Here is a 72,089-nt window from a genome sequence, read left to right on the forward strand (position 1 = left end):
GACCAGAAATATTGTTTGATACATCATGATGAAAAATAAAATAAAAGAACTGATTGGAGAAGGAAGATACCTGAAGTACAGGACCCAATTGCCAAACAATAACTCAGAAAGAGAAGTGTAAAATGAAGTAGTAGCCCTGGGAATTAGAGCAAAAGGATACATATTTCTAAGTTATTTCAGAACTACAGTTGATAGACTTGCACTGATGAGATAGGGAGAGAGTATGATAGCTAGCCTTCAAGATAGCCCCCAAATGATCCCCATATTCTGGTACTCACAGCCTTGTGTAGCACCCACCCACATTATACCAAAATTGGTCTGTGTGACCAATAGAATAAGAAGAATTGATGGTATGTCACTTCCAAGAAGAAATTGTAAGAGATCTTCCCAGTTGGTCACAGTCTCTCTTTGGGTCATTTTCTCTGGGGGAAGTCAGCTGAATGTCATGAGGAATCCTATGCTGAGGTCAACATGGCAAGGAACTGATCCAAAGGCCAACACTGTCATAAATGACCCATCCTGGAAACAGATTTTCCAACCTCATTTGGGTTTTCAGACAAGTGAGAGCCCGCTTAGCAATTCAACTGTTACTTCATTAAGGACCTGAGGTAGCACCACACAATAATAAAATATTCTTCACTATGTTCTAAGCTGTCAAGCTTAGAGGCCATTGGTCATTCAGGGAGACAACCATTGAAGAAAGAAATTAAACCTGGTGCACCATTTTCTGGTTTGTGCAATTAAGATAATGAGACCATGAAAGAAAGCATCTTAAAAATCAGAGTGGAAGAAGAATGGCCAAAAGGATAAACTAAGTTGTCAGCAAAGAGGTTTTGTCAGTAATTTGTCAATTGATATAGCGCTCAAAAAAATGATCTCATCTGGAGATAATGATTTGCAGAATTGATGAGCAAGAAAATATGGTTGAGAGATAAATTAACTTTTATTTAGGCTGGTAGTTTCATAGCAGCACAGCAATCCAATAATTATTTAATATATTTTGAAGGAGAAACATTTGTGATATATCCCAATTATATTCTGATAATATCTAAACTCATTGGCTTTACTTCCCCAGCATTATTTCTGATTAATAATTTATATGTATCCAATTAATAATTTATCAAACCTATGTTGCTATTATCACAGTTTCTGACCTAAATTCTCTATCTCAGTGTTTTTCCTTATTGGGTTTCCTGCTAACGATCAAGTTTACCAATCAAAATTTGTTCTCCTTTATATCCCAAATTCAACTGCCATGTCTTTTATTAGAACCTCTCTCAATTTCTCCAAGATAGTGTGTTGTCCTTATTTTGAACTCTCATGCACAATGCATGCTACTGTTAAAATATGTTACAGTTAAACTTACATCATAGGTACTTGTGTACATCTGTAATTAGACTTTTAGAGCCATGAATTATGTTTACTTATTTTAATACTAGAGGCCCGGTGCATGAATTCATGCACTAGTGGGGTCCCTTGGCCTAGCCTGCAGGATCAGGCCGAAAGCAGCTCTCCAACATCCACTGAGGAGTCCCAGATTGTGAGAGGGTGCAGGCCAGGCTGAGGGACCCCACCGGTGCACAATTGGGGCTGGGGAGGGGTGTGGGAGGTTGGCCAGCTGTGGAGGGACCACGGGAGAGCTCCAGGGCATGCCCGGCCATCTCCCTCAGTTCTGATCAATCAGACCCCAGTAGCAAGCTAATGTACCAGTCAGAGCATCTGCCCCCTGGTGGTCAGTGCATATCATAGCAACTGGTCAACTATCCCCTGGTGGTCAGTGCACATCATAATGAGCAGTTGAGCACTCTTAGCATATCATTAGCATATTAGGCTTTGATTGGTTGAACAGCCTACCAGTCAACCAGACACTTAGCATATTAGGCTTTTATAATATAGGACTACAGGCCCATTGCACGAAGATTCGTGCCATCAGCCTTCCTTCCCCTGGCTGCCGGCACCGGTTTTCCTCCAGCACCCAGGACCCAGGCCTTCACTCTGGCCACCGCCTTCTGTCTTCGCTCCGTCCAGAGCTTTAGTCTTTGCTCCAGCCAGAGCACCGCTCCTGTAGCTCCCACCACCACCCACACTCTCCCTCATAGCAGTCGTCCCACCCCACCTAGCTGCTCCACACCTGCATGTGTGCTGGCCAGAGGCCTGGAGTGGCTGGGGGGCGGGGCCACTTCCATCTTTGTTGGGTTAATTTGCATAATCACTCATGATTAGCTGGTGGGTGTCATGAAGTGATGGTCAATTTGCATATTGCTCTTTTATTAGTGTAGATATTCTTACAATAAAGTAAGCTAGAGAAAAAATATTATTATTATTACTAGAGGCCCAGTGCATGAAATTCATGCATGGAGGGGGGTGTCCCTCAGCCCAGTCTGCACCCTCTCCAATCTGGGACCCCTAGAGGGATGTCCGACTGCCCGTTTAGGCCTGATTCGGGCAGTCGGACATCCCTCTCACAATCCAGGACTGCTGGCTCCAAACTGCTCGCCTGCCTGCCTTCCTGATTGCCCCTAATCATTTCTGCCTGCCAGCCTGATCACCCCCTAACCACTCCCCTGCCAGCCTGATTGATGCCTAACTGCTCCCCTGTCAGCCTGTTTGCCCCTAACTGCCCTCCCCTGCAGGCCTAGTCACCCCTAACTGCCCTCCCCTGCAGGCCTGGTCACCCCTAACTGCCCTCCCCTACAGGCCTGGTCCCCCCAAACTGCTCTCCCCTGCAGGCCTGGGTCCCTCCCAACTGCCTTTCCCTGCAGGCCTAGTCGCCCCCAACTTCCCTCCTCTGCCAGCTTGGTCACCCCTAACTACCCTCCCCTGCAGGCTTGATTGCCCCCAACTGCCCTCCCTTGCAGGCCTGGTCCCTCCCAACTGCACTCCCCTGCTGGCCATCTTGTGGTGGCCATCTTGTGTCCACATGGGGGCAGGATCTTTGACCACATGGGGGCAGCCATCTTATGTGTTGGAGTGATGGTCAATCTGCATATTACTCTTTTATTAGATAGGATAGAGGCCTGGTGCATGGGTGGGGGCCAGCTGGTTTGTCCTGAAGGGTGTCCTGGATCAGGGTGGGGTTCCCTTGGGGCGTGGGGCAGCCTGGGCGAGGGGCCTGTGGTGGTTTGCAGGCTGGCCACACCCCCTGGTATCTGGGGTTTATTTATCTTCTACAATTGAAACTTTGTAGCCTGGAGTGGAGCCAAGCCTTCTGCTCGCTCCGTGGCGGCAGCCATTTCTTTTGGGATTTATGTATCTTCTATAATTGAAACTTTGTAGCCTTAAGCAGAGGCCTGGGCTGGCCAGGGTGTGCAGAAAGCTTGGCTTCCTCCATCACCAGGGGCAATCCTAGCCTCCTGCTCTTTCCAGCTCCATGGCTGCCACCATTTCTGTTTGGATTTATGTATCTTCTATCATTGAAACTTTGTAGCCTTGAGTGGAGGCCTAGGCAGGCAAGGGTAGGCAGAAACCTTGGCTTCCTCCATTGCCAGGGAAACCCAAGCTTCCCTCCTGCTCTCTGTGGCCGTAGCCATCTTGGTTGGGTTTATTTGCATATTCGCTCCTGATTGGCTGATGGGCATGGCTTGTGGGTGTAGCGGAGTGATGGTTAATTTGCATATTACTCTTTTATTAGATGGGATACTACATAATTCAAGGATATCTTACACATTGTAAATCTTAGTCTCCAAATGAATAAATTCATGACATGTCTCAGCTTCACAAATATATGTCCGTTGACCTTAAAGCAGTGGACTACTTCAGTAACAAAATTTTACTTTAGGGAGGCTGTGTCATGCAGTTAGTATATTTTCTTGATTCTCACTCATTTGTGGAATATAATGAACAACATGAACTGATGAACAAAAATAGAGCCAAAGTGAAAAAATTATTCTAGAATATAATAGAAGTAATCCTGTTATTTGCAGATTTTTAATATTTCCTACAACTTTTGTGCTATCATACTATGTTAGTACAGTTTTGGTCATATTATTATATTTAAAATTCTTTTATTCTTAAATTATTAATGTTTATTGAATGTAATATTTTTATATGTAAGATCATTTTTCTTGAATAATTGGTATTTATTGCATGTAACATTATCATATTTAAAACTAGAGGCCGATACATGAAGATTTGTGCAAGAATGGGCCTTCCTTCCCCTGGCTGCCAGCACCACCTTCGCTCTGGCTGGAGCCGCCTTTCCACCTTCCTACGCTGCCCAGAGGCCCAGAGCGGCTGGGGCAGGGCTGAACGCCTGTGTCCTGCCCCACCCCTGGCCACTCGGCACCTGTGTATGCTAATTAACCTGCCATCTTTATTGGGTTAATTTGAATACTCACTCCTGATTGGCTGGTGGGTGTCACAAAGGTATGGTCAATTTGCATCTTACTCTTTTATTAGTGTAGATTGGTTTTCTTGAAATAAAAATACTGAAAAAAAAATAAATAAAATTAGATTTAACCAGGTTTAGCTTCTTTTTTAAATTAAACTTATTGAGGTAACATTGGTTACTAAAATTATATAGGTTCAAGTGTACAATTCTATAATATATCATCTTTATATTGCATTGTGTTTACTACCCAAAGTCAAATCTTCTGTCACCATATATTTGACCTCTTTTACCCTTTATCCTCTTCCCTCATCCCATAGATCATTCATACTATTTTTTAATATAATTTTTATTGATTTCAGAGAAGAAGGGAAAGGGAGGGATAGAAACATCAATGATGAGAATCATTTGTCGGCTGATTCCTTTACGCCTCCTACTGGGGATTAAGCCTGGAACTCAAGCATGTGCTAGTAACTGGAATTGAACCTGGGGCCTTTCAGTCTGCAGGCCAATTCTCTATCCACTGAGCCAAACCAGCTAGGGCAATTCATATTATTGATATCAAAGTAACTGAGCAGCTGCTGGTCAAAGGAATACATTTTGATGCATTTATTATTGTCAATACATGTGCCCAATATTTAAGTATCTGTTCATGATTTTCACACCAAATGAGTTATTTATCTGGCAAACCCATAAAATAAGGGGTTTTAGTGAATAAAAATTCACTAAAATTTGGATATTTACCTTTTATTTAAATGTTCTCAAAAATATTACCCTGTATTTCAGCTCTAGCTTTATTGACACTTCTGTACAATATAATTTCTAAAATTGCCAAACTTTTCATAATATATAATGGTAATTTTAAATAATGGTAAGGCTGGTATGACCAATTTATAAACTTTGGCTACTATTTAAATACCAACTATTCATCGATAGCTTCTGACTCACTTTCAAAAAATTTATTTAAATTACAGCATCACCACAGATTAAAAAGAAAATACAGGTAGGACCTCAATTATCTTCACTATTCTACAAAAGTGTACCATCAAGCTTAATGAAGTTGATCAAATCAGTTCACAAGTACCTTGCTGTATTGCACAAATCCAGGGAGCACTTTTCACTTTATATACAACTTGAATGATGTATTTGAGGTGAAAAATGAAAGAGTTCTGCTTATGAGCCCAGTTTGGAACACAGTGTTTTATTTTGATGTTATGCCATCTCTCTGGTCTGAATAATTTAGAAAATATACTAGAATCTGAACATGAAGAATGTGTAACTCAACCTTGAATTCTATTCTCATCTTCAATAAGAAATTAAATTTATATAAAATATATGCTCTTGGTAGTACAGTTTTTGTGTATTTAATTTATAGAGATTAAAAATAAGTTAATCTATCCCTTATCCATCTATTATATGAATGGCAGATCTAAAATAGGAAAATATTAACCCTGGCTGGTTTTACTCAATGGTTAGAGTGTCGGCCCATGGACTGAAGGGTCGTGGGTTCAATTCAGGTCAAGGGAACGTACATCAGTTGCAGGCTCTATCCCCAAGGGAGGCAATCAATTGTGTCTCTCTCACATTGATGTTTCTCTCTGTCTTTCCCTCTCCCTTACATACTCTCTAAAAAAAACAATAAATACATAAAAATAAATAAATAAATCAAAGGAAAAATATCTTGGATGAGGATTAACAAAAAATAAAAATTATATTAAAAAATAAAATAAATAGGACAATCTTGAGTGAGAATATACAGTATTTCTAATCCAAGGAAGAATATTCTGCCAATTTAAAGTCTACAGATTTCATTTTAGGAACAATGAGTTTCAAGGGTTTGTATATTGTTCCTTTGATTGATTGTTTATGACAGTCAAGTAAAGACAAAGCATAAAAATAGCCAGATAATTTGAATGTGTGTAACTATTTAGATTTGGGAAATACAGATTTTTCTCTCTTTGTCCCATTTTGCTTCATTGTATAAGTGTGTGTGTGTGTGTGTGTGTGTGTGTGTGTGTGTGTGTGTGATAGAGAGAGAGAGGTTGAGAAGGAATATCATGGACAACTGCAGAAGGCACATGCTTTCTCAGCACAAATGAATTAGCTATGAATCATTTCATTCATAGATTTGAATGAAAATTGTTACTGAGTCAATCAGGACCTATGCCCTTTATACTTTCATGAATGTAAAAAATAATCCTTATTTTTTTTTCTTAATGACAAATGTCCTTATTTTGATTATAGTATAGTATAGTTTAGAAAATGCGTACTTCCCCAGTATGTTGAAGTGTTAACCTTTCTTGGTTGAGGCTTATGCACAATTAGAGGTATGAAGTTAATGTATCTGATATTTCTTCTTATCTTTCCTATTATTTAGGATTTGGGATGTTCCATTTTTTCAGAAATCTTGAAGCTGGTTCTTTTATTTGTTGTTATGCTAACTGTACTGTGAGCCTTTAGTAAATGAACACAAATTATTTGTTTTTGAATCTAAATGTTTGTTTTATCTTTGTCTTCAGTAATTCTCTAATTAATCCATATGTACAAATTGCATTTGCTATGTTTTTTTTCTACCTGTGATATTTTGAGCTCCTTTTCTTTTCCTCTAAATTTTCCCATATAAACCATATTATTCTCCATCTTTATTGCAGTACCCTATATTCTATGATTTCATATAAAGTATTATGTAGACATTTTAATACCATTTTCTTAGAAACATTATTCAATATTAATTTTAATTGTTTAAACTTCTGGACAATTCAAGTATTATTTATCGACCCATCACTTGGTGAAGGTTCATTCTTCAACTCAAAATTGAGTACATTGGATTATGATCTGATAAATTTGTTGTAAGAATATTGCATTTTTCTGTCTTGAAGATTCTCCCTTGGGCAGTAAGCAATAATCAATTCCACTGTGTCATTTATTTATTACAGGGAATATGTAAAGCCTTTTTTATTAAGATGTTTTCAATCCTCATGGTTCCAGTTGCAATATACAATTATATTTTAGTTGTTTATAAGCTGATGTGTTCTATTACAGTATATCAATCTTCATAAGTGACTAATGCACAAAAATAAATTTAAATTTGCAATGCCACTATTACACTTTTCTTTTAAAAATCTAAACATGTAATCACTATCCTGTTTCATTTGATAAATGGTCTAAGTCAAAATAAGCATTCTAATGATTTCAAATTATAGTATATGCTGGAGTCATTACTCACAGGTGAATATATTTTTTTATCTCTGATAAACTTCTGGGTTTCTCAGAATAAATAAAAGCAGCAAGAAAATTTTGTTTACTGAATTGGAGCAGCACACATACTCATTAACAATCTTTAGTTATAATTTAGCATTTCAAGGAATAAGGTATTTGTGCTAGTCTAAGGCCAAATAAAGAATGCAATGTAGGACCTCACACAAGCTAATAATAGGGTACCACCTCTGAAATATTTGTCTAATCTATATTTAAATGAGAGAATGTGTATTACTTGGAGGGAAAGCAAAGAGGAAAGGTACTGGTGGAAGAAATTTTTCATTTATATATCACCCTTGCCATGGACTGAATTGTGTTGCCACCCCTCTACCCCTGACCCGGATTCATATGTTGCAATTAACCCCCAATGTTATTACATTTGAAGATAGGGCTTCCAAGAAGGTAATTAAGGCTCGATGAGGAAATAAGGGTGGTATCCTGATCAGATAGGGTTTGTATCCTTTAAAAGAAGTCAGAGCACCCTCCCCCTCTACAGACACACACACACACACACACACACACACACACACACACACACACACAACTCTTTGAAGAGAACTCTCACCAGAAATTGACCATGCTGGCATCCTGATCTCAGACTTCCAGTCTCCAGAACTGTGAAAAAAATAAATTTCTGTTGTTTAAGCCACCCAATCGATAGTATTTCATTGTGATCGACCGAGTTAACTCATATATGATTGAATAATTGTGGGATTTTTTTTTTGCAAACTTTAATATAATGGACTAGATTTACCTTATCCCAAAAGGCAGAAAGTGTATGTTGTAGTTTGAACCTATAGTATCATTGAAAGTGGTGCCATGTTATGTATCTTTCAACTGTATACTGTATTTTCCCTATGTACAGGTTTCTCAGTTCAGCACCATTCCAGTGATGTCTCAGCACTTTTTATTAGACTTATATCTTAGTCTTCCAACCATATATTTCCATAATTTATTGCCAATTCTGTCTGGCACTATAGACTAATACAGACATTTTGTCTATCAAATAAACCATGGGAAATTTTATCATCAGCTCCTGGACTAAAAACACCAAATTTTAATTTTTGTGAGGAATCGCCAGACTGCTTTCCATAGTGGTTGTACCAGTCTACATTCCCACCAGCAGTGAATGAGGGTTCCCTTTTTTCCACAACCTCTCCAACACTTGTTATTGTTTGTCTTGTTGATAATGGCCACTCTAACAGGTGTAAGGTGGTATCTCATTGTAGTTTTAAGGAATCCTATTTTTTAAAAGAACAAATATTCACAACTTACAAAATGGAATGCAGGAAAGAATACACCACATGTGATTATCAAAGATCTCCACAGGTGAACATTATGGAACTCTTAGAGCTCTCTCTAACCCCATCTGTAGGGCCTAAATAATAGATTTGACGGTTGAGACCATCATATTGATCTTATTAAAGTATTGGCAAATTAAATATAAAAGTGAAGGTAAAGTTCCTAGCCTAGGGACTAAGTTAAAAATAATAAAAATAGCCCTAGCTGGTTTGTCTCAGTGAATAGAGCCTCAACCTGTGGACTGAAGGGTCCCAAGGTTCAATTCCAGTCAAGGGCACGTGCTTGGGTTGTGGGCTCAATCCTTGGTAGGTGGTGTGCAGGAGGCAGCCAATCAATGATTCTCTCTCATCATTGATGTTTCTGTCTCTCCTTATCCCTTTTCTCTGAAATCAATAAAAATATAATATAATAATAATAATACTATTCCCATTTTTATTTATTTAAAATTGCAATTTCTGCCTTGTAAACCACACTTAGATTGGAAAGTAAAAATATTTTACAGTCTGTTAAAAATGGGCTAGATTGAACATATTCCTTCAATTTCACTCATTTTCTTCTGTCACTATTGAACATAATCACTGAACAATTCTTTGACGGCTCTGGGACTAATGGGTAGCTGAAATGACTAATTCATAAGTTCTTGAGAAGATGGAATATTCATTGCCAATTCATGTAGTTCCTTCAAACTTAAAAGCTCCATGTCCATAGTTCAGTTGCACTGATGGAGATAACTATATTTTAAAATAAAACTGAATTCTTGATGTTTTTATTCATAGAATAATGAGACATTTAAAGCACCTTGTGAAACTTGGAGTTCTACACCAATTCATTCTTGCCTTAAATTTCTTCAGCCACATCTGTTAATAATACAAGTTTTAAAATCTATTATGCAAATTACAAACATGAAGAAAAAACGAGTTATGCAGCATGCACCAATACACCACTACCTATATTTTTCAATTAACATTTTGCAATAATTTTGTGGCATATCTATTCTATCCATTCCTTTACCTATTCATTGACTCATCTTTTTCTTTGATGGATTTTAAAGTAAGTTAAAAATTGTAGTACACTAAGCCTTTCAGAATGCATATCATTAACCAGAGAATGTGATTATTTTTAAAATTCTTCACATTTTGTAATTATCATTACATAAGGGAACATTATTGCTGTTTTCCAACTATTTTCAACTTTTTCTAGATATGGTCTTTGCATTTGCTATTTTCTCTGGCTGGAAAAGTCATATTTTTTTTACTCTTGTTTAGCTGTAATATTACTACTTATCCTTCAGATATCAGTTCAAATTTAATTTTTTAGGCATCTTCTTTATGTCCTGATTCTAAACTAGATGCAACCTACTCTTCTTTCTTGGGGCAACCTGTTATTTTCAATGATGTACTTCTTATTTGTTTCATGTGGTATTCCCTCAGAAAACTAAAAGCTTAATATTTTCCATTATATACTAGTCACCTAGCACAGCGTTTAGCACATTGTTACTAAAACATATGTAGATAAATATATTAAAAATTACAAAATTGTTAAAATGAGTAATAAATACATTGAAGGATTATGTGGACATGGAAAAATAGTGCTATTGTTGAGCAGAAAACCTCAGTTTCCCTAATTTTTTCAGGACCTATATACATATATATTTAAATTTATGTATGTTTATATATATTTATATATATTGATACATATATATATATATATATATATATATATATATATATATAGTGTGTGTTTGTTTATTATTTACCATTTTATGATAGGCCCATGCTCTCTTCTCCTTTCATCTCATATCTCCCACCTTCTTCTCACAGCTCCTTAAAATATGTCTCTAAAAATGCCTCTGAATCAATAAATAATCACTAAAGAGACAAATAAGAAAGGAAGCAAAATAATCTCAAATCTGAACAAAGAAAACACATTCTATGAGCTGCCTCACTTGTCAAACAAGTCTACTCCAAAGATCCCCGACAGTGTTAATGTCTAAAAAAAAAAGTGCCTGCTTTGGAAATTAAAATGATGGGCCAATGCTGCTGGTGTGATACTTTAATCACCTTCCCAGTATTACTTTTCATATATATAGAAGAGAAGAGCAAGGAAGCCTCACTGAAACCTCCTACCATGTAAACATATATCATGGTCTCTGATACAAATGGAGAACTGTAATAGGCTGGCATAGTGGTTTCCAATATTTCCAAACAGATCCCATTAATTGAAATCCCAGGGGAGGAAGTAGGATAAACACTTGGGGAAAGTGAAATACTATACCCCTTGTATGATCTGAATACAGATTAGCATTTTATAAGCTTTAGAAAGTCTATTGTTAAAGAACCCCTTTATCAATTCCAACATTTCCTTGTTTTGATCAAATAATTTTCTGTATGTTTTTAGTAATAATTTCCTGAATGTTTTTAGAAATAAGTTTTAATAAACCATAATATAATCTCCTGTTAATAGATCATAATTCCATGAAATAGTTTTGGAAATGGTGTGCTTAAGTTTTCACCCATTTATGGCCAGAGCATTGATCGTAATGATCCATTTACATAAACATGAAATAAACCTAAAGTCACTTTTTTTAAAAGCATGTTTCCAAAAGATTAAGAAAAGTATATTTGAAGTCTCAGAAGGAAAGGTAAGATGATGTGAGTGAAAGCAATATTCACATTGATAAGGACTTGCAACTTTATAAATGACAAATACATTCAACTAGACATTTAGGAAGTCTTCAGAATTCTAAAAAAAAGAGAGGAACTCTTACTAAACATACCTTAGTAAAAATGCAGAAAGCCAAATAGACTCATGTGCCATCTAACATGCAGATACATTCCTAGAAATGCCTCATTAGGCAATTTCATCATTTTGCAAACATAGAACGTACTAACACAGTCCTGGATAGGATAGCCTACTACACACCTAGGTTACACTACATAGGCTACTGCTCCTAGGCTACAAACCAATACAGCATGCTACTGTGCAAAACAACACCAGATTAAATTAAGCACAAGACAAAATAATACAATCAAGAGAAGCCATAAACAGGAGATGTATTTTTAACATGCAGTAAAAATATAGCTACCACACTGGAATCCTATATCCTGTCAACATATTCATCAGGAAACAAAATGAAATCAGAGCAACCGTAAGAAAACAAAGCTTAGAGAATCTATTACTTTTAGATTAGCACAAAATAAAATTAAAATGGAGGTTCTCTTGACAAGAGGGAAATGACCTCAGATAGAAGATAAATCTAAATGAATACTGAATGTAAATTTAATAATTTTGTTTACTATTTATTGAATAGATATACAAAACCAAAATACTAAGTAATTTGGGAGGTAGAATAAATATAGTTATCATTTACAAAATAACCATGTGCTAGTCTATCAAGAATGTTTCAACAAGTAGCAAAGGTTGGAATCATACAACTGGCTTTGATCATAACACATTTAAATATAAATAAAAAAATCCCTGCTTATCAGAGAGATGCAAATCAAAACAACAATGAGGTACCATCTCACACCTGTCAGAATGGCTATCAACAATTCAACAAAGACAAGTGCTGGAGAGGATGTGGAGAAAAAGGAACCCTCGTGCACTGCTGGTGGGAATGCAGAATGCTGCAGCCACTGTGGAAAACAGTATGGTGTTTCCTCAAAAACTTAAAAATGGAACTGCCATTTGACCCAGTAATCCCACTTCTAGGAATGTATCCCAAGAAAACAGAAACACCAGTCAGAAAGGACATATGCACCCCTATGTTCATAGCAGCGCAATTTACAATAGCTAAGATTTGGAAACAGCCTAAGTGCCCATCAGCAGATGAGTGGATTAAAAAACTGGTACACCTACACAATGGAATACTACACTGCTGTAAAAAAGAAGGAATTCTTACCATTTGCAACAGCAACTGTAGAGCATTACGCTAAGCAAAATAAGCCAGTCGGAGAAAGATAAATGTCACATGATATCAATCATTTGTGGAATATAATGAACAACATAAACTGATGAAGAAAAATAGAACCAGAGCCATAGAAGCATTGAACAGACTGTCCAACCTATGAGGGAAGGCAGGGGATGAGCGGGTAAGAGATCAACCAAAGGACTTGTGTGCATGCATATGAGCATAGCCAATACATGGGGGGGGAAGGGGTACGAGGGCCTGTGCTGGGGGGTGGGGGCAGCTGGGGGGAGGTCAGTGGGGTAAAAGAAACTTATGTAATACTTTCAACAATAAAGAATTTACATTTTTAAAAAATCCATAATCTTCACATGTTTAAAAATCAAGAAATAAATAACTTATAGCTCTAAATAACATATAAGGATCCAATCACAAAGTTTAGAAAATTAGTAAATTTAAAAAAATAAATTTTAAAAAGAAAATAATAAAAATCACAAATTAATGAAATAAAAAATCAATATAATATTGAAAGGATATTATGCTAAGCAAAATAAGTCAGTTAGAAAACACTAAGAACCATATGATTTCATTCATATGTGGGCTATAGTGTTGAAACCCATAAATAGACAACAGTCTGGTGGTTACCAGAAAGAAGCAGGTGGGGGCTAGTAAAGGGTAAAGGGGCCACAATATATGATACAGAGATTATTTTATTTTGGGTGATGGGCACACAATGCAATATACAGATCATGTATCATAGAAATGTACACTTGAAACCTATTGTGATTTTATTAACCAATGTCACCCCAATAAATTTAATAAATAAATTTAAATTTAAAAAATATTGAAAGAAAGGAACAGCTTAACAGAGTTGGTTTTTTGAAAAATCAAATATAGGTGGGAAGAAATCAGCCAAAGAACTTGTATGCATGTATGCATAACCAATGGACACAGATAATAGGGTGGTAAAGTCTTGGAGTAGAGGTTGGAGGCCAGCTAGAAAGGAGAAATGGGGGAGGGGGACATATGTAATAATTTCAACAATAAAGATTAATATTTGTAGACTCTAATGAACAAGATGAATTAACCAACAAAATAAGACCCGAAGAATGGAAGCATGGAACAGATTTACATACCTTGATGTGGAGTTAGGGGGATAAGAAGAGATAAACCAAAGAACTTATATACTTGTATGCATAGCCCATTGACACAGGCAGTAGTTTAGTGAAGACCTAGAGGGTAGGTAGGAGGTGGGTAGGGGGTTTAGAAGGTGGAGTAGGAGATATCTATAATACTATCAACAATAAATAATAATAAATAAATAAAAGAGTAAGAAACAAACAAACAAAAAAACAAAGATTTAAAGAAATCCAATATAATGAATTATCTGCTGGAAAAAATAATCCCAAAACTAATTGATATTATAAGTAAAAATGGGACATTGTATGTCTTTCAGAGATTTATAAAAATGATAAGGACAATAAAAGTATCATAGAAACAATTCCATTTCCATAAGTTTGATTATTAAGTAATTATATATAATCATTCATTCATTCAACAAAAAGTTGTTTATTCCTACTGTGTCAGATACAAATAATATATAGGTGGGACAGGAGAAGACAACCTCCCTTGCTTTTCACTTTTTCCCTGGTTTTAAATACTTGTTTTTGTACTAAAACTTTGATCTTTACCTCCAGCCACACCTGGTTATTGACTGTACATCATTCTTCTTTACTTATTGTTTCTGTTTTTGTTTTCTACCTTAACCCTCTCACTTTACCTTTCTCATTGGCTTGATTAAGACTATTTGTGGGCCCAAGGCACATAAAATCTTATTACTCTCCCCCTTCTTAAGGTGCTTTAACTAGTCCAGACTTATACTGTCCCCCTACAATAATTGATTTCTGCCTCACACACCATTAAAAATTTTTTTGAAAGACTTGTAAAGACTCTTCAGGTCAGTCTCATCATTTTGCTTTATTTCCTCAACCCATTTCAGTCAGATGTCAGTAAGCCAGTTTGGTCAAACTTGTCAATTCCATCTTGATAAACCCAGCAGTTAACAATTTCTGATACTAGTTAATACCTTGATGTGGAGTTAGGAGGATAAGAAGAGATAAACCAAAGAACTTATATACTTATATGCATAGCCCATTTCTCTGTTCATCTCACCTTTTGCTTGAGAAACCTTTCTTAATTTCCCTTAGGACAGTACAGTCTTCAAATGATATTTCTACCTTGTTATTTACCTTCAGTGTCTGTTGCTGGATGGATACTCGTCAACATCACACTGTTGTAGTATTCAGAACTCAGTCCTATTATTTTTTGTTTGGTTGGTTGATTAATCCTCACCCGGGAAGAGGGGGAGAAAGGAGAGAGAAAGAGAAACATCCATGCCAGAGAGACACATGGACTGGCTGCCTCCCACATACCCCCAACCAGGGGCGGGGAGCAAAGTGCAACCCTGGTACTTCTTTTGACCAGAATTGGACCCAGGACCCTTCCTTGTGCAGGATAACACTCTAATCACTGAGCCATAGTGGTCAGGGCCTCAGTCCTGTTCTTAACCCATGTTTTACTGCACAATAATTTTTAGTGGTCTCCTCTAGTCCCATGGATTTATTATCATCTCTACACAGATTATTCAGAAACTTACATCCCTGGCTGGGGCATTTCCACTGAAAAACAGACTGATATGTAGTGGAACTATCTGCTGCATATCTCATAAACTGGCATTTACAAATTAGCAAGTTTAAGAATAAAACTTTTCATTCTCTTATTCATGCCACACAAGCATAAACAATGTGCACATACATGCATTCATACACACACACATGCATGCACACACACTCTCCTTTTATAAGCAGTGTCTGTATAAAAGTACATGATATCATACCACCCACTTTTCAAACTAGGACCTAGCTGTGGTCTTGAGTTTTCTTTTCTCATTTAGGTATCTTCTGAGTTACTTCTAAATAACCTCTCTCTTCATTTTTGCCTCACTCTACTCACTTATTTTGATTCAACATTATATCACCATTATATAAAATATTACACATTAAACAGTTGACGTTTATTTTCTGTCTTTCCTACTAGATTATAAACATCACGTGGACAGGAACATTGTCTTTTCTTTCTAAATGTGTTCTCAGAATCAAAAAATTCCAGCTGACACACTATAGGCACTAAGTAAATATATACTGAGTAAATAAATGTGTGTGCAATGAAATTGGCCATAAGCATATGATTTTTTTGTATTATTCACCCTGCCGGTAATGTTCTCCCCACTTGTCTCACCTTCTCCCAATATTTTCAGGGGGAAATACTGCTTCATTCTTTGTCTGTACTAGAATTGCCTCTTCTAAATCTAGTCTTGATTTCCTGGGGAGCTTTAAGTGCTGACTTAGCTAGGCTTCTCTGATTCCTTTTAAAAATCTCCACTGTAGCAATGTCAGCATGTGTTATGATTTGTGTTTCTATATTATTTCTAGCTCTAGCTTATATGTTCTTTAAGTGTAGAATGTGTTTTTCTCCATATTCTTAACACACAGAGACATTGATAGGTATATGTGATAAACAGATGAGATTAAAATATTTTATATTAATATTTATTAGAGGGGAAGGTTAGAAACTAATTTCATATAGAATTTATTTCTAAAAGAACTTAACTTCCTCTCAATAGGCTCAGATGACCATGTGTTATTTTGCTCTGAAACAAGGGTCCTACATTACAATAAAGGCTTGTTCTGTACTCTATTGAGAGAGGCAGGTCTTCATAGTTTCTAAATGCTAATTTCTGCCTAGAGACAATTTCTGAATAAGATACAGTACTTTAGTGTATTTTGGGGCAAAGAAATATACTAAGAGCTTCATTGTCTCAAAATAAGAACAAAGTTGTCCAGAGGGTTGGTCATTCTCCAAACAAGGAGAATTAAGCTACTAGTATTTGTGTGATGCTCATTACCCATAGCTTTATAGGTGTTTAACATTACAATAGGACCACTAATAAGCATATGTAATTATGCAACTATTCATATGAATTTATTTCCCAGCTATAAAACACAGAATGTAGAAGTCCATGTCAAGTGATATGAAAGCTTCAATTGTAATGTAACAATAGGTAAATACCAAATATGATTTTAGGAAGAGAGTGACAATTATTACTTTAATCCTTATATTTCTACTAGAGGCCCAATGCACAAAATTGTGCAAGGGGCTCGGCCAGCCCTCACTGCCCTGGCTTCGTCTGGAAGGTCGTCCAGAAGGACATCAGGAAGGTCATTCAGCTGTTCAGTCTAATTAGAATATTAACTCTTTATTATATAAGATTGAGGGCCAGTTAGTTTACTCAGTGAATCTCTTTATTTTCCTTTACAAGCTTTCCCCTAAAAAAAAAAAAAAAAAAAAAAAAAAAAGTGAGATATCAAATTGGTAATAAAATTTGTATAAAAACTATTATACAAATTTAGCTCAAATAATAGACTGTTTGTGTATCTTGCCTGCCACATTGACCAATAGATGGACACTGAGCTCTTTACCCCAACCTGGCAAGCTTAGTTGGAACTGATCCAGGACCTGCCTCTTCAAACAACTAGGAAGGGTTACTTCCTTCTTGTAATCTTATCTTCAGACCTGATGATAAGGTTTGTGGCTGGCAATAGGTACCCTATCATTTTCCCAAAGGTTCTACAGACCCACTTCCTTTTATGTGGGAATCAAGGTCTATTTAGTATGAAAAGTGAGTGGGTAGTTGGGAATGGAAAAGAAAGTTCAAGTTTTGTTTATGGTCTATACTGATTTCTTTTTCCCAATTTTATTACTAATAAGGCTGAAACAATATTTTAATCTGTATCTGGCATCTTATGTTCCTTCTTTTCCAACATTGTTCCTGAAACCTAAATCAGGATCATGATGTAAAGCCATGCTTGGTTACTTGGACTCTAAATAAAAATATTCCAATTACCAAATATAGGAGATGATATTCATGGCCATGAAGCAGTTACAATTCAAGATAAAAGATAAGGTTGCAAAAGCCTGACACGAACAACCGAATTTTCACAAAGAGAACGCACTTGTGGAAAACACACCTAGAACTAAAAATAAAACCCTAGATCAATCCCAGAACCTCTTCCAGTTTTTGACCCACCCCCTACCCCCAGGTATTATCATTTTTCTAATTTTAGCATTATATAATAGTTTATGTTGTTATTGTTTCTGTTTCGTTTTTTATGACTTGCCTTCTTCTTTGGCATATTAAAGGTGCTCCCTGGAAAGTGACAATTATATGAATACATCTCCCACCTTTCTTTGTTTAAAGGTCAATGGATGCAAATTGATTACTTTAGGCATTTTCATTTGCAAAGCTTCCTCAGATTCACTAAAAAAAGCAAGAAAAAATATTTGAGTAATATCAAAGTAATGTCTTTGAATCCAAGAAATACAACTTGGGGCCTATTTGCTTGAAAAAGATAGCATGGTATAATAAGAAAACACCACATCATAGAGACTATGAGATGTTGGACAAATGACTTCATGCCTGAGCTTTAGTTTTCCATTTGTAAAACAGGTCTCATACTAAAAACCACAGGATTATTGTGAGAATTAAATAGGAAAACTCATGTGAAAACTCATTGATTACTTAACTTATTCAGGGAGATTTATTTGAACCTAAATGTTATTGGAATTATGTTGATGACTCCCATAAACTTTGTGATGCATAATGAGAGAATGGTTGTCGAATAAGTTTTGGCTTCATGTATGAATTTGGTTGAATTTAAGCATTTTTCTAAAATTTTAAAAATCCCTCACTAGAAAATGATATCTGCTATTAAACTACATACGGGGCATTTTAAAAGTGTTTCTTTTGGTTTCTACAGAGTTTAAATTTTAAAAGAATAAGCAATTCTTTGGGTTTTTCATTTAAAGGTTTGTCCTCTGAAGTCATTTGATGAATATTGTATGTATGTCCTCTGATGCCAGCACCTTTAAAATGCAAGGCTTTTCTAGCTGCCTCTTTCGTTTGTGGCGTTAGAGACATTCAGAGGACAGGCAGCACCAAATAGCATGCTTTGCATTCAATGCAGAATCTGTACAGTCAAACTTTCAAGTCTTAATGAAAGGTCATAAAATCTTACAGTACTGACCAAATAGATTTCCTAGCACATTAAATCCCCCATGAATCCTCCTGTACCATTTTAAGCACAAGTTAAAATTGCAAATCATAAATACTGAATGCTTTCTTCCCTAATGTAAGTTCACTACTGTAACCTTGTCTGGAAGAGATGCTCCATTTAAAGGTCTGTAACATTTTCATTATCAGTCTATCTCTGAGGGGTTGGTAATGCAGCTGTTTCTATTTGTAATGGGCTGAAAATGCTTATACCGATTTTTTCTTTAAGTTGACTGATAGTGTAGCTCCTTTGGGTCTTGAGTTAAAACAAATGTTTTTTTTTGTTTTGTTTTGTTTTTTTTTTTTTTTTTTTTTTTTTTTTTTTTTTTTTTTAGTTTTCAACTGCCTTTTTTTATTATTGTCCAGTTAAAAATACAATTCTGTGGTAAGGCGTATATTTTTATGAGTATATTATATCTAGAGTTTTAGGCTTCATCTAAACTATGGGCTACCTCATTGTGTGTGTGTATATGCATATGAATATATATATATTAAGCAAATAGTATTTTCTCTAAGTTTAATTTTCTTTTTTGGTAGAAAATAAACAAAAGACAAAAAAATTCCATTAAGATATATGAGCCCAGCTGGTGTGGCTCAGTGGTTGAGTGTCCACCTATGAACCAGGAGGTCATGCTTCGATTCCGTTCAGGGCACATACCCAGGTTGCAGGCTTGATCCCCGTGCATGAGAAAACAAATCAATGATGCTTTCTCATCATTGATGTTTCTATCTCTCTCTCCCTCTCCCTCTTTTCTAAAATAAATAAAAAGTGTATATATATATATATATATATATATATATATATATATATATATTTTAAAAGATGCATGGGAATATCTCCACAAATTAAATTCTCTACTTGAATGGGAAGAGTAGACTCCTAGTGCTATGAAGTGTACTTCAAGCATACCAAATATTAAAATGTTCTGAATTATATTGCATTTCACAAAAACAAAGACTTCACTAGTTGATGAAAGTATATGAAATACATTTTTTAAAGAATGTGTTTTATTAATTTTTAGAGAGAGGAAGGGAGAAGGATAGAGAAATAGAAGCATCCATTCACTGCCTCCTGCATGCCTCCTACTGGAGATTGAGCTCAAAATCTGGGTGTGTTCCCTGACAGGGAATTGAATCTGTGACCTCTTGGTTCATGGATTGATGCTCCACCACTGAGCCACAGGGGGCTGGGTATGAAATATATTTTTTGTGTAAAAATATCTGGTATAATCCACAAGATCCATCACCCCATTTTTCCTGGATCCTTACGTTCTTAGAGTAATTTACCAGAAGACAAAGAATAATCTGACTTGCAGACACTTAGAAAGTCTTATTATTTAATTAAGTTTCATTATTAATAATGAAAGTATTTAATAATAACATTAAAATTTTTGAAAATTATTTTTTTTAAATAAAAAGAATAATGAGGGTGAAACTCATCATTCTAGGATATTACAATATGTTTCTTAGTCATTTCCCAATTCCACTCACTGCTATCACCATATAATGTACAGGTCAGGAGATGTCATTATTTATGGTATCTTTTCCAGATACTATTCTCATCCTTTGATATTCTAAGATTTACAATAGTACAAAATAAGCCTACTTGGAGACTTAGGGCATCATGCCACATCCAAAACATTTCAAATGATGTGGCTTTTACATATTATATAAGAAGTATAAAATATTGTAACCTTGCTTAATTAACCTTAGGCAAATATTCTACCAGAACTAGATAGACATGTTTTAAGTGATTTTGGAATATATACTAATAAAAGGGTAGTACACTAATTAAACTGGGAGACCTTCTGGGAGACCTTCCGGACAAAGCCATGGTGGTGGGGTTGAGGCAGAGGCAGTTAGGGGCAATCAGGCTGGCAGGGGAGGGCAGTTGGGGACCATCAGGTTGGTGGGAGGGACAGTTGGGGGTGAGCAGGCCAGCAGGCAGGGGGGTTACTGGGGGCGAGCAGGTGGCAGGGGGGCAGTTAGGGGCAAGCAGACCGGCATAGGGGGCAGTTGGGGTGAGCAGGCTGGTAGGGAGGGTAGTTGTGGGTGAGCAGGCCAGCAGGTGTGTAGTTGGGGGCAAGCAGGCAAACAGGCAGGGTAGTTGGGGGTGAGCAGGCCGGCAGAGAGGCAGTTAGATGTGAGTAGGCTGGCAGGGGGAGCAGTTGGGGGTGATCAGGCCAGCTGGTGGGGGCAGTTGGGGTGATCAGGACAGTGCGGGGGGCAGTTAGGGGTGATCAGGCTGGAAGGGGGGGGCATTTGGGGTGATCAGGCAGGCAGGCAGGTTAGCAGTTAGGAGCCAGCAGTCCCAGATTGCTAGAGGGATATCCCAGATTGGAGAGGGTGCAGGCTGGGCTGAGGGACACCCCCACCACCCGTGCATGAATTTTATGCACCAGGCCACTGGTAGAAATATATAACACCATATCCTATCTTATTAAGAGGGGATATGCTAATTGACCATCATGCCCTCACAAAGATGGTGGTGCACACAGCCAATAAGGAAAGAATATGCTAATTGACTACCACGCCCTCAAAGATGGCAGCCACAAGATGGAGGAACCCAGTCCCCTCAGCCCCCCAGCTGCCCAGGGCCAGCCTGAGGTGCAGGCAAGCCTCGGATGGTGGCTGCCCAGCTGCCCAGGGCCGCACAAGGCTCAGGTAACCAGGGCCGGCCGAGGGTTGCGCTGCAGGTAGTAGCAGCAGCAGAGGTGTGATAGGGGATGCCTTCCCCTGATCACCAGGTTGCCTCCTGCCCCTGAGGGCTCCCAGACTGTGAGAGGGGGCAGGCCGGGCTGAGGGACCCCCCATCCAGTGCATGAATTTTCATGCACTGGGCCTCTAGTTACATATAATAGAAAATAAATAAGTACTTATTATAAATAATTCACTTTGAGAAGATGTCAAGCTTTAATCTGGTTTGAGCTGTAAGAGATTCAAAAATTTCCAGGCAGCTTAATTTACTTCAATTACGTTTGACTAGCTCAGTGGTCGGCAAACTGCGGCTCACGAGCCACATACAGCTCATGAGCCGCGGTTTGCTGCTCTGTTGACTAATGAGTTTGCCAACCACTGGGATAGGGGCTTAATCACAAGGAACAACAACAGCCTGTAATTATTGAAATCGAGAATCTAGGTCAGTGGTTGGCAAACTCAGTCAACAGAGCTGCAAACCGCGGCTCGCGAGCCGCATGTGGCTTGCGAGCTGCAGTTTGCCGACCACTGGACTATCTCATGCACTTGTTATTACTCTTAGACATCTACTAGAGTAGGCCTCCTTTCTGTGTACAAACATAATTGAACTTGCAGCAAAAGTAGCTCTTGTGCTTCCAACGGAAGACTTTCTGCAACCTGATGCCACTTGAAATCTCCCCCTTCATTTATCAAGTAACAACTTAATTATTTTCTTTTTCTTTTTTCCACTGAAATACTTGAAACTAACAGATTCTGTCTTAACAATGCAGAGGGAGTAGAAACTGGCACTGAGTCAGAAAAGAAGCAAATGGATTTATCAAGGGCTCTTTTAAGACCTTCATTTACTCACTAGGTAAGTGAGAAAGTTCTTCACTACATCCCTTTAGTCCTATCTGCCTCCACAGCTCTGTCATTGGGATGGTAACTCTCTGACCATGCAGTCACTTCAGCAGCTCACAGTAGATAACTTATTTCATTCATTCTCTCTGTTATGAAGTTACCTTCTGCCATTGCTTAGTGCTCTGACCAAGGACACTCCTAACTGTCCTTTTCCATCTGAACTGGAAGTACAAAACATATGTGATCACTCGTGCCTTCATGTTTAGGATAGTGACTTGCATTTTGGCTGGCTGCTCTGCCAGCCTTAGATATAAGTTAGAGATCATCAGGCTCTTTTAAAGGGTCCAGCCTTCATGAAAGAGTCTGATAGTGAAAAGACATTTTTTCTAAGATAAGCTTGTAATCATTTGTCATTATAAGTTGTGTGTATTGTGTGCATGGGTTATATGTGGCATGCCTTCTTAAAGAATTGTAAGCCTATTACAGGTAGGATATATAAAATAAGTCAGATTTATCTGACCTATCTTCCCCCTTTACCATCTTTCTTTGCTAGTGTCTTGCCTCAGTACAGAGAGCCAGAAGCTTTCCACCTCCTTCTGGGTACTAAGAATGTCTTCTTTTGCTAAGCCTTGTCTACTTTTGACCAGTAGACTTTTGTTCCAAACTTCTATTTGCTGTTCACCCTGATGCTATGAAATCTGGTCTTAGCTAGTGGAAAGAATTTAATGGATGATTGGATAAAGAAGATGTATCATATATATATATATATATATATATATATATATATATATATATATATATATGTATATATAATGAAATACTACTTATCAATAAAAAGAATTAAGTACTACCATTTGTAACAACATGAATTGATCTTCAGTGTATCATGCTAAATGAAATAAATTAAATGGAAAAGGGCAAAAACTGTATGATTTTACTCATATATGGGGTATAAAACAGAAAGTCATAGACACAGGGAACAATGTGGTGGTTACCAGAGGGAAAGAGGAGTGTGGGAGAGAATCAAGAGGGTAAATGAGGTTAAATATATGGTGATGAACATATTTCACTTAATATATGTCACCAAACATAATGCTAGGAATTATAATATATTCAGTGGGGAGAAATATATAAATATTCAAAGAATTAAGTGGAGGGGGGGAAGATATGCTAATCATTGCAGTATACTATAGGCAATTTGTTTACCCACATATTTCTGGTAGAATTTCCTTCTCCCCCAGCTAGTTCTTTACTCTAAATTACAACTGACTATTCTATTTCCATTCACAGCAAAGAAAATTTAAGAATTCATGACTTTAGACTTTTAATATACTACTCAAAATTATGTTAAATACTTCTTAGGGTAAGCGTATCACAGTTTAAGAAACTTCTTTAATTTCAATATGATTTCTTGATATTGCAGGGAAATGAAGGAACCCAGGAAAAAGTATTTACAAGAAGGCAATAGAACCATCAGACAGGTTTGCAGAGGCAAACTTGAGATTGTATAGACAGGTAAAGGAGTGTGAGATTGAGGTAAAAGACTGAATCTAGTGACTAATTGATTACTGACAATCTTTCAGAGCCTAGTGTGAAGAAAAATAATGTATGAATGGACCTTGAGTGAAAACAGACAAGAGTTATGCATCACTTGCCTATTAAAGCAAGGGAGGTAATGGCAGTTTAGACCACTAGCATTTCCAATGATATCTGAATTTTGAAGATGGAATTGCAAGCATCCACCAAAGGTATGCTAGACTGATGGACTTTGACAACTGTCAGTTTTCAAATCACATTTCACAGGCAAACTTCTAAGTTGCTATGGCGTATGTTATCTTTAATCCTTGTCAGTGTGGTTCTGTTGCACATGGAGGTCTAGGTAAAGCACAGACTTCTGGGACCCACACCCAGAGTTTATTATTCTAAAAGTCTGGGGTGTTTCCTGAGAATTTGCTTTTCTAACAGATTCCCAAGTGCTGCTGCTGCTACTGTTTCACGAATCACACTTAATATATATCCAAAGATGCTGTTATAAAGGACACATTTTGTAATTTTTTCCACTGCAGGAAGTCAAATTGCAGATTAGCTCAAATTCAGTTCAATTGAGAAAAAAGGAAGAAAGGACCATTCACATTATTATGGTGATGGAATGGACTGAAAATAAATTCCATCTCACCTAATACTGAAATATCACCAACCATGCTGTGATACTTATTGTAGAATCACTCATCTTTATGTGAAAAACTCTGCTGACCTGCACAATATTCTGTAGCCAGATTCTTCTGCTGAGGTTTTCTCTTCTAGATATGTAGACTTGGTAGCTCATAATTGCCCCCAAAGTTTCTTTTTTATGTTTACATAAGGAAATAGCAACTTGACTTTCAACAAGTAGCAAGCCTATCTAATAAAAGAGTAATATGCAAATTAACCATCACTCTGCTACACCCATAAGCCACACCCACCAGCCAATCAGGAGCGAGTATGCAAATTAACCCAACCAAGATGGCTGCAGCCACGGAGTGAGCAGGAGGCTTGGGTTTCCCCTGCAATGGAGGAAGCCAAGCTTTCCACACACCCTGGCGGGCCCAGGCCTCCACTCAAGGCTACAAAGTTTCAATTATAGAAGATAAATAAATCCCAGATACCAGAGCCTCCACTTGGGTCGCTGGGGGGCGTGGTCATCTTGCAAACCACCACAGGCCCCTTGCCCAGGCTGCCCCATGCAACAAGGGAACCCCCACCCTGATCCAGGACACCCTTCAGGACAAACCAGCTGGCCCCCACCCCCACCCATGCACCAAGCCTCTATCCTATCTAATAAAAGAGTAATATGCAAATTGACCATCACTCCAACGCACAAGATGGCTGCCACATGTGGACACAAGATGGCCGCCACAAGATGGCCAGCAGGGGAGGGCAGTTGGGAGGGATCAGGCCTGCAGGGGAGGGCAGTTAGGGGCAAACAGGCTGGCAGAGGAGCAGTTAGGCATCAATCAGGCTGTCAAGGGAGTGGTTAGGTGGTGATCAGGCTGGCAGGCAGAAGTGGTTAGGGGCAATCAGGAAGGCAGGCAGGCAAGCAGTTGGGAGCCAGCAGTCCTGGATTGTGAGAAGGATGTCCCACTGCCCGTTTAGGCCCGATCCTACCTGGATCGGGCCTAAACGGGCAGTCGGACATCCCTCGAGGGGTCCCAGATTGAAGAGGGTGCAGGCTGGGCTAGGGACACACACCCCTGTGCACGAATTTCGTGCCCCAGGCCTCTAGTTAAATATATAAATAAATATTCAGCCACTTTCTGAAAAGAAACAGGAGAGAATAAGATGACAATTATTGTTTATATATTACATTATTGATGCACTATGCCTTTTGTTTATACCAGAGTTCTTTGTTCTGTTTAATCTTAATTTAAGACTTCTCCATATGTAACTCTGTAGTTTGTTTTTTATAATGACATAAAAAAACTAGAATTTTCAGAACAAAATAAAGATCAGAAATATATTTGTCTTTGTTAAAAGTGATCAGTTCAAAATTCAACAAAATAATAACTTTTTAATTATTCAGAAGCAAAGTAAACCTTTTCTGGAAAAAAAATATACCTCTATCATTTATATTCTCATATGTTTATATTCGTGTTAGTTAATAATCCTTCAAGAATATATAAAATAAAAAGAAAAATAGTGTGACAAATGAACTTCAGGAAGTCCTCTGTACACTTGATGATGGGTAATTGCATGTTCATTTTATTGCTCTTAGCTGTACCTTACCTATGAAACATAAATTTTTAGTGTGTTTAAATATGTGATAAAAATTAGGAATAAATTCACCAGGCCTCTTCTTTCATGAGTGTTAAAGAATAAATCAAAGTAGCCTTTATTTTTAAATATAAAAGATCTAAAGATTAGAATCCTATTTCAGTGCCCTTATCATGCATATTAAGTTCCTTATGTTTTGAACTCACTAAATGACCTTGGGTAACTCATTTGCTTGATTGATGCCTCCTTTTCTTTGTCTGCAAAGTAAAGGTTGGACTAGATGAGGTTTATATTCTTCTCAAAGATAACACACTAAGATATTCTGATTTCCTTGTATCTGAACTGGAGCAATTGTCATAAAAAAATCTGGAGAATTGGGCAACAGCATTAAAAAACTCCATATATATATATATATATATATATATATATATATATATATATATTTACTATTATTAGGACAAGTCCTTGCTTTCATTTTTACATTCCAAATTCTAGATTTTTTAAGCACCGTATTTTTTCTACCACATTTCTCTCTGTAAGCTCATGTAGTAAGCTTTTGCAAAAAGTCCATGGAAATAAATGTAATTAGAATAAGAAGAAAAAGAACTAACTTTTTTCATATATTCATTGTACTTTGAAAAATTTTTTTAGATAGAGAAGATACTATGATGACAAAATTTAAAGTTTGTGTCCTGAAGAGAGTTATTTTATAATGTTGCTTCAAATCTTTAAAACAATTTGGAAAATTGATTTAATAGGAAAATATCTTTGAGTCTTCAGATAAAAAATGTATCCTATATAATAAAAGTGTAGTATGCAAATTGTCCCCTCAACTGGAAGGTCATCCAGAAGTTCAACCAGGGAGGGTGGGGCCAGCCAGGGGAAGGGAAGGAGGCCCTGGCTGGCAGCCACAGTGACAGGAGGCCCCGGCTGGCTGCAGTGATGGCAGGCAGCTGGGGGAAGGGAGGGAGGCCCTGGCCAGCGGTGGCAATGGCAACGGCAGGCAACCAGGGGAAGGGAGGGAGTACATCGCCAGCAGCTGGCAGCCACAGGGACCCTACCAGTGCACAAATTTTGTGCACTGGGCATCTAGTATATAATATAATTAATATGAGCAGTACAAAAGTAATATCTATCTTAAATAGGTGGATGATTGATAGATAGATGATAGATAAATGATAGATAGATAAGTAGATGATAGATAGATAGATAGATAGATAGATAGATAGATAGATAGATGATAGATAGATAGATGATAGATAGATGATTGATAGATAGATGATAGATGATAGATAGATAGATAGATGATAGATAGATAGATAGATAGATAGATAGATAGATAGATGATAGATTCAGAGAGAGAGAGAGAGATTGAGAGAGTCATTTTTCAGAAGTATCAACTGATCCACACAAAGAAGTTTAAGTAAAATAGCCAGTTTTAGAAGTTGGAAGAGTTTAAATTTTACTCTCTGCTCAGGTAACCCTTCCCCTTAGTTTACATTGGAGCTTCCATGGATATATTTAAGAATATTTTAATTAGACTTAAGCGTCCTAGAGGAATATGCTATTAATTATATTATTATGTTTTATTTATGTGTTTGATTTATTCCAGAAAAGTGACATAGATTTGAATAGAGGAAATAGGTGGGTCTCATAAAGCTTGGTAGATATCTATTTCCCCTCCCCTTGTTTGATATATATCTTTATCCTAATTGTGTTGTCCTACCTTTACCAACGATACAAATGAATTAACAATGTTCAACATCTCAAACTTGATTTCACACTTCTTAGTGAGTTCTGTGAAATTTCCATGCTTCATCATTTACAGCTACTCTCAAAAAGTATGTGTGAAATAACTGTGAAGGCAGAGAAGCCAAACATGAAGTTGTAATAATTCATCTGTTAAAAAAAGAAATTTGTATATGGTATTTGAGCATTGAGAGAACCTTTTTTTTTATTTGACATTCAATTTCAACACTATAGAATTCTGCATCTAAGAAACAGGAAAATGAATATTACAGGGCTGCCAAAATGAGGTGACACTGTAATTATCAGGCCTTTTTAAACTTCCCCATATTTTCTATATGGTGACAATGGCTTAAGCCATTGTCTTATAATCATGTCTTATCCACTTGAATTATTTTCCCCCTCTAACTAAGCTTTTTTGGCAACCCCTTGTTACAGCTGCAAAGTAATTTCAAAATCTTACAATTTATCACATTCTACATCTTTATATTCAACTCATTGACAAATACTAGGTATGCAACTGTAGACAGAGTTTAAAAAAAAAACATAATTGGCATGGTTATTTATGACTTGTACAATTGTATAACTCACTCTCCCATGACTGGAACAAATAATAGAGAGACAATATTACACTTTTCTGTATGCTGCTATCCACATATCTATAAGAATCTTATAGAATCTTCAGATACATTTATTGAATAATATCTCAATGAGAAAAAAATATAAACTTGATTGATACTATTCATATGATCTTTTTCCATTCAATGTTTCAATTCATCAGGACCTAATGACATTTCATTTTCTTTTTATTTTATTTTTTTTTTTATTTTTCTTGTGGTCAACACATGACAGAGCAGTTGAGTTGTATGATAATCAAAGGATTGTTCATGGTTGAATAAATTTAATGCTCTTGCTTCTTCAGTGCAGCATATTAAAAAGTCCCTTATAATATTTAATTCAACTGGTTAAGGTATTCTACTGGATTTCTAATATTACATATTTGAAATATAACATCAGTGGGGTGAGGAATTGCTTTTATCCATCTCTTATATGACATGAAAATTGGATGGAAAAAGTTAAAAAAATGTAAATTTAATAAAACTATAGTCTAATCTCTGCCATGTTAGTAGATAAATAATTTTCTTTTTATAAAGGGTATTATCACAAATATCTCTAGATATTTGGCACTGTAAAAACAATCCAATAGTTTAATACAAGATAATATAGATATTTGTTTTTGCAGAAATTTCATTTAAAAATGAATTTCCATCAAATTCTAAGTAGATTGGCTATGGGTGTCTAATTCAATATGCATTTCAGCAACAGATTATCTTTCTTAATGTTTCTTTGTAGAGTTATATAAATGCATATGCTATATTTATTTTTATTTTATAATCCCCTACCTACCCCCTGCTCAGAATGTATGTTCTCTCAATTTCCATTTCTAGTGTTCTCTCAACTTTTATTGTCTTGTTAAAATTAAGAGAACTAAACACAAACAACCACAACAACCAGAGAGGAAATAAGTTATTCTTCCATATGTTAACTTCTTATAACTTTTATTCATATAGTTTTCATTATCCTATTCTTCTTTCTGGATTAGGATTTCTTTGGAAAAAGGAACTATGTATTTTACTAGTTTGACTCTCCGGTGTTTAATATAATATTTGGCACATGGCAATCCTATCTAATAAAGAGGAAATATGCTAATTGACTGTCACACCCTCACAAAGATGGCGACGCCCACAGCCAATTAAGAGGGAATATGCTAATTGACTGCCATGCCCTCAAAGATGGTGGCACCCATAGTCACAAGATGGTGGCGCCCAGTACCCTCAGCCCCATCGGGGTGGCAGGTGCGCAGCCTGGCTGGGCCCACCCCCAGACAGGTCTGGCCACTCTGCGTGCCTGCCTCCAGAGTTCCCCAGTCCCCTAAGCCCCCCAGCTGCCCAGGGCCACCCAAAGCTCAGGTAACCAGGGCAGCAGCAGAGGTGTGATGGGGGCATTGCCTAATCCTGATTGCCAGGCCGCCTCCTGCCCCTGAGGGCTCCCAGACTGTGAGAGGGGGCAGGCCGGGCTGAGGGATTCCCCCCTCCAGTGCATGAATTTTCATGCACCAGGTCTCTAGTCTTATAAATATTGGTCTAACTTCTATTTGTAGAAAATATGGGTTGTCTTTCTCCATTGCTGTGGGAGTGGGGTTCTTGGAATACCACTGGAATAAGCATTTCTGGAGGCCCCCATAGGAAGGTGAGATAGGGTAGAAAACTTTATTTCTGTGGAATTACATCCCTTCAGTAAAGCTAGAAGCAGAGCCAGAGCCCAGAGTTTCCATTCCATATTGGAATTGGATCTGGTAGAGCATCAGACAAGTTGCAGTCCATTAGTCTATTGTGTGTGGAGTGCTCATGACTATGGACCATATGGGTATATGCCGGGGAACCAAGACAGTGGCCTCCTGCAACAAGAGTCCCAAGAGCACCAGGAGCCAAGAGTGCAAGAGAACAAACTCCTTTGTTTAGAGGATTAGATATCGCAAATCTTCCTGTGCTTCCAGGGGCCACTTCTACTCTGGCCAATGACCTATTCCCAGGTGTGGCTGACAGAAAAGTATCTTCCCTATGTCACCCAGACTTTACTGGGCATGCTTCTTATTCTCCATCTTGGTCAGTCCCTTCCCCCAACCATCTATGGGGAATGGACCAATGGTCCCCTGGGGAGTGTTAGACTGCAGCTTCCTGGCAAAGCTGCACAAATGGCATGCCTATAATATTTGGCCTCCCTTTTGCTCCTTTCCTGTTGTTAATTACTAGGTTTATTAAAATGATATCATAACTATACACATAAATAATAATAAGAGTAGAACATGACCTTCAAATAAAAGTTCTTAGTATAATCTATGGCATGGTATAATAGATTGCCAAAGTAAGTAGTTAGTAATTATAACTAACTAGTAAAGAAAAAGATGACAAATCAAAAACATGTTTGTCAACTGGCTTAACTTGGTGGCTACGGGTAAATATTGAACTATAAACTGTATGAAAAAATACACACACATTTTCCCAATCAAGGGTTAATAAAATGTTCATAAAAATCTTAAGATAATAGCATGTTGATATTTAAGAAATTTGAAATAAAGTGTAAGATAAAGATTGTGAGCATAGGTTTTCAAATTCTATAAATTTATTTTGGTGGGATAATGTTACCACTTTATTTATTTAAAATACATTTTTTATTGATTTCAGAGAGGAAAGGAGAGGGAGAGTGGAATAGAAACATCAATGATAAGAGAGAATCATTGATTGGCTGCCTCCTTCACAGTCAACACTGGGAATCCAGCCTGCAACCCAGGCATTTGCCCTGACCAGGAATCACACCAGGACCTCCTGGTTCATAGGTCGATGCTCAACCACTGAGCCATACCGGCCAAGCTAATGCTACCATTTAAAATGCATTTGTTACCTCAATTATTTTTGGGACCCAATCAATAACACCATTTTATTCCTGTATCTGGAGGTTTATGTAGATAACTTATTTACATACTTCTCAGGTAAAATATAAAGGTGTCAAATCATTTTTGAAATTTAGCCAACAAGTTGTATTAAACTGTATATTTAAATATTATATTAATACCTTAATCTTAAAAAGACAATCAGTGAAAATGAAGTTTAATACTGTGTAATCTGTGCAGCTAATTATACTGAGAATTTAGAAGTGAAGGCTTACGTGTGTGATATTTATCTGTCACCTCAGGGAAAGCTAATGAGATCACTCACGTTTCCCTGGGAAATAAGCAGAGGGCGCATGAGAATGTACAAAACATTGTTTCAAACCTGGTTTTATTGCAATATAGACATTTAGAAGTAGTTAAAATAATGTAGAAAAGCAACTGGGAATCATTTGGCTCTCTTTAATTTAACCTACTTGGTATGGATTAGTAATCCATGAAACAGGGACAAGTTTAGTCCTTCTGATATTGTGAATCTTGACTGCGCAATTGGTCCCCAGCATCTTGTTAATGATGCTATTTTCCAAAAGATCACATCTTTATACATCTTTCTACTATGTGACAGAGGATTTTTCTTTTGTTTTCTCAGTTTAGCCTGGTTTTGTGTGTATTACTTTTTAAATCAGGACTGATTCTCCTGCAGCTAAAAATCTTAAAGATATATGCATGTTTTCTATCCACAAAATCCCAATGGAGCACTGGCCATATTGCACAATAACAGAATGGCCTTTTAAAATTCTTAGTATTTCCAGACCAAGCTATATAATTGAGAAAGTACAAGGTTAGTGAATGATTGCAACTTTCGAATCAAGCTGAATGCAGTCTGCATCTTGGCTACTGGTTTATTAACTGGAGAGGAACTCAACAATTTGCAGACTTATCCTTCTTAGCTTCAGTTTTATAACATATCAAATGCAGATAATAAAAGCTACCTCATATGGTTTTTGTGTAGACTTGATAATACAAGTAAAATATCTGGCCTCATACTCTATAGATAACAGGTATTATTATTTTATTGTTAATAATAGGTATAATAACAGCAAAAAATGGAGGCTATCAATGTTTTATATTTTTTTTAACTTTGTACTCTATTAGACAGTAGTTTGCTATAATTTCAACTGTACTTGTTCTGCCAATGATAAATTCCCAAGTCTCATTTTTTCTTTTTCATTCTGAGAAGATGTATCCAACTAGAAGGATGATAAACACTATCTCCCAATAGTATTTCTGAGACTTACTTTTTTGTAACAAACATTAAATAGTGGTAAATATGTACCAGGTATCATAATAGGCACTTAAATATTACCTCATATAATTATCATAAAGACCCTAGGAGTAGGCTCTTTGCTTTTCCCCATGTTGAGACATCTGCAGCACAGTGATGTTTTGTAACTTCCCCCATGTCAGGTAGCAGCAGAAAGTGTCAGAGCAGGGATTTCAATCCAGGTAGTCCTTGGTTTTAAAAACTATGAGATTTGTTTTTCTCCGCATCCTCGCCAACACTTGTCGTTTGTTGATTTGTTGATGATAGCCATTCTGACAGGTGTGAGATGGTATCGCATTGTCGTTTTGATTTGCATCTCTCGGATAATTAGTGACTTTGAGCATGTTTTCATGTGTCTCTTGGCCTTCTTTCTGTCTTCTTTCGAAAAGATTCTATTTAGGTCAGTAGCCCATTTTTTTATTGGATCATTTATCTTCCTTTTATTAAGTTGTATAAGCTGCTTGTAGATGTTGGAGATTAAGCCTCTATCAGTGATAACATTTGCAAATATGTTCTCTCATACAGTGGGGTTTCTTGTTGTTTTGTTGATGGTCTCCTTTGCTGTGCAAAAGCTTTTTATTTTGATGTAGTCCCATTTGTTTATTTTCTCTTTGGCTTCCATTGCCCTAGGGGCAGTATCAGTGAAGAAGTTCTTTTGGCATATGTCTGAGATTTTGCTGCCTGTGGATTCCTCTAGTATTTTTATGGTTTCCCATCTTATGTTTAAGTCCTGTATCCATTTTGAGTTTATTTTTGAGTATGGTGTAAGTTGGTGATCTAGTTTCAATTTTTTGCATGTATCTGTCCAATTTTCCCAACACCATTTATTGAAGAGACTGTCTTGACTCCATTGTATGTTCATGCCTCCTTTGAGGTTTGGGTCGATATCTGGATTCTCTATTCTATTCCATTGATCTATATGTCTGTTCTTGTGCCAGTACCAGGCTGTTTTGAGAACAGTGGCTTTGTAATACAGCTTGAAATCTGGTATTGAGATCCCTCCTACTTTATTCTTCTTTCTCAGGATTGCTGTGGCTATTCGGGGTCTTTTTTTATTCCAGATGAATTTTTGGAGAGTTCTTTCTAGGTCTGTGAAATATGCGATTGGTATTTTAATGGGGATTGCATTGAATCTATAGATTGCTTTGGGTAGTATGGACATTTTAATGATGTTGATTCTACCAATCCATGAACATGGTATGTTCTTCCATCTGTTTACGTCTTCCTCTATCTCTTTTTTCTCATGCACTGCTGGTGGGAATGCAGACTGGTGCAGCCACTGTGGAGAACAGTATGGAGTTTCCTCAAAAAACTGAAAATGGAACTTCCATTTGACCCAGTAATCCCACTCCTAGGAATATATCCTAAGAAGCTAGAAACACCAATCAGAAAGGATATATGCACCCCTATGTTCATAGCAGCACAATTTACAATAGCTAAGATTTGGAAACAGCCTAGGTGCCCGTCAGCAGATGACTGGATCAGAAAACTATGGTACATCTACACAATGGAATACTATGCTGCCATAAAAAAGAAGGAATTACTACCATTTGTAGGCACCTGGATGGAATTAGAGAACATTATGCTAAGTGAAATAAGCCAGTCGGTGAAAGAAAAATACCACATGATCTCACTCATTTATGGATAATAAAGAACATTATAACCTGATGAACAAAAAGATAGATACAGAGGCAGTAAAGCATCAAACAGACTGTCAAATTACAGCGGGAAGGTTAGGGAGAGGTGGGGGAAATAAGAGATCAACCGAAGGACTTATATGCATGCATATGAGAGTAACCAACGGATGCAAAACATTGGGGGGTGAGGGCATGTATGGGAGTGGGGTGGGGGGGCAATGATAAGGTATGTACACATATAATACCTTAATAAAAATATATATAAAAGAAAAAAAGAAAAATAAAAACTATGAGATTTGCTTCACTCTTACATTGGGTGGTGGGTACAAATACAATACAATATGCAGCTGATGTATCACAGAAAAGTACACTTGAAACCTATATAATCTCATTAACCAATGTCATTCCAATGAACTTCATTAAAAAAAGGAATAGAAAATAAGTCAACAACAAAAAATATAAACAAATAAAAATAAACAAAAACAATGGGACCTGCTTCTCTCTTACAAGGTTCTGCGGACCAGGTTTTAATGAGGCTGCTTCACACTACGCTTCCCTCCAGATTAGCTGATGGTTTTGCCAGCTCCTGACCTGCTGGTGCCCAGCTTTGCTCCCTTTCACAGCCACTGCTGCTGACAAGCCAGTGGTCCTCTTCCCTGCTGCTTCCAGCCTCCAGCTGCTCTGAAGAAACACAAAGCTCTTTTAACCTTGAAGCAAAGCAAATTTTGAACTTGTGATGTTAGCAAAGATAAACACTCCTATGTAAAAATCTTGATATTCTATGGCCTTCATTTCCATTGGGCAGATTCCTAAATTTTGCATTGATGGATTGCAGAAAATACACATTTTTAATATTAACCAATGCTGACAATTTATTTTCTGAAAAGACAATGTCAAATTCTACTGTAACCAATAATATATTGAAGAGCCTATTTCACCATATAATTGAAAAACTGGAGGCCATCAATATTTTAAATTTTTTTGAAGTTGGATAGGTTGAAAATTTGTATCTTATTAATCCAGTCTGCAATAGGGTTGAGCATCTTAAGCTTATTGGACATTTTCTCTGTTATAAATTAACATATATAATTAAAATCTGTCTTTTACTTAACATTAGGTAAATAATATCTTTGTGTACTGAATAAGGGGGGAGTTGGGAAAGGGACTGTTAGTTAGAAAGTGTCTTAAACAATCATTAAATCTATCAATTGGAATAAACAAGGATCACATACATTGAAAGTAACATCACCTCTCCCTACATGGATCTATAGGAAACCAGACCATGGGGAACTATGGCCATACTCCCAGGCCTTCTTCCCCATTCTTCAGAAATAAAGGGGGAGCCCCCAGAAACCCACCCCTCCCTAGATCCCGATATTCTTATTTTTATTTTATTTTTAAATTTATCTTTAGTGTTGAAAGTATTACAGATCTCCCTTCCCCCTCCTCCATTGACCCCCTCCTCTCCAAAATCCCTCCCTAGGCCTACAGCACTATTGTCTATATTCATGGGTTAGGCACATATGCATATAAGTTCTTTGGTTAATATCTTCCCATTTCCCCCTCCCCCTTCCCTCTGAGATTCATCTGTCTGTTCCATGCTTCCATGTCTCTGGATCTATTTTGTTTGTCCATTCATTTTGTTAATTATATTCCATATATAAGTGAGATCCTGTGGTACTTCTTTTTCTTACTGGATTATTTTACTTAGCATAAGTCTTCAAGTCCCTCCATGCTTAGACCCCAATATTCTTATCTAGTTATGACTGTATCCTTTGAATCCACTGAAACCAGTGACATTATGTGCTTTATTATTGCCTGCATCTGCTACAAAAATCATCAGGCTCCATAGTCACCCATCACTCATCCCCAATTTTCTATTCTTTCCCAGCCTTACAAAGCTCATAAAATCTTTCCACTGGGCAATCAGGAATTCATGTTTTTTTTATCAGTAAAATCTGCTATAAGCTTAAACTATTTCTGACAATTGTCATCACTGTTTTGCTCTTGAGGAAAATTAACTCTGGAGTAGGAACAAAGCGTTCTCTGCGCCCTCTCAAGTGGTGGGCTTTTTATGTCCCTCAGCCATTTACTGCATGCTGGAAGGAGCTACAAGTGTTGACCCCATTTTGACTTTCACACCATTCTTTCCTAACACCCTCTAGTTTTATACCCCATGTCACCATATTATATCATCAACTACTCCTTATATTATGTGCCATCCAGTGACCACCCCCCCAGCTCCATTTCTCCTCTCTTCTCAATAACGTTATCTGCTTATTCATAGTCATTTTTTCTAAGACTATCCAGCTGAATCTTTAACAATTTCAACACATATGCAAATGATCCATCAACACCTTAGCCTTTCAATTCTTGCAAGTTCTGTTCCCATTAGCAATCTTACCTTCCACCCTATCTCAGCTAGAAATACATCGCTTCCATAACCTTAATTTAATACATTCCCTTCTGGGGACCACTTCCTTCAAACAGCCTTCTTTTACCTTATACCTGATAAAACTTGCAAAATCTCCAACCCATCAGCCATACCACATTTTCATGATTCCTAACTCCTTTAATGTCTCCACACCCTTTCTTAACCAGATGAAATTCTGTGGCTAATCAGTATACTCACTTGTTTACATAGTGTTTCAATTTTCTTGAATACTTCCCTCATGTCTTTTAAGTTTCTTGATAATAAAAAAATCATAAACATAGTTAAATTCAACTCTCTGACTCCCTAGTTTTTGTCTTAACAGTTGATGATGTTGATTTCTACTGCATTGAGATATTTAATTCATTTGTCTCACCCCCACATATAACCAACCACCAGCTTCTGCACCCACATACTTTACCTCCCCTTCATCTTGTAAGAGGGATGTCTGACTGCTGGCCTAAGCAAGCAGGCAGACATCCCCCAAGGGCTCCTGGACTGCAAGAGGGCACAGGCCAGGCTGAGGGGACGACCCCCCCTTCCACACTCTGTGCACAAATTTCAGGCCTCTAGTAAAAAAATGTTGCCAGAAATTGCCAAATGTACTCTGGCAGGAGTAAGGAGATAAACAGATTATCTCTCTTTTTGAGAATAATATCTCTTTTTGAGAGTCACTGTCATAGATGAATGTTTGTAGTCCTACATAAAGATAATGCCTCCCCCTCATTTTCTTATCACTTTTTATTTAGTTAAGAACATGGCTCTAAAACTTTCATCTCCTTAATCTCTCCTATGTCATCTCTTTTTCATTCTCATTTTTATAAACATAAAAACATGTGCTTATTTCTCACATTTAAAAAAATGGGGGGAAAATAAATTCTCAAGATCCCAATTTCCTTTCCATCTATTTCTCTATTTTTCTTTTTTCCTCTCTACTTTGGAGCTGTCAAAAAAGAAGAAACTCACAGATAAACTCATAGTAAAGTATGTGTAAAGAGTCCAACTTTTTGGAGAAACCAAGATGGCAGCATAGGTAAACACCTAAACTGCTGCCTCACACAACAATATCAAAACTACAACTAAAAGACAAAACGGACACCATCCAGAACCACAGGAAAGCTGGCTGAGTGGAAATTCTACAACTAGAAGGAAAGAGGAAAGCACATTGAGACTCAGAGGAGCTGCAAAAGGCTGAGGTACGGAGATGCGCGCGTGCAGAGAGGACGGGCAGCTGAGTGCATGGGCGGCTGAGTGCGCAGCTGGCTTTCTAAAGCGGGAGGGAGAAGGAAGCTCCCAACTGCACTGAACTCCAGTCCTGGGCGAGACACTGGGAAACCAGACTCATTCGGGATCTGGACTGACAGGAAAAGAGAAAGCACACTGAGACTCGGGAGCTGCGGAAGACAGAGGTCTGGAGGCGTGCGCGCGCAGAGAGGACTGTCTACTGAATGCAAGGGAGGCTGAGTGCGCTGCTGGCTTTCTAAAGCGGGAGGGAGACGGAAGCTCCCGACTGTGCTGAACTTCAGTTCCGAGCGAGTTTCTGGGAATCCAGACTCATTCGGGGAGAAACTGGACTGTCTGGCAGTGGGAAAAACTTGAGGGTGGCTTTCCCTCAGTGGTGCTTGCAGCGATTACCACGGGACACTCAGACACAGAGGCCTATTAGGACAGGGCTGACAGGAAGCCAAGGCTGACTGCTCAGCCCTGAGACTCCGCCCCATCCAAGCTGAGCACAGAGGCTATTGCAATTTGGCAATTCTTGTCTCATAAGGGTGTGTCCAGCACAGAAATTCTCCCAGCATAGACACAGCTGATCCTCACAGCCAATTGGCCTGGAGGTCAATTCCTCCCACTGATACCAACAACAATCAAGACTTAACTACAACAAGGCTGTTCACACAGTCCACGAAGGGGTGCACCAAAAGTGTCCACCTCAGGTAACTGGTGGAGGCTGAGACACTGTGCCCTATAAAACACCTACCACACAAAGCTCCTCTACCAACTCAGGGAAGCAGCAAAAATGCAGAGACAAAGAAACAGATCACAAATGAAAGAAATAGAGTAAAGCAAACGACTGGATATAGAGTTCAAAACCACAGTTATAAGGTTTTTCAAAAATTTCCTAGAAAAGGCCGATAAATTTAGTGAGACCCTTGAGGATATGAAAAAGGACCAACTAGAAATTAAACATACACTGACTGAAATAAAAAACATTATACAGAGACCCAACAGCAGACTAGAGAACTGCAAGAATCAAGTCAAAGATTTGAAATACAAAGAAGCAAAAAAACACTCAACAGAGAAAAGCAAAAAGCAAAAAAAAAAATCCAAAAATTTGAAGATAGTGTAAGGAGCCTCTGGGACAACCTTAAGCGTACCAACATCTGAATTATGGGGGTCCAGAAAAAGAGAGAGAGCAAGATACTGAAAACCTATTTGAAGAAATAATGACCGAAAACTTCCCCCACCTGGTGAAAGAAATAGACTTACAAGTCCAGGAAGCGCAGAGAACCCAAACAAAAGGAATCCAAAGAGGACCACACCAAGACACATCATAATTAAAATGCCAAGAGCAAAAGACAAAGAGAGAATCTTAAAAGCAGCAAGAGAAAAACAGTTAATTACCTACAAAGGAGCACCCATACGATTGTCAGCTGATTTCTCAACAGAAACTATGCAGGCCAGATGGGAGTGGCAAGAAATATTCAAAGTGATGAATAGCAAGAACCTACAACCAAGATTACTCTACCCAGCAAAGCTATCATTCAGCATTGAAGGTCAGATAAAGAGCTTCACAGATAAGAAAAAGTTAAAGGAGTTCATCACTGCCAAACCAGTATTATATGAAATGCTGAAAGGTATTCTTTAAGAAGAGGAAGAAGAAGAAAAAGGTAAAGATAAAAATTATGAACAACAAGTACATATCTATCAACAAGTGAATCTAAAAATCAAGCGAATAAAAAATCTGATGAACAGAATAAACCGGTGAATATAATAGAATCAGGGGCATAGAAAGGGAGTGGACTGACAGTTCTCGGGGGGAAGGGGTTGTGGAGGGTGCGGGAAGAGACTGGACAAAAATCATACACCTATGGATGAGGACAGTGAGGGGGAGATAAGGGCAGAGGGTGGGGTGGAAACTGGGTGTAGCGGAGCTATGGGGGCAAAAAAGAGGAACAATTGTAATAATCTGAACAATAAAGATTTATTAAATTAAATAAAAGTGTCCAACTTTTCAAGAGAGTTGGATAATAGAAAAAAATAAGGGTGAAATTTATTGTTCAAAATTTATAGCATAAACAATTCTATTTGGATAACATTTGGGTCAGTTTTGATTTAAAAGTAGATTTTCCTATTCTAAAAAAAAAAAAATCATTTCAATTTTTTGTGGCTTAACTCAGCATGAAAGAATTCATACGTCCCTATTATTTGTGACTATCTTGGAATGTAAAGCTTTCAGAAATGTAAAATTTTTCATGATATGTGATGTGGTAACTTAGCCAAAAGTCTGAGGCTAGGAAAAAGCTGTCAGATTTTCTTTCTTAAAAGCAAAACTTGTAAGGAGTTGTCTCTACTCACTGTGTCTAATTCCTCTTCTTTCTTAGACTCACTGCAATCTGTCTTTTGCTCCCACCAATCCACTTAACAGGCTTTTCTTATGTTCTCCGATAATATCCACATTGCTAAATTCAATGCCCAGTCCTCTTCTTAACTACATTTATTGCCAGCATTGGCACAGCCTATCCCAGTAATGCATTTTCTTTTCTTTATTTCATTCTATCTAGTTTACTACATTTTCTTTTCCCACTTAATTTACTGCTCTCTGTTAGACTCCTTTGCAAGTTATCCCTCATTTTTGTGAACCTTAAATATTAAAATACACCAGAGACTACCACTTACTGTTTTTGTTTTTTCTATCATTACACATTATTTTGGTGATCTCAAATGTGAATTTTAATTTCAGGTGTCAAATGCATTTCTCTCACACATCTCTCTCAAAACTCCAGATGTGTACATCTGATTTCTTTACTAACATCTCTTCTTGAATATCTAATACATTTCTTAAAGTTATCATGTCCAAAGCCAAAGTCTTGATTTTTTAATTACCTGTAGTCTTTCCAACCTCTTTCACTGGCATCGCTATTCTTCTGGTTATTTAGGATTTAAAAAATGGAGTCATCTTTAACACCTTTCTTTCTAATAAATCATGCTCAAAATCTTTCCAGAAGCCAGCCATCTTTCAACCTCCACTTCTGTCACCTGGTTTAAGGCACCATAAAGAGAATCACTCACTTTGATTGCATCAGTAATCACTGATTAAACTGTAGTAGACAGTATTATCATTTCTAATTGCCACAGATGTTTTGCCCTACCATTTGAGAGTTTTATTCAGATCTGTCCATTTTCATGTAACTTGCAGTCGGGGTCAGTTTCATGGGTGTGTGAACTGCACTTGGTTTTGTGTTCTACTTTTGCCATCTTGAAATGTCTAGTAGCTTTCAAACAAGCATTCCAATGTTTAGTTTGGCATTGGGATCTTCAAATCATGTAGCCAACACTGCTTTCAGTGCCATTCCTGTTGAAACCTTAACTAATGAAATGCATAGGATGTCAGGTGGCATTTCTGGGAGAAACATAAAGAGCTATTTTGTGGTGCTGTGAGAATGGTGTGTTCCAGATATGAGGTAGTCCTTTATCCTGGATCCTAAAGTGAAGAAGACTAGGAGAACAGAGCCATAGCTGATCTTAGCCAACATATAATATGAATGAAATCAACAGTCGAACTGACCCTTTTAACTATATGATTAAATCATATCATTGCTCTGCTCAAAGCAATGTAGTGATTGTTTTACTCAAATAAAAAGATGACGTTCTTGCAATGGCAAGCAAAATTTTCTCCCTCACTTCTCACGTCTTTGAACTCATCTCTTGTTATGCTCCCACATTTTTACCATGCCATAAACATATTATTCTCCTTGCTGTTTCTTGAATATGCCAGGCATACCCCAAAAGTGGACCTTTTCTGTAGCAGTCACATTTTTAGAATTCTCTTCTTCCAGATATATGCCTTGCTATCTCCCTCATTTTTATGTCTTTGCTCAAATCTTATTTTCTCAATGCAGCAAATCTTGACCCCTTTAAATCAGATACTGTACCCTCCTTCTCAGAAAATTTGATGCTCCATTTTTCTATTTTTTCTGCAATAGCATTTATCATCTATCAAAATATTTTATTTATTTATTATATGTTTTTATTTATGCTTTGTCTTCTCCCATTATAACATAGGCTTCATAAGGACAGGGGTATTTGTTTTCACCAATTCTTTCCAAGTTCCTGAAATACTGTATAAAACATAATTGATGTTCCATAATCATTCATTGAATATTTAGAGATTGAAAGAGGTCTACATATAGATACATTACTTTAAATAGTTTCTGCTCATATGCCTTTAAGTCTCTTGCTCCTCTCTCATTTCATATTTCTTTGGTAAAATCCTAACTTTAGTTAATGTGTATACTCTGCCTGCTCAGTGACTGTACATAGTAGCTGAGCGTTGTTGGAGTAATACAGACAAGTATGTTGACTTGTCTCACTTTATATTTAGGATCACTAACCTTTATTGGGCTCTTCCTTCTCCTTAATTCTACCTGACAGTCATACAATGGACAGTCATTTCCCTGTTCCATTTTTTCTCCTTTTCCCAATTAAAACCCTTTGTCCTGTGCTTTTTTTTAAATATCCAACATCCTGCCTTTTATTCTTAGTCTTAATTTCTTACTTTCAAATTCCATTATAAAATACAAGCTCTCAGAAGAGAACTTTCACAAGCTCCCATAATTATAAACACTAACAATCTTGCATTTTTGCCCACATATTATGCCATTCCTCCCATTATGTTGAATAATCTCTCCACATTCATATTGAAGGTCAACCTTTCCACTTACTTGGTGGATATCATATTCCCTTGCTTCTTCATTAACTTCATACTGGCAAGCATCTTCCATCTCCAATAAAATCAGTTTTTCAAACTCTAGAGGTTGGTTTTCATCAGCATATCACCAAAACCATAGTTTTCTCATTTTAAAAAAGAAAAATTGACCTTTAGCCTCAACCAGTTACTGTGTCAATTCTCTGTCTTTATAATCAAGCTCCTTAGGAAATTGTCTATTCTTGCTGTTTTCAACTCCTCTCCAGTCACATTTTTCCTTACTGCTCCACTATTCTGCTCTTGACAAATTGCAAATGCATATTGCTCTATGAAATGGGCAATTTCCAAACCTTAACATACTTAATTTTCTATCAAGATTTGACATGGTATTAGTTAACGACAATCCCATTTTTCAAATTGTACAAGGCAAAACTGTAGTGTTATACTTGAGTTCTTTTTTCTTACTCCTATAACCAGTCCTTCAACAAATCATGTTAATTATTTCTTCAAACTTTATCAAGAAATCTGTCTACTTCTCATTTCTTGCAGTACAACCATGGTGGGCTATATTGCTATTAAATCTATGTAGTATTATTTACATGACATTATAATTAATCCCCCTGATAATTCATTTATCACCTTAAAATCTAATCTTATCAGAGCAGACTGTGTGAGTCGCTTAAATGTAACTCATATCATTCCATGCCCCTGCTTCAAAGCATTGCAGTGGCTTTTCAGCTGAAGAAAGCCAAACCCCTTAGAATCTTAGTGTTTAAAGGCTCTACAATTTCTAGCCCTGTTTTATTGCTTGCTTTTCCCTCCTTGCTCACTTGACCTCAAAGTCATTGGCTATCTTGCTTTTTTTTTTGAAACATCAGATTTGCACTTGCCGGAACAACTTTACACAAGGTTATCTCTATGTCTGAGATGTATTCTTTACATACATTCTCATGGTTCTCTGTCACTTAAAAAAAAAAAAAAACAACACAAAAGAAACTCAAGAAGTAGCTTTATTGTGAACCTGTCCTTAATACCCTATTTAAAATTGAGCTATTTTATGATATGTCCTAGCTACTACTTTGCTTTATTTTTCTTCTCAGCAGTTGCAACTTTTGACCTACTGTACTACTATATATTTTTTTAACTTAAGTAGAAGGCAAGTTTCATAAATTCAGAAGTTTTTTTTTTTCTCTACTGTGTTCAATGTTATATCCCTGGTAGCATAAAAAACTTAGACTCCCAACATAAAATAAATGGGTAAAAATACAATCTATAATAATAAAAGGGTAATATGCTAATTAGACTGGACGTCCTTCCAGATGAAGCCAGGGCCCGAGGGAAGCCAGCCCGGGGCTCTAGTATTTATTTACTGGAAGAGTGACATTGGTGAGATGGAAGACTAGGAAGATAGAGAGACCAGAAATAAATCCTCACATATATGTTCTAATTATTTATGACAAGGATGCAAAGACTATTAGAGAATGAAGTTGGAGACTTATGTTAGACTATTACATAAATTAAACTAAAAAAAATGGGTTGAAGGCCTAAATATGAGAGATAAAATTATTAAAACTCCTAGGAGGAAACATAGGAAAACTTCGTGACATTAAATTTGACAATGATATCTTGGATATGACATCTAAAGCACATACAACAAAAGAAAAAATGAACAATTTAGCCTACATAAAAATAAAAAATGTCTTGCATAGGAAGATACTATCAACAAAGTAATAAGGCAACCCATGAATTTGGAAAAATTTATTCAAATTCTGTAACAGATAAGGAATTAATATCTAGAATATAGACAGAACTTCGACAGATCAACAACAACAACAAAACAAATAGCCTAATTTGTCTGGCCAAGTGTGGCTCAGTGATTGAGTATCAACCTATAAACCAGGAAGTCATGATTCAATTCCTGCAGGAGGCAGCTGATCCATGATTCTCTCTCATCATTGACATTTCTCTCTATCTCTGTCTCCCAAATCAATAAAAATATTTTTTTAAAAAATACAATTAGCCTAACTAGTAAATGAGAAAGGACTTTAATAGGTATTTCTCCAAAGAAGATATATAAATGGGCAACAAGTATATGAAAAGATATCAACATCAATAATCATTCAGAAAATGTAACCAAAACTACAATGCAATAATACTTCACACCCATTAGGATGGCTAGTCTAAAAAACAAAACAATATCTATATACAAAAGAAAATAACAGGTGTTGAAGGGGATTTAGAGAAATTGAAATCCTCATGCATTTTTAGTGGGAGTATAAAGTAGTACAACCATTATAGACAACAGTAGGGTGCTTCCTTAAAAAATTAAAAATAGAATTACCATATGATTCAACAATTCTACCATTTGAAGACAATATTCTAGGTAAGATGAAATAGTTACAAAGGACAATAACTTATGTTTCCACTTACATGAGATATCTGAAAAGTATTTAAAACTTTATTTTTCTGAAACTTGAAATTAAAGGAGTCAATTAACTTTGTAAAGTGTACAGCTGATATAATAGAATCAATGTCCTATTTTGATTTTGACTTTATTTTCTGGGGAGTATTTCCTCATTTCCTAGACCTAGGTTGAGGGAATGCATCTGCCATACTACCACACATTTAACAGTATTATTTACCTTCTCACTCTCTAATTATTTATTTAATAAACTATAAATTCACCAAGGGCAAGAATGGTATATTTCTTATTTCACAATTAAATCCCCAGATTTTATTAAAATTCTGTTTCTACCACCATGAGTCCTTCCTTGCCCAGGTTCTTCAATTCTACCTCCATTATCAATAACAGCCCCCTTTTATTTATCACTCACCCTCCACCATGCTGGCTTAAATTCATGTTAATTTGTTTATATTTCACAATGTCCTATAAAATTGTTACACTTATTCATTTTACAACGAATCTATAGACCTGTCCTGTGGTCAGTCATTGCCTACTACTTTCCTTAGTGTCTTACCAAAGTATTCTAGTGCATGCTGAAATAATTACAAGGCATCTGTTCTCTTTCTATTGAAGTTCAGTAACTTTTCTCCACATAGACCATAAGGTCCAGGTATCCAGGCTATTTTTCTAGGGACAAAAACATCCAAAATGCTTTTAAGACCTTACTTCTGACAAAAAATAAAAATAGCACCTCTGACTTTTCCTCTAGAGAAATCAAAACATATTCATACTTTTCTATTTTATTTTCAAAACAAATTTATCTTTTATTTCTTCCTTCTCCCTGTTGTTTTTATCCTCAGCTACCTTCCTCTAAAAATAATCTAGGGTATCTTAGTATATAAAAATATATTCAGTAAATGAAAATAATATTTAATTATTTTGAATTGTAATTCATGGGCTTGGTAATAGGGTTAAATATGGGTTAATTTTTCCTAAAAATGAATGAAAAATATATAAGAAGATTAACATTAATTAAAACCTATCTAAGTATAGGAAAAAATAATAGCAGAAATTCAGAACTGCTTCCCAAAATTTGAAACCTGTAGGCATTTCCTTTATTTGTACTTTTTACTAAAAAGTACATGCTGAGAAAGGCATAACTTCTCATTTTAAAATACTACATAAAAAGTTGAGTTTTAAATTCAAGCTTTAACTTATATCTCTAAGTATTTGAAAAAGTAATGGAATATTAATGAAAAGGAATAGAGAATTTAATATTCACAATATCTTGCCTGTGCCCTCTTTTCTTTCCAGTAAACAATAAGCTAAAATATTAAATATATACATGTGGATAAGAGAAATACACTCTCTCTCACACACACACACACACACACACAAATGTATCTCACTTTATGTGAATAGTATTAACTAGGTATGAGTATGAGAACGTCTTTCTGATGGGTATAAAAAGACAAAAGCCATTTTATATAGCAAAATTCTTTTTCTAAATCTTCAGTATAGTCTCAGAAATTCTTGCTCAGTCAGCTGCTAACTGGCATTTGAATGGTTACACTTAGAATTCTATGGACTTCAGCATCTTGTTTGATTTTGCAACCACTGCTGCTGACCCAGAAATGTTTGCTTATGTGACTTCTTATAAAGTGTTCAAATTGCACTGAGTAGACCTGGGAAATACATTACTTTGGAGTACAGTGGTATATAATTAAATATAATACTTTAAGGAAATCATAGCTTTGAGTGAAAGGACAATGGGTGAATTGGACCTTACAAGATTGGTTTAATTTATAATTATATCATGCGATTTTTAGAATTAAAGGGACCTGAGGAATCATTTAGTACAACCTTATTATGTTGCACATTTATATTCTGGAAAACCCCACAAGGCAATTTTTTTAATGAGGAGTCACAATTAGCTTGAGTTTGGTCTAAGAATATGTGTGGTGTGAGGCCTAGTCTAGGCATCTGTCCTTGTCACGAAGCAGTATCAGTTAATTACCGACATGGGCACTGTGTGGAGCTAAGTTGAGTTCACCTTTTAGTTCTGACACATGCTAGGCCTCTTGCAATTATAAGTCTAAATTTTAAGCCTCAGTTGCTCATCTGTAAAATGTGTACTGACCTATTATGAGATACAGATGAGTTAATACATGTAAATACTGGACACAGTGACAGACACATGGTAAACACTTGGGGAATATGTGTGATTTTAGGGAAACTTATTGGTTCTATTTGTTCAATAAATATTTCAATTTCTTTATTGTCAGTGTCTATACCCAGGAATATTAAGGGCAGCTAAAGGTGTGTTTATTTAAGAAGGTAAAAGTTCATAGTTATTTATTGGCTTAATTATAAAACAGAGCATAGGCAGTATTATTTTTATATACACCTGCTTATGGATTAAAAGAACAGTTTGTTTTTTTTGGGAAATACCTAATTCCTTTTGTAATTTTTGTATAAGACATAGTTGTGAATGCTGACTGATAAATACTAAAAACATAGGTGTAGCTTTTGAAAACTGAGAGTGATCTAGTTTCAAAGGGGAGATTAAACAGTTAATAAATTTCAGAGATTCCTTTTCACACTCTTAGGTTATTAGGAGGTAGGAAATATGTAATGAACTCTGCAGTTTCTGACCCTGATACTGATATTGAACTGACAATTACAAAAGGCAGCTTGAGGGGATGGAGTGATGCATTGGCATTGAAACTAGGGCATCTGTTCTACTTCTAGTACCCATACTGTTTAAGCAGATATCAAGGGTCTAACAGTTTGATATGTATTCATGGCCCAGAACCCTCCAATTACACCATGTGTCATGACATTGATGCAAATGCTATTCTCAACCATTTGAGAGAAAAAGTAAAAAAAAAAAAAAAATACTATTGTGGCAGTGCATTAACCTGCTCTCAGCTGCTCAGCAAGAGACAATATAAGTGTGCTTCAGTTAAGGATGACACAAACCTTTGCTTTTGAGCTAAAAGGGCTATTAAGTTAAACACAGTGCTTAAAAAGCTATTTATTGTTGGTTTGAAGAGTATTACTATGCCATTACAGTCAGCTAATGAATTTTGCTATTGTAATAATAACTTGGGAGTGCAGAATTCATTCCTACAGGTTCTGAACTTTAGAAAAGCAAAAATCCGTATCAAACTTTTGTGTTCCCTCTGTATCCTGATTCCTGTAGGTTTCAACTTCATCATAATATAACATCTCCACTTGCTGGATCTGGGAATTAGAAAGGACTTGCGCCAAGGTCATAACCAGAAGGAGCATGCTGTTTTGCTCTCCTGTGAATGTCAGCTTGCTTAGAGTGTGTTTTGCTCTCAACTCATAGGTTTACCATCATGTTTAATAGTAACTCTTTAAAACATAAATGCTTAAAGATCCACAAAACATTTCAAAATCAGCTGTACCATAATAGCAGACTGATTTTTTATTCTCTTTAACATAACTAACTAGAACAACCTGAATCCATTTCAGCTGAAAATGCATTTCCTCTAACACTGTTAGCATTTATCTAATAATGTAATGAAGGCCAATGTTACATGTTAATAATTCTGTAAAACTGGAAGGAGCTTTAAGAAAAATCAGAAGCACTTTTTTTTTTAAGAAACAAAATTGCTCTGGAGTCTTCTGTTATCGGTGGGGAGAGGTCCTCATCTCCACTGGTTGCTGGTGGGAGTGGGATTCTTGTGATCATCCAGGAGAAGCAATATTCTGAGACTCACATGGGAGGATGAGATATTGTAGAAAGTTTTATTTCTGTGCTATCAAACTCCTGAATTCCCATGCTGTCATTCACTTTGTTGGACCCAGAAAGAAGTATAGCCATGGCCTCAGCAGAGCTAGAATCAGAGCCAGTCTCCAGAGTTCCCTTTCCATGTTGGATCAGAGTCCAGTCCAGCCTCAGGCTAGCTTAGCTTGTGTTCTCCACTGCAGTCCATCAGTCCATTAAGTGGGAGACTGTAGGGCTACATGGCTTGGAGGAAAAACAGGCAAATGCAAGGAAGCATGAAACCAAGAGAGAGAGCTCCTTAGTTTGGGTATTTATGTATCCCCAAACTTTTGTGGGCTTGGAGTGGCCTTGATTACTCCATGGTTCTTCAGCTTGCCTGACAGGTATTTCCCTATGTCACCCCCACTCACTGTGGATGCACCCATCCTCCACTTTGTTCAGTCCCTTCCCCCAGGAATCTGCAGGAATGGGCCAGTGGTTCCCTGGGGAATGTCTGGCCTCCCTTTGGCTCCTTTCCAGTTATTAATAACTAGCTAATTACAATGGTATCACTTCCACTGAGCTTTAAAATGATTCACATTTACTGTCTCTATTTTACCATTGTGATGGCTTCTGTGGGAATAATATCTTTTGTATAGAAGAAAGACAGAAGGGGGTTGCCATAAGACAGTGGTCAGCAAACTCATTAGTCAACAGAGCGGCAAACTGCGTCTCGGGAGCCACATGTGGCTTGCAAGCTGCAGTTTGACGACCACTGCCATAAGAGACCGTTGTCCCATCTGGTATGAATTCCTGCATGTAGCCAATTAATTTTCAATTACATCAAGTCCATATTATAATCCCATGACTTTTGCTGGATTTACTAATAAATTCCCTGTAATATAATTTTCACACACAGGTGGTGGTAGGAATTAGATATTTACCAATGGAAAAACTAAAATATATATATATATATACATATATATATATATTTGTTTAGTAATCCTGGATGTAAAAGAGGTTGATGGCTGGAGGTGGGAATCAAATCATGTTTTTTTCATATACAATGATTTCTATAATCTTTTATATTATTCATATAATTTAGAGTGTTGAGAATACATACAATAACACTCAAAGACTCTAATTTTGTAAAGATCATGTTCAATACCATGATAGTTTTCAAGACAATTATAGCTAGACCTAACTTTTATGAACACCGAATCTTCACATTGATAATGATATAGAGTTAAATCTATGACTGTAGAGAGGAGGATTGGTGCTTTAATTTCTGGTGTATGAGTTATTATTGATATGGTATCCAAGTGCCAAAAATCCATCTAAATTTTTTTAAAACATCATTAAAATTCTATAATTTTGCATGAAAACAATTATTGAATCAAATTCAGCTTCACATATTAAATATTTTTCCTAAAATTACCTACTGGTATAAGTAATGTTTCCCTAAATCACTTTTGGAGGTCTTAGTTAGGCTAGCAACATACAACTCAAATATATTTTAAGTACAGTAACAAATATGAACTTAAAAATTCCCTGTGACTATAATTCTCTAGCCTTTTAATTTTCTCATCTATAAATGAGTGAATTGTGCTGTATGGTTTTCAGTGACCTTATACACAAAGACCCTAGGCCATATATCCTTCATATTATCATGAGCATGAAATTCATAACCACTATGCTTCTGACTTCTGTCATTCCAATAGATTTGGGTTTTTTTTTCTGTGTCAGAAGTTAAAATAAATTTACTTCTTTTATCAGTCCATCAGGTTATGGTTTTGATACTAATTAACTGATTATTGCATTTCTGATAAGATCCTCTATAGTTGAGGGTTATTATGTCAATGATTTATGGTTTAGTGATGTCAAAAATACTGTAACACATTGGTAAGTATCTACTTTCATCTAAGTTAGGCAAGTGAATCATAAAGATTTGGTGTTAATATTTAACTTTTCAGTCATAGCCCACTTAAAGCCTAATTTTCTTGGGTAAAATTGGGATAAATATAAAGAATGCATAGTTCAATTGTGAAATTACATAATGCAAACCAGAGATCTTATATAATGCCTACAGCATATGTGTTGCTCAATATATGAACTTAATATATGAGCATCATTTGTACTACTAAAAATGTCACTTTACTCCCAACTAAACTTTTATTTTGAAAAACCTCAAACTTACAAATAAGTTAATAAAATAATTTACTTCATTTAAACTAAAAAATAAAACATAATTTTAACCTATTTTCACAAATATAAATTCCCCAAATCTAACAGAATAAGAAAAAACCTGATGTGATAATTATATTATTTACTGGGCTCAAAAGCTGGTTTTCACTCATTTCAATTTCATATTCTTTGAGTCTTTGTTACTTAAGCTGGATATAAATTCATGAATAATTTAATGTTTAATATCTCAATTTACTTGAACTGATACTTAGTAAATACTAAGCTCATTTGTGAGTAAATATACTTTTAAGTTCTAATCTTTAAAAATACTTGCTAGTCTTGGCCAATGTTGCTCAGTAGGGCATCGGCCTGCTCACCAAAGGGTTGCAAGTTTGATTCCCCATTAAGGGCACGTACTAGGTTTGTAGGTTTGTTCCTGGCCCCAATCTGGGTGCATGTGAAAGGCAACCCATCTCTCTCTTTCTCCCCACCGTCCCTTCCACTCTATCTGTAAAATCAATGGAAAAATATCCTCAGGTAAGGGTTAAAAAATACTTTCTATATGAATTATGGTGTGTTCGATATTGCTATTGGCAATACCATGGCTCACAAAAAAATATTGCATGTTCTGTACTCCTAAAGATAAACTTTATTCAACATTTTCATGTCTTAACTAAAGGAGCTGCTGAACTTGAAAAGTAATATTTGTCTCTTTATCCACTCATTCATGCATCTAGCCATTTATTTTAAATTTGTCAACCATATTCCTAAATAAATAAAGTTAATCCCTTTCTCATCCTTGGATTTCCTCAGCCAGTTTTCACTGTTGCTGGCTTCTTCATAAACTCAGTTCAAATTTGATCTCTAGGAAGTCTTTTCTATATACTGTAACTGACATGATTTCATCTTTCTTTGAACATGCAATGCCTATAATGTGTAGAATTGCCAGGTAATTAATCATAGGCTGCCTTTTGATATTTTTTAATTATTATTCATCTCTTTTAGGATTATTTGTTTTCAAATATATAGATTCAATTTTCACTATTTAAATTTTGAAATCCTTACAACCACAGGGTATAAATTATACTTCTTAACATTCTCTTACTTGTAGAAACACGATAAATATTTGTTGATTCATTTATTCTGTAAGCAAAGGCTACATATGTCCATTAGTATTCCAACTAAAAGCACGAATGCCCTTAAGTAAAGATCACTAGAAACTGGGACTTAGGAACTCGCAGGAACACTGATTCTTCATTTTCCAGTTTAGTCAGAAAATGCCAGGCTCTACTGTCTTGTTAATAGAGAATGAACAAAAATAAGTGTCTTGCCTAAGCATGACTTAGCAAAACATGATTTAACATGACTGGAAAACTAAAATTTTTAGTTTACCTCTAAAAATATGTTAACAGGACAGTTTAAATCTCTATTTATGTATATCAGGACACTAAACATGTTTTGAATCACATACACTTATTTTCACCCAAATTTGCCTTTGTAGGCTGTGCCTTATTTCTCTGTACCTATCTTCGCATTTTCCTGCAGTTGCTGAAATCTCTAGGGAATATCTCTCTGTGGAGACACAGCCAGACGGCCAAGTCTCTTCTCTGTTCTTGAGTTCCTGTTTCCAAGTAATGATTCGGATAAACTGGAGACCAGTTTCTTTTCCTGCAACTCTGGCAGCTGAAATTAATTCTCCAAAGACTTCTCTTTGGAGGCAAGCAGATGGCACACATACACGTGTTTTAGTTTTGATTGTAGCAGTTCTGAATAATTTAAAGTTCAAATCTCTATAAAACTACTGTATTCCCACTTCCCAGTACATTTTTTTCCCTTTTGCCTCAGAAATTCCTTCCTTGTATTTTGACATTTGGCTGAAACTTTTTTCATTTTAGGCTGGCTTCATTGTCACACACCTCCTGCTGTTCTTTGTTACAATTTTAGATAAGTATGGCTTTAGAAAGCTAAGATGCTTTTAGAAACTATTCTGCTGGTGATTTTCCCCTTACCATTTGCAAAGCATTTTGTATACATAAACAGCACATTAGCCAAATGATGTTGTTATCACGGTTCCTGTTGGTCTGCACTTGGCTCTCGCTTTAGAATTACCCCAAATAGGTTTGCAGGGTTTTATAGTTGCATTATGAGGCACTCAATAATATGTATGAACTTAGGCATGTGTTGTTTTCCCCCTGCCATTTTGTTTGAGAAACAACCTGCACTATCGCTATTGAAGATTCACTGCTGCTCCAGGTAGAACAGGATAAGGAGGGAATATTCAGAACAATCTCCAAGTAGATTTGTTTCCCCATTTTAAATTGAGAAGACTTGGCAAACATAGTCCATTTTCTGTGAGATCTAGTGTTTTGCAAAGTTAACGGAATCTGTGAGGTATTCCTATATTGGCGCTCTCTCTCTCTCTCTCTTTCTCTCTCTCTCTCTCTCTCTCTCTCTCTCTCTCTCTCTCTCTCCTCTCTTCTCTCTCTCTCTCTCTCTTTTCTCTCTCTCTCACACACATATATGCACAGATATTTGGAGCTACCCAACTAATAAGAAAGCTTTGCTACTGTAGGCAATAAAACTATCATTTAATTCTGAAAGACTTTTACTAAGTTTTATTGCCAATACATCTTCTCTTACTATGGCAAAGGCCCAAGAATAACTATAAGATATAGTATAATATATTAGCACAAGTCATAACCACTACCAGAAAAAAAGAAACTTGAACATATAATCAATTTAGAATGAAATAATCATCTCAAATGTTGAGATAAAAACAGTGTTGATTACAATATGTAATTAGCCTTTACCAAATGATGTTTTTTTCTATTGCTTTGTGGTTCACCCAGCCCTTAGAAAAAGTATTTCATTTTTGACCATCATATTATGAACGCAGAACCTAAGCCTCAGAGAGATTGAGGACTTTGGGAATACACAATCATGTGTCAATGATGCAGGATACAAATGCCAGGTAATATGATACCAAATTCCTTTTTTCCCCACATAAAATGGAACAAAATAAATAACACAACATTTATAGAACATCCGAACACATTTTTGTCTAGGATAAGTTTATGCTATTTTAAAAAAATATCACTACCTAGTAAATAGGATATAAAAGAAACTGTTGAATTTTTTTTGTTGTTGTTGTTGCTATTTGTATAAAAAATTTGGAAAAATGAAACTCAGAATAACGGTAGAGAGCCTCTGAAATCTCATCTCCTCGATAGAACACTTCCCTTAGGGGTCTTAACGATTGCTATGCAGAATCAACAGATAAATAACTTTCAGTAGTGTTTTGTCTCTCTTGATTTCAACCATTCAAGTGATGTGACTCCTACCACTTCCCTTGAGGGATAATTCCATAATCCAGCAGTTTTCACTGTCAGGAAGTTTTTCATGTATTTTATCCCAATTGTCTTTCTCTAACTTCCATTCCATTTCTCATATAGTTACACCAAATCTGAGCACATCACTAAATGCTTTCTCATTCCCAGTGAGGATTACATTTTTAAACATTTGACGGTCTGATGTTTTCTTTTATGCCTCACTTTCCCAAGAGTTACCTATTTTCCTCCAACAAACTTCTCTTTTTAGTCAGTCCCTCTACTCCCTTCCTCAATTTTCAGCTCTTCCCAGAGCAGCCTCTACATTTGTTTGCTAAATGGTTTCAAGTCAGGCATAGGAAGACTGTGGTTCTTTACCACACAGCTATATTCTAAACACAATACAAACAAACAAGGAACCAGATTGCACATCCCAAACAATTAAAATATGTGAAGCAGTGAGACTTCCATTTTAGGGGCTGCTTTAATCTGAGACCTTATAAATCATTGTTTGAGGATCTGATGCAGAAGTATGATTTAAAAAATCTCAGAATATCCAGAATTTTAAGGTAGGATATACTCAAAAGTATCTACTCTTGCCTGGGAAAAGACTAAGAATATTTCTATGGCTACCAAAGTGGCAGTTTCTGTTCAGCGAAGACTGGTTACTTGGCAGAGGGGCTATTGGATTGTGATTGCAATGAGAAATGCAGGACTGATGCTTTTGTTTAAAGTGATGTGTCTGGAATCTTGAGAATATCACAGATTGATGGTTATGTTTCCTTTCCTTCCAATTGCATCTGTTTTATTTTCCAATTTTTATTATTTATCTAAGATTTATAAACAACATTTCTATGTTCTTTATTTGCTGTGTCTCTATTATTTCTATTTTTTAAATAACACTGGTGATCTTCAAGCAAAATGCTTACATTGTGACTAATCATGATTTACTTGTATTAGTTTTATGATATAGCTTAAGTAATGTCGTATTTCAAATATGGTTACATATTAGAAAACTCAACACAACCTATCTTGGCAGACAATTGTCACATTTAATTTGTACTAAAACATATTTTGTTCAAAAAGCAATTACTATATGTCTCTGATGGTCAGGTGTTATGTTCTAGTTAGTCACACTTCTCATCATGTCTAGTGTAAGGGAGACATGTAAAGAAATTTCAGTGATGTATTAAGCCTATAAGCATGCTACAAAGAGGGGTGATGGGAAATGATGTTAAGGTGATGCTTCATCTGAGTATTCAATAGGAATAGCTTTTTACTAAACACCTGGAAACCATTAACAGGTGAGAGAACACGGAGAGTTCACAGAGCACAAACTAACCTGATGACTCAAAGAGCTGTTCTCAGTTTTGTATTCCTGGAGCACTGGACACAGTGAAGGTTCAAAAAAAAAAGACATTTGAGATGAAGCTAAAGAATTGAGAATGGGCCCTACCTGGTTTGGCTCAGTGGATAGAGCGTCAGCCTACAGACTGAAGGGTCCTGATTTCAATTCCAGTCAAGGGCATATGCCCGGGTTTCGGGCTCAATCCCCAGTAGGGGGCGTGCAGGAGGCAGCTGATCAATTATTCTCTCTCATCATTGATGTTTCTATCTCTCTCTCTCCCTCTCCTTTCCTCTCTGAGGTTAATGAAAATATATTTTAAAAAATAACTGAGAATGGCAAAACGTATGAAATAGGAAAGATTTTAGATTTTAACTCAGGATTGCACCAAACTATGGTCCTTGGGTCAAATCAATTCACCACTTTTTGTAAAGAAATGTTTACTGAAACACAGCCATACCATTTATTTACATATTGCCTATGACTGTTTTTATGCTACAACTGCAGAGTTGAGTAGTTGTGGCAAAGATCACATATCCTGCAAAGTTTAAAATATTTACTATCCAAGTCTTTATTAAAAAAAAAAAAAGTTTTTCCGCCCTCTCAGGGCAATCGCATGATTGCTTCTCCCTTTCAGGAAATTGGGCGTGGTAGAAGCAGGATGATAGACTGCAGGCATCATAAAACGTGTAGCCTGGTGTGTAATAAGTGCTTTCTGTCTGTTGTATCTAGTTTGCTCCCATATTTTTTCTTTTCTCTTTTCAACTTAAACTCCATTCACACTGATGCCACCTGATCATTGAGCCTTTTGCCCATTATATTAATTCCTGAATATTTTGCATCATGGATTTAGAGGGAAACAGTAGTTTTGCAAAAGCTGTTTCAAAAGTCATGCATGACACATCCTATATAATAAAAGCCTAATATGCAAATCAACCAAATGGCAGAATGACAGGCAGAACGACTGGCAGAAAGACAGGCAGAACGACTGGCAGAATGACCAGTCACTATGACGTGCACTGACCACCAGGGGGCAGATGCTCAACGCAGAGGGAAACGACCAGCAGCAGCAATTGGGGGGGCGGGGCCGCCTGATCTGATGTTAGGATGGGGGAATATCCATAGGAGGGTATGCCCTTTAATTAACAGGACTGTAAAATTTAACCCTAATACTACCATTAGCTGGAGAGATTAGATTATTGAGGCTACAAATCTGAGGTTTATTCAGCTCGGCCACACTGGCCTTTCTACTTTTACATTCTAGTTCAACCACAGCATTTGTAAGATTGGGGTGGTGGGGAGCAAGTGCCCTTCCCACTGGATGCAGGGACTTGAGAGCCAGCCTCATGTGCATCCCAAGGTCGCCAGCAGACGCCGCCCTATACATTGGGAACAGTCTCTTAGATTTAAGAATTAAAACCTGGCAAGGCTACTCTAACACTGAAAAACCAGGATGATACAGTGATGACATGCATGGACTCTGGCTTGCACATTTTGTGCTCAGCCCTGATTCTGACACTTATAACTGTGTGACAAAGCCAATTACTTAATTTCTCTCTGCTTCAGTTTTTCCACCCATAAGATGGGGAAAATGGTACTGCCTCAGAAGGATCATGTTATGTACTACTTTTTATAATCAGGGCAAAAAAATGTAGCTGCCCATACAACAGCAAGATGACTTTCACCTGTATGAAAAGTATGGTCACTGGTGCATGCAGCGTCCCAGATTGCGAGAGGGATGTCCGATTGCTGGTTTAGGCCCGACATCTCCTGAGGGATACCAGATTGCGAGAGGGTGAAGGCCTGGCTGAGGGACCCCCTCCCCCTCCCTCCACACAAATTTTGTGCACCGGGCCTCTAGTGGTTTATAAAACCTGAATGTCTATTCTTGTTTATATGCATTTTCCCTTTTTATACAAAATTGTCATCTGCAGCAGCAGTAGACACTTGTTTTGCATCCACTGTATATAAAGGACTTTGCTAGGCACTACCTTAATGTAATGGGAGTTCTTCATACTGAAGGGCAATGTAATTGATCAAACATATTTAACAATACTATACATTTCTATAGCTTAAGGTTTCTCAATGGCAGCACTATTGATATTTTGGGCTAGATAATTCTTTGTTGTGGGGGCTATTTTGTGAATTGTAAGATGTTAGCAGCATCCCTCGCCTCTACCCACTAGATGCCAATAGCATCCCCACCCTAGTCATGACAATAAAAAAAAATGTCTCTGATATTACCAGATGCCATATGTCTCCTAAGGAAGCAAAGTCTGAGCTGTTTAAGAGCCACTAAATTTTATTCCCTTCTCTTCTGTGTTCTCACAGAATATAAATTTGATAAAAATAACAAAAGACCACAAGAAAAAAAAGCTGTGGGGTTTTTTTAAGCAGGGGGTTCTTTAATCAGAAAGTTGAGATCACAGGCTCCTGGTATGGTGAGGATGGATTCAGTCAGTTCCGTGTACCCATCTCTTCCTGAAAATTGACTTCGTGTTGTGACATTTTCAATTCTTGCAAAAATCTTCGTCACAAAAATGAGGTATCAGGTTTCAATTGTCTCATTTTTACATTCCTCTGCTGTAGTTTGTTGACCTTTTCAGTATTCTAAGCAAGATTTGAAAGAGTTGACCATTCCCTTCTCTTCTTATTAAGAAGTACAGTAACCTGTTGCAGAGACTAAAATGACTGGCCAACTGAGATGAAGAATTTTAAAAAGGTCAAAAGTGGTGCAGCACACCATATATTTCACAGTGTTCATAGCATTTTGAATATGTGTTTTAACTATCTTAAATAATATCTATACCTATGGTTAAAAAATTAAAGCATACCCTGATTAATGCTCTTCCTAAAGTTGTTCTAATTTTTAATGTAATCTTTGTCTTGTGGTCATCTTAGGGAATTAGAATTTGTATAATCTCATGTCAGAATCATGATTTTTGAAGCTGTTAGGCAACTATTTATAGTATTCCTGAGCCCTGCAATACTTACATCTCTGTGAGTCTACTCAGCTTTACAGAATTTCCAGATAAAAAGGTAAAACTCATTCAAATAAGAGACATTAAATTTTCTGCTTCTTCAGCAACACTGCAAAAATTTTCATTTAACAAAGTGTCAGCATCAGCAATACCATTATCAATGGACATCTGGTTTTCATTCTCATACACATAGACAGCAAATTTAAGGCCTGGTTTAGCATATTCAGTGAAGTAAATGTGTTTAGGAGTGGTACTGAGGGAGGTAGATGAGTTTCTGCACCCCTTTGAGTCAGAACTGAATTTGAAATTAATTAGACATCAAAAAGCCAAATGCATTAGAACACAAGACTTGCACTAACATAGAGGTTTTAAAATATAATATGTGACATATGCAAAAAAATAAATAAATAAATAAAATATGTGACATATGTAAATGACATCAATTCTTGAATACAACAATCATGTAAAATTGTGTATATTCTCTTTGTATTTAGTACCTGAATCTTCCAAGGGACACAGCTGCTGCCTGAATACTCAACTATATAAATACTGAATTGAAACAAAGGGTAGCAATTAGATATTAAAATGCATTTTCCACTGGTGGTACATGAAATCAACATACAGGTGCCTTGGGAACTGAGGGAGAGGAGTGGAAAGAATACTGTAAATTAAAACAAAAATTATCTTGACACATGTTTAGTTTTTTTGTGAAAGGAAAATGACTTCACCTCAGATTCAACATTAAATATTTTAATAATTCATTTATTTATTTACATATGTAGCAGCATGGTAGATCTCCTAAGGTTGGACTTTCAGAGAGGCTAATATGACCAGTGCAAACTCTCTGTGGAGAAGTATACAAAATCTCATCCTTAAGCAGAATCCAAGGTAGAGTCATAAAACCTGGCTCCAAATTTAGGATTTGTGTGTTTTTATTAAATCATTGCTTTAGGTATGTTTTGGACATCCCACAGATGATCTTTGGTAACATGATGTTAATAAAAGCTACATTACTTTAAAGAGAACTGTTGAGAAGATATATTGAGTTAATAGTTTTATTTTATGAAGTACTTGCAATCTCTAGGGACACATGTGCTAGAAGTATAAAAACTCACTCATACAAAAATACTTTGTTAAGTATCTACTACCAATTTTATGGGTGAGGGGGGGGGGGGGCGGGCAGAAATTGTACAATGCATTTCCTCTGCCTGAAGAAGTAGATGGTCTAAAAGAGTAGTTAGAAAAAAATAAGAATACCCTGAACGATAAAGTATTTTATAATTTTCAGAGTAATATTCAGTTATTCAGATCTTTTAAATAAATATTTTATTCTAATTTTGAGTTCTGGCTCACCCAGAAACACTAAAAAATGTTTTTGATTTTGACATTCTATAGTCTAATTGGGGGTATGTAACTCCTAAGTATAAATTTGATACAGTAGTAAGGGTGTGACAAGGTACATGAAGAATAGACTAATTAATTTCAGATAGAAAAAAATAAGTTTAAAACATCTAATTGATTGCTCATACTCAAAAAATCAAAAGATCTGCCTGGCTGGCGTGGCTCAGTGATTGAGCATTGACTTATGAACCAGGAGGTCACAGTTTGATTCCTTGTCAGGGCATATGCCCAGGTTGCAGGTTGCGGGCTAGATCCCCAGTGTTGGGCATGCAGGAGGCAGCCAATCAATGATCCTCTCTCATTATTGATGTTTATATCTCTCTCTCCCTCTCCCTTCCTCTCTGAAATAAATATAAAAATATTTTTTAAAAATCAGAAGATCTGCACTTCTTAATCCTTTCACCTTTTTCACCCACCTCCCAGGCCCCTCCCATCTAGAAACCATCAAAATGTTCTCTGTATAAATGAGTCTGTTTCTGTTCTGCTTGTTCATTAATTGGTAGTTACAGAATAGTCATGGGAATGTAAAGTACAGCATAGGAAATATAGTCAATAACATTTTAATAACTATGTCTGGTGTCAGATAGGTACTAGATTTATTGGGTGATCACTTTGTAAGTTATATAAATGTATAATCACTGTTTTGTACACCTGAAACTAATATGATATTACATGCCAACTATAATTAAAAAGCTAAAAATATTATAAACAGTAAAAAAATAAAACAAAAACAACAAATTCTTATAGAATAATACATGACATTAATATTTATATATATCAACCCTTTCAAAGCTACCTGTGTGAATGTATATATGTGCATGTTTTGCATATGTTCATATGCATATGTATGTGCATATATATATTAATATAACTTACAGTGTTAACTCATGAGAACAATTGAACTGTATCTAGAAATGTACTGACCCATTATAGTACTTATACATCCAGTATCACTTATTTGAGTGGATGCATATGTACTAGTATATATGGATTCAAAGACCTCTTGTAATAATGCTAAATTCCCCCAACACCTTGATAAACACTTTGAAATCAATAATACAAAAAGTAAGTCTACATCATGAGCCATGACTGAACAATTATATCAATACATTCTCTCTGATTATTTTTGCAATTTTACTTTAACTAGTTGAATCACTTATTTTGTAAGTGATGAAAATCTAAAGAATGTGCTAAATAATTATCAATAGACAATTAAGTACACTGTAAATACATGACAAAAATGTTTGTAAATATTTTTTACGAGCTCTTGTGATCTGAAAATATTTCTGCAATTAGAGCTTATGACCAAGGGAGATGTGTTGCAAACACCAGACTAGCTTCAGGTAATATGTAGGTCAGTTTTTCCTCTAAAACTCATAGATGCTCAACTGAGTCACTTTCATACTAGATTATCTCACCTGCAAAATAACGAGATTGAACCCAATGATTCCTAAGCCATTTCTCTCTCTAACATTTACTAACTCATGATTCTGTGTAATTCGTCCCTACACTGCCACACACAGATACACACTGAGTTATCATAATGTTTTTTTTTCAAGTTTGCCTATTAGTCCTTTAAAAGTCCTATGATATTTTAATATCTATATTACACAAATTACATTTTGTATTATAATGACATAAAATTTGAAATCAATAATGAGTCTGTTATAACAAATATAACACATGTTACACTTATAAAATAAACAAATAAAAAAAACCTCAGTAAGATTTGGGTCCAAATTAAAGCATTCATTTTTTTAGGAAGTAATATCTTTTGTAATAGATATGTATTTGTTTATTCTCTATATTTAGTTCATTTTCACTTTGTTTATCCTCTATAAAATTCATGCATATTTCAAGTAAGCTTCAAAGCAAAACTACATCCAGGGCACACAAGATTGTTGGTTGCATCATGTATTATCTGTTGATTTTAAAACTTACTTGGAAAAAACACCAGAGTTTTCACGGGGGTTTTTAGAGAAAAATATAAGCAGATTCTCTCTCTCTCTCAAAGGAGAACCTGCTTTTTATTTTTACTAAAAAACATTTATTTCCTTCTGCTATATACCAGATTTCTTTTCTTAATTCACTTTCCGTACACTCAACATTCTGCTATCTTACCTAATAATAGACAAACATGTAAATTGACCATACCTCTACTACACCACCAATTTGCATATCACAAGATGGTGGGTAAATTTGCATATGCAGGCGGGGCGGGCAGTGCCAGGGCCCGACCCCTGGTCAATCGGGGGCCCGGGGAGGCGGGGCGGGCAGCCCCAGGCCCTGCCCGCAAAGTCCTGTTTCATCAGGGGCCTGGGGAAGAGTCAGGGTGGGCAGCGCCAGGCCCCAACTGCGGGGTCCAGGTCTATCCGGGGGCCCGGGGAGGCGGGGCAGGCAGCGCATGGCTTTTTAGGCTGCTATATGGCATGAGGGAAGGCCCACATTTCCTATTGTTTCTAGCAACACAATTGTCTATTTATTGTGCCTGAATTCTTCTGCCCCCTTACAAGGACTCTAAATTCCCTTGGGGGCTGATTTTCAATGATAGCTGTTCATGGGAATTACTTGAGGAGTGTGTGTGTGTGTGTGTGTGTGTGTAAAATATTCCAAACAACAAGTCTACCCCTTCAGAAATTAGTGTTCCAATTCTGTTCAATTTCCATAGATTCTGATTTTGCTGATTTGGAGAGTATCCAGCCAACAGTAAATTTTAAGTGTCCCTGAATGATTCTAACCTGTGGGTTAGAAGCCACTGCTTATGTTTATGCAAACACAAGAGCCAAATGTCCAGGTAAAATACAGAAATCTCAATTGTACAGCTCAATAAATGTTTACCTATGTCTACACCCAGGTAGCCACCATCCAGAATGTTCTGTTGAATCTTTCTCCATTAGCAATAAAGGCAGAACCAGCTACTTATCTTGGAGAGAGGAAAAAGAGAAAACAAAGGAGAATGTGTGGGAATATGTAATAATACCTCAAAACAGTACCTCCCAATAATTTTATTTATCAGATTATAGGCTCTTACTCATCTATGTTGTACTTACCGGCAGTTGGACATCCCCGAGGGGTCCCAGATTGGAGAGGGTGCAGGCCCGGCTGAGGGATTCCCCCGCCCCCCCCACCGCAGTGCACAAATTTTGTGCACCAGGCTACTGGTAATTTAAATAACATTTTTTTCTGATTTTGGTCTACTCAAATGACATATACCAACCTTTGTAAGTTACAAATATATAGTATAATGGCATATCATGTTAATCTATTTAATATGGCTCTACTCGTTCTATCTAAAATATTGCACTCTGAATACTTTGTCAGGAATTCAATCTTTTATTACAATATAATTAGAAACATTGGTTCAATTTACAATATCTTCTTCCAAGTATATATCTTAGTGAGGACTGCATGTGTCATATTTAAATAAAATTGAGAAATGATTTAGTATTTTCTAATTAGAATGTTGCCACCATAATCCAATATAAATCCAAGTTTTTCATGAATTCCTGAATCATCTTTTAAAAAAAGCTGATCGATTTTTCAGTATTAACTTACTACACTAATTAACTGTACAATAAATAATTTAAAGGTCCTTAAAGTAATTTTCATGCAGAGTTTACATAATTGATTGCAATTTATAGACAATAATTACTTTGATATTTTATTCAGTAGAAGTAACTAAAATGAGCCAAGTCTTATCATATAATATAATCATATAATCTAGTCCCAGAAAATGAAATTTGATAGGTATGTTCTTTCTTTCCGGCCACAGGGGTACTATGTAATGAACTGCCACTTTGTTGTGCTAAATGACACCCCAATGACTGAGAGAGAAGGCCTTCTTCCCAAACTAATGTGCACTGTGGGAGCACTTTGCGCACCTGGCAAGTGCTGACCTGATGCACTGGATTCTGAAATGCCACCAGGGTTATGCAAGTAAAATGAAGGCAAATGAAAACTGCAAAAGACTCCTTCTTTTTCTTTTTTTCATTTACAAACATTAGGTCCCTAATTCACCAGTGTATGACTTGACAAAGCTGACGCTTTATTAGGGTACATGGACTTTATGTGACATTATAATTCAGCAACTCTTTCAGAATTCATTTTTTTTTTATTTTAAATCAGTTCAGGTGTTGTCACAAGATAAATGAAGTTTCTGATGAGCCATTAAAAAAAACCATACGTGCTATTCTAAATGTCTTTTATTTTTATACAACTTTTGCATGATGGATATTTTAAAAAATAGAGATAATGTGACACATTAAAAAGCATTGCAGAGTTTCGTGAAAAATTCTAAGAACAAATTTTGTGTTAAAAAAGACCTTTAGAAACTATTTTAGACTTTGCCAAGTGGTTACAAGTGCTGGACCATTAACACAGTTCCAGCTCTCTGGAGAAGAAGTGCCATTAGTATCAATTTCCTAATGTGCCCGCTAAGACATTTTAGTGTAATATTAAATATAGTCTTTGACACATTCTTTTGGGGCCATTTTAGAAAATGTAAATGAGAGCATCCTATGAAAGATATAGTAAGTAACTCTGGTCAAGGTTGTTCAAAAGTTTGGGCTGGTCCAAAGGGATAACTGAAATGGAAGTGTGCCATTCAGATGGCAATTGAAGGGAAGGTAGGAAAGGTTGATATTTAGCATGCTATGTAATTTCTAGTGATTGGCTGAAGCATAGTATTTTAAAGATATAAAGACACTTTTAAACCATGGGGTTATAACCCCTTCTAATTATATGTGAAAAATCTGAATCAAAGAGACAAAAGGACCCTGGTGAACTATTATAGCATTAGATAATAACAGAGCCAGATTAGAACCAGTAACATTTATTTCTTGAGCCAAACTTTATTTTAAAATAATCAATATTAGTTAGTTTGCACATTTAAAAGCATGGGAAAAGTAAGATAGAAATCTTTACTTCCTAATTGAGAAGATCCTATATTTTATTTGCTAAATCTGGTAACTCTTTCAAGGGACACAGGTGATGGCATTGTTACCCTGTCTTTTTAGCAGTACTTTTGGAAATAATGTACTTTGGGTATACAATGGACTTTTACTGGTCATTATTTAAAGATAAATCTCCATCTAATGGGAATCACATTTTGAAATGGAAAGCTAACGTTTCTATTTAGAAGAACATTAAGTCCCTAATCTCCCCATGACAAAAGCAAAGATGAATCAACTTGATCATTCAGTAACTTAAAACCAATTGCAGAGACAATTCAGAATATGATGTAGAGGAAGTACTAATTACAGGATGTGGGGAAAATTCTTTCCCTTTGTTCTATGAACTGTGGAGTGAGAATGAATTATACATGGGAAGCAAAATGCTCTAGATATACATACTGACTTCATCTCTCTGGGTGGAAGTTCCAGAATTGGAAAGCCTAATATTGAGGTTAAGGAGAAAACTTAAGCAAGAATGATTTCTATATATCCATCCATCTGTCTTTCCATCCAACCATCCATCTATCCATCCATCCATCCATCCATCCATCCATCCATCCATCCATCCATTTATCCATCCATCTATCCCTACATTCATTCATGCATGCATCTATCTCCTGGTTTGATGAACTGAGAATAGACTACAATGGGGCATGGTCACATGCCAAAATGTGTGTGAATAACAATGTTAATAGAGAGAAATGTCTGTGGATGATCTTGAGTATGTTTCTGTGGATGATCTTGAGTATGTCTCTCCTTTCTGAATGATGTATTCAAGGATCCAGAAGTAGTAGCATGCCAAGGTGAGGGAATAGGTAGGAAATTAGAGGGCAGATAGGTCAGCAAAGGCCTGTGTTCACAATAAACAGACTGTATTATTTAATGATTTACAACTGGACGTAAATGTTGAGTATGACAATTTCCATATGTGGGTGCCAGCACGGCATAACCAAATGCCATTTGTATCAGGTCACATTGACCTGTCACTAGACCAGAGATCAAAAAGTTGCATGTTTCAATCCACAAGGCAATGCAAATACCAGATGCTTTCTCCACTACTGCTACAAAAATGCTTACAACCACATCCCAATCTTCATCAACACAAAGAAGAGAAGGTGGAGTATAAAATGGAGCACTAGAAATTTACCAAAAATGGAATATCTACCCTGAAATACTCTCTAAAGTGAAGAATCCTCATTCCAGGTCTCTGAAGATTCCTTAAAATTAAATTTTGTCAAATATTATCTCATAATAGAATATTACCAAATACAATAAATATGCCACCAGAGATAAAGACAATCAATAACAAATTTATATTTCCAAAGACTTTAAAATTGCCAAGACCATTTGCAGATAACAAAATAACTGTAAATGAAGTGAAAAGTAAAGTTTTAATATAATTTATAACCTCCATTATGTGGGTTTGCAGTCCAAAATCATCCTATCTAATAAAGAGGGAATGTGCAAATTGACCATCACACCATCACAAAGATGGTGGTGACCATAGCCACAAGATGACAGTGTCCATCCAGTCCCCTCAGCCCCACTGGAGTCCCACAGTCCTTTCAGCCCAGCCGGGGGCGGGGGGGGGGCGGGGTGGAGGCGGGCGCATGGTGCGGCCAGATCCGCCCTCAGCCCTCCAGCCTCCCAGGGCCGGCCCAAGGTGCAGGTAAGCCTCAGATGGCTGCTGCCCAGCAGCCTGGGGCTAGCCTGAGATGCAGGCAAGCCCTGGATGGCGGCTGCCCAGCCACCCAGGATCGCCTGAGGCTCAGGTAACCAGGGCCGGCCAAGGCTTGCACTGCCGGCAGTGGCAGCAGAAGAGGTGTGATGGGGCGTTGCCTTCCCCTGATCACCGGGTCGCCTCCCACCCCTGAGGGCTCCTGTACTGTGAGAGGGGGCAGGCCGGGCTGGGGGACCCTCCCTCTAGTACATGAATTTTCATGCACCGGGCCTCTACTATGACATATGTAATCTGGAAAACTTCATGTCAGAATTTATTTTAATATTGGTTGATATTGCTACAATAGCTTGATAGATAATGCAAACACAAACACTCTGGATAAATGAACTTTCCAACACAGACTTACAAAATTTCATCTGATAAAGACTGGAGAAGTGTGCACTCATAGTCAAATGTCTGACCTACATGTTAGCATACAAACACACCCCAAAAAAACACCTTAAAAAAAACTATAAAAGAAACAAGGCATTATGAATGAGATTAACAACAACAACAAGAACAAAATCAGCGTAGTCATTTTCCTGAGATTTCAAATATAGGAATTATGAAAGGCAAACTTAAATAAATACTTATTATTATGCTTACCATAAAAGAGATTATTCATAGAGCTAACAATATTAAAATTAACAGCTCAGTTTATCAAACTGCAGCAAAAAGATAAGTTGAAGAAATAAAAAGGTAGAATTTGTAACACATATAAGACAACCAAGGATTAGTATACTGAATGTATAAAGAGCTCATAGCAATGCATAAGCATAAAACAAGCATCTTAGCATGCACTGAGTAAAAGCCATAAACAGGTATTTGATCTGATGAGGAAACAAGATTAACATACATATACATGGAAATATTTTTTTCTCATTTAATATAAGAAATAAAATTATTTCCACAATGAGAAACTATTTTTCACAAACTAGGTTGAAGGAAGTTAAGAAATTTTACTTGAGGTTGTGAATCAACAAGACCACTACACACTGACATTGAGAGGGTAAAATAATATAAATGTTTGCAGAAGCTATTTGGCTCTTGCTTGTAAATTGGACAACTATGGAATCTGCAGCACTGAAGTTCGAGTCCTGAATATGTCTTAGTTTAGCTTCCTCTAGAACAGGTGTGGGGAGCATCCCACCTGTGGTTTGTATAAGGCCTAGGAAATTATTTGGTCTGGCCCTGCCAAGGCATTAGGGGTGAGTGAATTAAATGTTTGACCCAATATAGCAGGCTAATTTTTAAACTGATAATTATGTATGACCCGTGAATTATGTTATAAATATCTAAATGGCTCTTGGTAGAAAAAAAACAGTTTCCCACACTAACCCTAGAAGGATACTCAGTCAAAGATTTCAGGAAACATCAGGAAGAAGTGGGAAACTAAGACAGAGAAAGGAAGAAAGTCAGCACAGAGTAGATTATAAAGCAAGTTAACACTGTGGGCAGCTAGGGCATTAGCATACGGGTAAACTCAGCCATGTTATCCCATGTAGGGTGTGGTGAGGCTAAAGCAACAGGACATATTTATGCACCAACTTCCCTCATCTTTGAGTTCTGCTTCCCATCATCATTAGTTACCTGGGACTTCTGACCTGCTGAGAGGCAGATAATGTTTCAAAAGCCAGAGAAAAGCCTCAGGCAAAGATATACATCAGCTTATGTATGGTAGTTAGATCCCCATGGATAAAATGGTGAAGACTGATGCATATAGGAGGAGGCAGGCAGCTTCTGCTACAATGTATATACTGAAGAATTTCTTGCATATGTGCAAGCATGTAGCAGGAGGCTCCCAGAAACATTGTTCATGGGAGATAGCACACACAAATAATTGCATTCTCAAATCAGACCAGTGAATTAGAAATTTTACACAATATCCATTTTTTCTAGCAATTTCAATGATACTATAATTAGGAGACTAAAACAGGGCAGATTGGAGTTTGGGACATTAGTAGCAGGTTTCCAGAGGCTTCGGTGATTTGGGGGAAAATAAAATCATATAACATATACAATGTACTTAGGGCAGTATCTAGTGAATAAAAGCCACACAATGTTTTGCTTTTTAAATAGATGGAATATTATGATAACTTTTAACTAATACAAAAAATCAGCATGATCAGTTAAAACTATCACATCTCCAGTGCAATTAATCTGTATGAACCAATTAAATGATCAATATCTGTAAATACACAAACTAAATCAATTAATTGGAGTTGTGCTAAAATGGATCTTTCTTTAACTTTTAAAAGAAATGAAAATCAATATGAAGGCAATTTTGATTTTTAGTTTACTTTAAAAAGTAAATATTGTGATTTACATAATTGCAAGTATTCAAAGTAGCTTATATTTAAAAGTAGCTTGTACAACAGTGGCCATTTTGAAACCATATAAAAAATGGAAAATGCATTTTTTTCTGTTAAGCTCCTGACTATTTCACCTGAAATTAGTGCTTTTTCTCGATCTAAAATATACATAGATTAAAGCAACCAAATTCCAGAGTCCTTATTTTGCAAAAGTTTTCTTTCCGCCAGCCTTGAGGCTTATTCAGTGGTATTGGTCATTCATTCCACCATGCTTTGGAGACTATGTGGTCTTGAACTTGGAAAAATTGAAAATGTCTTTTACTGCTCTTCTACTTGTAAGGCAATATATTCTAAAATCATTTCAGCAAATGTAACTTTACTATCTTTCACATATAGTAAAGTAATACTTAAACAAGTTTAGCAAACAAAGTAAGCCTGCAATTTAAAAAAAATGAAGACTAAAAAATGTAAACTCTATAGTGTGTTGAAGGCCTGTGGAGGGGGTGGGAGTGAGGTGGAGGTGGTGAATGGGGGGGAAATGGGGATATCTGTAATACTTTCAACAATAAAGATAATTTTTTAAAAAAAATATAAAATCTAAACTCTGTTTCATTTATCTTTGAGATTCCAAATATGGAAGATTGCAGCTCTGTTCCTCTCACCTCATTACACATTGTGTTTTCATTCCTATTGTCTTCATCATACTTGTTTCAGATTCTTTCATTTTTTTTTTTCACACAGCAGATTTAATAACATAGACCATTAGAGTGATGTATACCTGGTGAAGACCCTCAGAGCAATGCCATTTCTGTTGAATGAAGAAAAAGGATTCCAAAGCTGATCTAAGAAGGGTCATGTTGGAAACTCTCAATTAGAACAAGTTTCCATCTCAATAGTCCTGGAAATCAAGTCCTGGGGGGACTTGCCTGCACATACTTTATCTGCTCCTAGGTGTCCTGTCTGAAAGTTGATGCATTTTTGGCCTCTTCCTCAATTTCACAACTAGGTAGTATTCTTTTCTCCCCAGACTATTCTGTTAATTTGATTAGCCTTAAGGCCACTTATTCTCATTTCTGCATGTACATCAGAATGCCTACATTTGCCTTGGAAATGATATTTTGTTATGCTCAGTCACTTTTTGTAACTTTAGGATGTTTCCCAGTACAGCAACTTTCCTTATGGAAGTGAAGAATAATCTCTTCTTTATCTCTATCTCTATCTCTATCTCTATCTCTATCTCTATCTCTATCTCTATCTCTCTATCTCTATCTCTATCTCTATCTCTATCTCTCTATCTCTATCTCTATCTATCTATCTCTATCTCTATCTATCTCTCTTTTAATGAGTCTGTTTAGTTAGGGTAACTTTTTTATCTGTTCTTTTCTTTCTTTCTTTTTTTTTTTTTAATATATTTTATTGATATTTTACAGAGAGGAAGGGAGAGGGATAGAGAGCTAGAAACATCGATGAGAGAGAAACATCGATCAGCTGCCTCCTGCACACCTCCCACTGAGGATGTGCCCGCAACCAAGGTACATGCCCTTGACCGGAATCGAACCCAGGACCTTCAGTCCGCAGGCCGACGCTCTATCCACTGAGCCAAACCGGTTTTGGCCTTTTCTTTCTTTTTTTGTTGCTGTTTGTTTTTATACTTCTAGCCTTTAAAAAGAGCTACCCTCCAACAATTTCAGTTGTTTCTTTAGCAAATAAAGACTTCCATTTGTTTTAATTTATTTTACTTGCTATTCATCCTCATAGGTTGCTATAGTATTAAAGTTATGAGTTCTGTCTGGATATTTCCATATCTAAATGTACCAAATTTTCTTAAATCCAGTACCAGAAAATCAATCCATGGTTTTAGAGACACTTTATATTGTATTAAGAACTTAGACATCAGAAAATGTTATTCCTCAACTGCCATATTATATATTTTGTGGTATAATAATGGCTCCTAAATGAGTATCATATTGCAGTACATTTTTCATGTTCTTTGGTATGGTTGAATATCTTAGCAAGCTACATTTTCAACACTTAGCAACATATAAAATACAGTAACCTGTTTCCTTCAATGTGATTTCCAATTATAACTCAGAATATTCTTTGGAATCATTATATTCTATAATCCTGCCAATTTGCATTATTTACAGTTTTACTTTCCCTTTGGAAGACACAATTCTTTACAGATTCACACTTCATTTTTGTTTGTAGAAAACAACCATACTGCCAGTAGTATTTTCTGAATTCCTTCTGTAAACTGCTACCTAAATATTGGCATGGCCAAATGTGCATGGCTTTGGTCAAAGTCAAAAAGCATAATATATAGCCTAGTATAAAGTTACATTAAAATTCTTGTATTGATTTTATATTTAAACATGCCAGGTGCTGAATTAATTTCTTATTGAAAAACACACTTCTGATTCTTGTATATGAATGCTAATAAATTATGTTTATCTATAGTATTTCTATATGAGTAGAGATAATAGAAATATTGGATTTAATTTACCACAAAAATATTAATAAAAATGTCTGAATTGTAATTATAATTTATATTATATAATATTTTAACTGAATGAGTCTAATATACTAAACATTGCATATGCTAAAATGACTTTTTCATAGCACAATTGTTATAATCCAACCATGTTGATTTAATAAGTACCAAACAGCATTATTAATTTAGTACTGATGCTCATAACAATACTTATAGTTTAGGTTAAAATTTAATTAACTTTATAATAGACTGGAAAGAAAAATTTAAAAGCTGTTGACAAGCAATATATTTTAATGCCACTCTCAAATTGTAGCCATAACCCTTTCTGCTTTTATTAATTCAATGTCATGTCTCTAAAAAGTAACCAAATAGAAATATATGTTTAATAAATGTATCTAAACAAAATTGTTATAGAACCAAGGATGGAGAACATAGTATGAAAATTAAAGTAAGCAATATTTCATTTTCATGT

The sequence above is a fragment of the Plecotus auritus genome (genome assembly GCF_963455305.1).
Source record: "Plecotus auritus genome assembly, chromosome: 2".
Lineage (NCBI taxonomy): Eukaryota > Metazoa > Chordata > Mammalia > Chiroptera > Vespertilionidae > Plecotus > Plecotus auritus.